The following is a 72,089-nucleotide window of genomic DNA, read 5'->3' as shown; positions in this document are numbered from 1 at the left end:
GTTCCCATATTTTAATAAAAATTAGTTCTGTTATTTCAACACTTTTTTGGAGATGGCCTTTAAAGTATCCTTGGATCCCAAACAGATAAATAAAGCTTGGAAACAAGATGAGCATCATCTTGGTTGCAGACTAATTTGCTGTTGTCCAAACCAGAAATATGCTTTCATTGCTGGATTTATAAAAAGTCATTCTGAAAAAAATCAGTCATTTTAATTAGCCTGGTGTAAAGTGACCAGATGGTTTTGTTTGATCACAGTGCCTTTTATAACAAAGTGTCTTGTTGACATTGTCCCAAGCAGAGCATCCAGGAAACTGAAATAAAGCATAAGATTTTTTTAGAAATGCAGTCTGTGTTCATTTGCATGTACACGATTACTTTGCATCTATGTAAAATTAGAACTAAAGCAGAAACATATATGTACACAGAACAAGAAAGGATATAACATTTGGACAAAATCATCCAAACTGCATACAAAAGCTATAACTTGTTATAGTGCATAGTAGCACAATGACTATGGCATAGTATCCATAGTCAAATAGCAGGGGGGTTGGAACTAGATCTTTCATGTCCCTTCCAACCCGAGCCATTCTATGATATGATATGAAATAGTGAAGTTAGAGGTAGTTTAGTCATGGATGAAAGTGCCACTATTGTTCTCTGTCCCATTAGCTTTTGTCTCTTGACAGAAAGGAAAATGGAGAATGATTCCTACTCTAAACAAATTCCAAGATGGCCAGAGGGGGGAAAAAAAAAAAAAAACTATGACAGCACAGAGCAGTGGTATTTTGTGGCTAAATACACATTTAAATACTATCTCAGCTATAAAAATAATAATAATAATAATAATAAAGTATTAATATTATCAGTAATGTCTTTCACAGTTTTCTTATTTACACTTCCGTGGTTTTGAATCAAGCTTTGTAGTTAGCAAATAATCTACACCTAAAACAAAACAAAAACAAGATAAAACAAGGTTAAAATAAAATAAAATAAAATAAAATAAAATAAAATAAAATAAAATAAAATAAAATAAAATAAATCAGAACATTCAGTTGAATTGTTGCCTGGACAACTTAAAAATATTTAATTATTATTTTAACTTTTCTGTAAAAACTGGAATTTCAGAAGCTAATTTTTTGGAGATGTTGATTTCATAAACAACAAACAATGGTAACATTTTCTCTTCTCCCTGATCTCTTTCTCCCACCACTCCAAAAGAAAGAAAATCTAAATCAGGAGAGTGACCAAGCTTGGCAGAATTTCCTTCATACTGACTTGGAACACAGACGGGCCACTACTGGCCTAGCAGGATGAGAATCCACTCTCAGCTCAAGTCTCTCTGCACCTGAAAGGGTAATATATAACAGAAAGAAGGCAAATATAATGCAAAGTCTTTATTTTTAATTAATTTTTAATTAAAAAAAATAAATTAAATTTTAATTTATTTTTTAAATTTAAGAATAAAATAAATTTGCTCAGCTCCTTTTCTATATTGAGCCAGAGTTACAAGTAACTATTTTGTTTATTGCATGGCTTAATGTTGGGCTGTGCATATCACTTCAAAAGCTAACAGTTTTTACGTTATTGTTATTATTAATGAGATTACTTAAAAATTTGTGCACAAGAATTTGTATACAACAACTTATTCCCAATCTACAGGCTGAAGAAAAATCAATGATGATGGAATGTGCCTAACATTGTTGCCTTTAAAATATGTGTATTTTACAAAAATAATGCTTACATAATTTTTCAAAATTTTCCTGGGATTTTTTAAAAGATTTTCCCATGATTGCCTGTTTTTTGGGCAACATTAGCTGTGGAAGCAATTTTTGTAGCTATTAAAACCATCTGTTCTAGATATGTAGTGGGGTAGATCAGCACAGCACAAAGGAAAGAACTAGTTTGCACATATGAGTACCTAAATTCAAACGGAAGATGAGTAGTGTTGTTGTAATTTCCTAAATCATACTAATTATTCCAACAACAGACCTGATCAAACAGTTCAGCACTGATAATGTTCATTACAAACATTGGAGCATTATCCAAAATATCTTAGTGTAAATTATTTGTGGAAGAATTTCAGTGCAAAACCTAAAGTTTAAAAATGTGGTTTAGAAATAAATGTTTGATCCACTTGCCTTGCATTTTCATCCTTCAAACTTTTAACTTACTCTGTGTATTCCAGTATTCATAATTAGGATCATCCTGGAGACATATATTGTTGTTGCTGATTTATGAATAAATTTTAGAATAGGAAAATAATGGGTAGTAGGCCATTAAGCAGTGCATATTCTTAAACTGAGATTCCATTATTAGTTCACTTTAGAGAAAGAGTGTTTTTCTATATTTCATTTCTCCCAGTTCAAATTCCCAGTTCAGTTTCTGGGAAATTGATAACGTTTTCTCATATATTCTCTGCTTGCTTATGAGCTTTCAGATGAGTGCTAGGGTTCATAAAACACCATGATTTGCAAAGATTTTGATAAATTCCTTACCATAGTCCAAACATACCTGGTGAGTATATAGATCTGAAATAAATCTAAGTGAGCCAAAATGTTCATCCTTTCATCTTTAATGCTGATCTTTTTAAAATAAATTCTAGTTATCTGTTTTGTTAGTTGACTGTATGTTGACTGTAGCTATTCCTAATGAAAAATACTTTCAATTATCTGTCATCCAATGAACTCTCAGTCCTTTGTTTAGCCTCCTCAAGAAATTTATACACTTTTTCATAAACTTTTACAAAATGATATGAAAACTTTCCAGTTCTGAAGCAAATCATGTAGTCAGTGTGTTTCTTTTTATGTGAACACTGTGTAACAGTTCTTAGAAAAAGCTATGTTGTCTGTCTTTATGTATATATATATGCATACATATATATAAAATACCCATTTCTAAAAGTATTATATAGTTTCATCCATATAAGTAAATAAATGCATTAAAGAAAAGATCTGATTAATGTCACCTATTCAAAGACATTGAGGTTTTTTTGCTTGTAACTTGAAGTTTTCAATGGCTAAAGCCAAGATTTTCCATATCAGATGTCATCAGAAGCATGTATATTGGAAGAAAAAAGTTGAACCAAAATAGTTCAGACTCTGAGAAAAAAGCTATATATATATATAATATATATTAGCAAAATGTTCTTCTTCAACAAATTTGAGTAACATTTTATTTGAAGAGGTTTAACACCTGCTTTGTAATATCATATTTAGATTTGTGAGATGGTTGTATATGTGATAAGAAGTTCTTTCTAAATTTGACTGTTTTTATCTTACCTAAGAAAATTTAAAACAATTACAATGAAAATAAACATTGCATTAAAGAAAAAAAAAAAAAGAAAAAAAAAGGGAAAAAAAAGAACACTGAAATTAGAGTGGTTCATATTTTCTTAGTGTAGAGAGAATAGTAAACAAAAACATCCTGCATCATGAAGTTTCATCCTTGCTGCTAAAGAAAATTGCAAAATACAGATAATAAATGCAAGAATTTGTACACTGAAATGAATAAGTCTCTTGGCCACAGTTCTTCTACTGGAGGGAGCCCATAGAATGTCATTCCTTGAGGACTTAGAAACCTTCTCCTATTTCCTGTTTGAATGTACTAGCAGACACTTTATACCCATTTCTTCTTGTGAGAAGACTGTTCTTCAGTTGTTCCTTTATCTCTCTTTTTCAGCATTTGCACAGAACAAGCACATCCTTTCTCAAACTTCATTTCACGATGTGAAATAAGCTAAGCATTTCTCCCCTGATCACCTTGGTAGCCCCTCTTGTGAACACGATCCAAAGGAGCAGAGTTAGCTATGCACAATAAGCCAGATGAAGTATTCAAACTACCTTGCAAAATGGCTATAAATTGTCCTTGGTTTTGCTAGAAACATCTTTCCTAATGTTATGTTTAGCCTTTCCTTAGAACATCCTGCTGTTTGTCACTCTCCTGGTCAGGTAACGAAGAAGAATATTCCTCCACATACGCTATTTCCAGCTGATAAGTTCCTATCAGATAGAGAAATCAACTTCATACATCCTTATAACTACTCACTATTATGTTCTTTAAAATGGCTTCCAAAATCTGTACTCTATTGAGATTACAAAAATTGCCCTTTCCTACTTCTTTATGTTTGTGCATTTCCAGTTAACCCATTTAATAGATTCAGTTACTGTCCTTCATACTGGACCTGTAATTTAATATTCCAGTCCCTACCATATTCTGAAATGCAGATTGTTTCCTTCTAGATAGGTATATTTACTGTTTTGTTTATAATGCAAACAAAATAATTTCCACCTCTATTTATCCATTCCATCCATCCATATACATTAACATATCCCTTACACTCAACATTACCTTTATTAAAATCTGAGAGACAATACTAATCTAGTTCCAGAACAACTTTGGCACAAAGATTACTAATGTTCATAAGAACATTTGGACAAGAATAAGTTCAGTTCTGAAAGAAGACAATTTGACTTATTGCACGTTAAAACCATGTAAAAATATTTAGTTTTTCAGATCTTTCCAAGTGAAACTAAGGGGTTTTATACTAATATGAGAAACATATTAGGGAGATTCATTTGATTCCAAAAGTCCAATACAGAGCTTGAGGAACAACAGAGGAAGTTAAAAAGAAAGGAAACTAGCATCAGGTTGGTCTGGATGTCATCAGTTTTGATTTTGGCATTAAGTTGACTACCCACATCCAAAAACATCAACATTTGAAAGCATTATTCAACCCAGATTGGAGGAGCATCTGTTCCCAAGTCGGTGTAATTTCCATCAACTTCTGCCAAGATACTCTTCATCTTGAATTGCCCAATCACCACTTCTGGTTTTCAACCAAAATGCCTAAACCTCAGTCCTGTTGGTTTTCTAGACAACAGGGAATTGACCATTTCCTTCAATTTGTAAATGGTACAGGTGCATTTTCTTATACCACACTTAACTGAATGCTATAAGCTAATTGACATCACCAGTGATTCTTAAATTGCCTTTCTTCGTTTTTAGATATCCTGTTTTACAAAATACAATACCAATTTAAGCAGAGCTAAAAAAAAAAAAATGTCTCTACAGGAAAAAAGAAAAAAAAAAATCCCTATCCACTATACTCTGAGTCACAACTGATGGACCTGAAGCCATATCTGCAGGGGCTCCAGCAGTCCCAAATGGATTAATGGATACAGGAAAAATGGATACAGGAAATGCTGACAAGATACTTGAGCTTCTCTCCTATATTTAGGTGTCTATCTGTAGCTAGTGTTGAAAACCATGGGGCTTAGGTCATAAACTCATCTTGATTAAAAACAGTATTGATTTATGTGCAAATAAATATGCTGGCACTGAGGGAATGTACCCAGGAAGGAGACTGGGAGGTTTTAATAAGTTACTAGCCTAAATTAGCATTCTGGTGCCCAGATGCCTATCCCAGAACTTGTTTAAATTTATTGGCATTCATTAAGTAAAGCAAAGGCACAGGACCACCTCCTCTTAGTTGATAGATTTACTAATGTTAAGTAAGATCTACAGAATACTTCACAAGCAGTGACCTACTGTTGGTGGTGATCTAAGGGAGGATTTTCTCCTTATTTAGCTTACTATAGCAGGGACTTTAACTGCTCAATTTCTAAATCCCCTAGGGGAAAAAAGGAAAAAAAAAAAAAAAAAAAAAAAAAAAGCACAGTTCTTGACCCTATCAGCCATCTATTAAAACTATTATTCACATATAGTTGAGAGTCATGAAACACATGTCCTGTACCTCAGAGAGCCAGGAGAAGAGCATCTTACACTGCCAGTGTAGGATCCAGCTAAGCTGAGGTGCCACTGTGTCCCATGACAGTGTGGTCAGGGATATCAGTTATCCAGGAAAGGCTTCATAGCACTACCCATTGGTCATGCTGCAGTTGTGTGTTCACCATCAGGAATGCTATGCCCATCTCCTTAACCTTTATGGAGAAAAGGTTCCACAAATATGTGAAAACATGGAGGACAGAGGTAAAAACATAGTGGCTTCTGGAGCTGATTTTGCCTGTGTCACATGATATATTCTGGTGCTAGAGTTGTTGCAAACTGAATATTGCAAGCAGTTCAAGACACAACCTGGCTACCCTGATGCATTTTATCAGCAAAATTGTCAGTTATTACTTGTGTCAGTGATAACAACATAAGACAGGCAAGTCTTCAATAATACATAACAATCATCCATAATTTAAATGAGGCCATCTACAAAATAATACTGCTAAGTCCCATACACAGATGAACTGACAAAGGAAGATACCATAGTAATTCATTATGATCTGCCAGGAATAGTTGGCTCAGTAACCAGCATGAACATCCACTAACACATCCATAAAGCGTGTCTGGCTGTAACCCACCCTTTTGTTTGAAGGAAGAGTTGCTCATGCTGTAGACCTGCCTTCACACATTGGGAAAGCTACAAAGCTTCTCAGATTCTCAGCTGTATACATAAAATCAGAACTTGGCTTACTAAGATTGCTTTCAAGTCTCAGCCTGCAAGAACAAGCATGTTTGAAACACTGGAGAACTAAGCTTCAAGATAAAATCACATTGGTTTTATATTTGTGCCTAAAGTACACAAATATCTTCAATGCATAAATCAAGATACAACTGACTAATGGACCACTAAGACCATTATGAAAGATGGTGGGAAGAAATGCTCCCAGCCTATCAGCTACCTAATGAAAGGTAGATGTTTTCTGCATGTGTCGCTGAAAAGAAGTATTTTCAGGAAGGTTAATTTGAAGGACAGTAACTTGATACATATTTTACAGAAGAAGCTTGGATTCTGAAAGAGGTTCAATTTCATATATGTTTGCCAACACATTCTGTGCCATCAGAATTGCAAAATACTTCTAGGTAATTTGAAATATATGTCACAGAAGAAAGGAAGGGAACATGGAAGGGAAGAAGTGATTTCTAATCCTGGAAGTATTTGAAGTATCTGAAGGGTTTTTTTATTTATTTTTATTTATTTATTTATTTTTGTAAAGGTACAATAATAACTATCCATAAGCAATACATCATTTTTTGTGACTAATCAGCAAATTCATCTGGCACATAAATTGACAAGAAATGTCATCAATGTAAATTAACATTTTCAACCCATTAGAAAACAGCACCAGCTTCATGTTACAACTGAAAGAATGGCTCCCTTTTGGAAAGTCATTCACTATCATGCTATAGACAATGACCCCTGTCAGAAGATTTAACAAAGTTCACAGGTCAATGCAGTGGGAGGATCTCTGCTGTCCTGACTCTTAGTAATAGTCTAATCATGCAGAAAAAGTTTTAAGTGTTGATAATTTAGTGAATGAAATTCGTGCCTTTTGACCCTGAATGAAGAGACAAGGGAGACTCATCTTGTCTTCAATTAAGTTTAAAGCTATTTTTAAACACCTTGCCTGAGCCAACAGTCACAGGATCCTAGTATTTTTGATGCAGTTTTTAAAGTTGTATCATAAATTAAATCTGCAGATACTGAGTGTTGGGAAAACTCTTTCACACAACAGCCGTGAAATCCTGATCCTGCCGAAATCAATGGGAGCGCTGCCATTTCTTCAACAGGGTCTGGACTGAAGCCATATTGTTTAACGTCTCTAAGCACTGTCTTGGCTATACTACGCACGTGCTGTTCCCAAGGGGATCACTGGTAGAAAAAAAAAAAAAAAGTACTACGTAAATGCTTAATATTGCAGCTGAAGAAGTAACAATATCACAATCTGAAGGAAATATCTGTCTTCATCTAGGAAATTTCTAAGTTGCAGAAAACATTTCTTTACATTAAATTAATTGGTAAATGGCATGCAGCTCGTCAGCACAGAAACTGTTGTCAGTTTGTGTTGAGGTGGTTCATGAGTGTTTGATAGCACGTTAAAGGTAAGGAGCCACATGGGTTAGCAGTGTGTCTGTATAGTAGAAAACTGTAAAACTGATTGATCTATGTGTGAACTGCATGTATCAGAACTGGGTACAGAAATTGACACCCTGAAAATCTAAGGTAAAGATACCCTAGGACTAGAGTGCCTATCTGAAATTTAGGTTAAAACAATATAGTTAATATTGTCCACACACTTACTTTTTTGTGTGTGTGTAGTGCGATGAAGGGGTTATATTGTATCTTTGCATAGAAAGAATGAAATTGTCTAAAAACTTGCAAAATCAGCCAAAACTTAATAGGCTTAAGAAGTCCTGTGCTGCATCAGTGAACACTTCATTTTCACTAGTATGTGAAGAAGTGGTTTAATCATAGTGTACTGGAGTTACCATACTGTGGTGTTGCATTTCATGACACAAGTCCCAGTGCAAAAAGCACTGGCATGTCTCAGAAAATCAGAGCTATTTCTTTTTTTCCATTTAGGTTGGAAAAGAACTTTGAGATCAACAAGATCAATTATCAACCTGACGTACCATTTCCCATCACTAAACCACATCCCTTAGTGTCACATTTAGGTCCTAATACTGTAAAGTCATAACCAAGATTTTTGCAGACTTCAGTCCACCTTGGTCTACTGGAGCTGCTAGAAGTGCTGTGTCCTTGAAATACTGCAGACAAGGCCATAGCATGGTGGCAAGAGAGGAATGGAATAGTGTCCCAGCTCTGTTGCTTATAAGCCTGCAGGTAAAAGGAAACAAATAGAAGGCAACAAGGATTAGAATCTCCTTAGGACTTTCCCCACAGCTAGGACAAACTTGTGCCTGAAAAAATTATCTTTGTGATTGATCTTGTTTGGCTCTTAGGGATGTTTTTACTGCATTAAGTGTTTGTATTCTTACTAGTTTATTCCGCACGCGTGTGCAGAACAGGAGCTCTGCCAGAATGGTAATTTTTTGTTCTTGTACAACAAAGTATTCTTAGTGTAGTAAACGTCTTCCTCACATGCTCTTTTTAAACACCTCCCCAGATTCAGTGGGACTACGTATTTATGCTAAAATAAATACTTATGACAAGTGTTTGCAGAACAGAGCCTAAAGGTAGAAGAACTTATACTGGAAATAGCTGTGACATAAATTGTTTATATTTTGCCTTTAGCTAGAATAGCACATCTCTACTGTCATTATTTTTTTATATTAACATTATACCAGTGAAGACTTAAGGTAGCATACCTATTAATTATATTCCACTACTCTATAGTTCTGAGTATGGCCCAAATTTGCCCTACTAGAAGTCACAGCCCTCCAGCTACCACTGGCAGCCTGCCTGGCCTGCCTATTGTCACCTGCTGTGTTACCAGGTGCAGTGACCCTCCTGCCTCCAGACTTTGGAGAGCAATGAGGTCCAGTTCATAATGTTCTCCCCCTGAGACCAGCAAGCATCCCTTAGCCAAAGCCCAGCCACATGTTAGATGTTAGCTCAGACTGCTTATAAATAACATGTTAAGAGCTGTAACGTTATACATGGGCTAGGCATCCTGCTTTCCACTTTGAAAGGACCATGTTTTTGTTTTCAGAGGATTCCTTAAGAACATGTTGGGATCTATCAGACGAGCCAAACTAAATGAAGCCCACAATGTGCGGGTGTGTGCCTGACACAGACAGCAGCAGCTTAAAGACCCAATCTGGCACACCCTGTTCAGATAATTTTCCCCTTGAAGTCTGTCTCCTCTTTGTATCCCATCCTCTTTATTTCTTGCACAGAAAAAATCTCTTCCTGACTTGGTTTCCTACAGGTGAAATTAATTAGAAGTGGCTGTTTGGGAAACTCTGAGTGCAACATTATAGACTGAAAAAGCCAGAATTTAAAGGGCCCCAAATTTGATGCCCCAGTTTTTCAGAAAACTAACTTGGGCACACCTCATTTTGCCCCATAAAAGTTGTGGGGTGGAAAGGGCTGCATTGGAAGAACCCGTGCTCTCTTTCAGCTCCCCAGGGCACATCCAAGGGGATATGGCATGTTCTGCAGCAGTGTCCTGAGCTTGACTAGAGGATTACAGCCAGTGTCTACACACTTTCATCTGTTTCCCAAGCAATGCCTCCGGAGCATAAGGGTGAGGAGTTTCAAGAGACACCCCTGGCTGTGGGGAATTCATTGCCTTTAGACAGCACAAGGCTGACTGGTGATTATATGCATCACATCAAAGGCCTCCGTGGGATTGTTTCCAAAGCCTTTCTGAGAGAGTCAACTGGGCTACAGCAGACACCATGCACAGGCATTAATCCCTGAAAATTTACAGATGTGTGATTTCTTCACCAAAATTTCCCAGTGGGCTGTATCGCCCTGGGAAGATGCACTGCCTGCTGAGACACTTATTTCTCCATCATACTTCAGAGGAGAGAATTTGGCTACAGACATTTCTTGGGGGCTTAAAACACTTTAGTGCCAAAACCTGCCAGCAAGAAGCCATGACCAGGGGAGATCCTCTTGATGTTGCCCGCTGCACTCTCAGACACCCATTTTGGATTCCTCAGAGCAGAGTTACTATGTCAAGGAGCAGTGAGCACTCCTGGTTCATTACGATTAAGATGCTCAATAACACATTACCTGCCTGCAGTTCTCCTCGGAAGCACCTTGCCCCAAGTCCCTCTACTTCTGCAGAAAAGCAGGCACCTACGGGTCCAGAGGAATGAACAGCTCATTTGAGAGTGAGCACTGCTCAGAAATGGGTCACCAGCCACACCTTGCTTACACTGGACCAAATAGGAGCAGTACCCCCCCACCAAATTTTCATCAAGAATAACCCCTCTCTTGCTGGTGAGATGTTCCTCTCCCTGAATAAAACAGACCTTTAGCAAAGACCTCTTCAGCAAAACTAAGAAATGTACCCTGACCTTCAGGCTCCTCCTTGGGCTTTGTCATTAGCCAGTAACAAGAAACTCATTAAGAAATGCTCTGCATTTTTTCTGTAGGTTCCTGTCTTGGCACTTCTAAGTTTACAGTATGTGACAGAATAGATGGGCGTTAGCCTTTTCAGCCTGACAGCTATGTGTACAGATTGCTGCTTGAGCCACAGGGCATCTTCCAAAAGAAATCATCCTCACAGAGCATGATAGATGGACAGAAACTTGAAACATCTGTGCAGGCTATAAAAATCCCATATTAGGAGCCAGTTCAGTGCAACGAAGCACGGTGTCCATGAGACAGTGATTTATGGGGGCTGCCCTCTACATGCTGCTCTGTCACTGTGAGCCTGGGTTCAGCAGTCCTTCTCCACACTTATTTGTTTATTTTCATCAGTATGACTGAGACAGACGGGAAACTGCAAGTGGAAGTTTATTCTGTCCTTTGCTGCAGCCCAGGCAAATTCAGTACTCTCACTGATTTCAAATGAGACTTTCCTTCTAGTGACCAGGCTTCCATACAGTATATTTATTATCAAAAAAAAAAAATAATTAGTCACAGCTTTGGCAGCTTAAGAGATGTCTGCTATGTAGATTTCTACTGCCCTTCCATATTTTTAGCTCTTTAAAATATGTTTGCCATCTGTTCCTGCCACAGTATTAGAAACAATCACAGTGACTCTTCACACAGAAGCCTAAGGATGGAAGTTGAATGGAGCCCACTAGATCACAAGTGACATGATGCCGAGTACAGTGAATATAATGAGTGTGTGGCCAGATTTTTAAAGAGCACTATTTGTAACTCCCTTCCCTCCAGTGCTAAGGGTCATTTATCTACATGTGTCAGTACAAAAGAAGTGTCTCTAAGAACCAGGCTCAGAATGCAAATAGTTGAAGTAATTGGTGAAAAAGCCTGAAGTTCATGGCTTAATTTTACCCTATTACACACATCTCAGTTACTAACTAGTCAATAGGCGAAAATGTGCAAAACAGATAAGAAGCAGAGGATGTGTATTATGGCAATGTAGGGACCAACTTGTTTCCTAAGAGGAATTTTTCCTTCCCCCCAGCTCCACAGTGGATAACAGCTGATAGCTCATTAGGTCCTTGCCAAAAAAACTGCACTGAGCTAATATTGATGAAGTGGCTTTCTGTCTCCTCCAAGTAAAATACCATGCTCCTGGCCAAAATATTTGTTATTGCTCAAAGAGGAGGTTCCCAATTTCCTTTTGATTTTTAACATACAGGCAATCATCTACTTCCATTTTTAATTGCACTCATTTCTCATTTTGCTGGAAAACTGGCTCTCAGCTGGATCATTAAGGATCCCTCTGTGATGACAAAGTAATGTCGAAGTGAAAGCAGATGACCTCTTTTCATTGTCTAAACAATATGCAATTTTCTCTGGGTTCTGTTGTTTTGGTGGTTTTGTTTGTTTGTTTGTTTGTTTCAACCACCACTTGGTGCAACTACATTTTCAGGTAGGTCAACAACACAGAACACAGAGAGGATTACTTCTAGTCTTTAACCCTGTTTTCTTCTCAGAGCCACATATTAACATTTTTATCCATTTTAACTGCCCATATTTTTAAACATCCACAACTTCTTCTTGTAGGCTGTATGATGAAGCATGCAATCATGCAGTTCTGGGCACAATACAAAGAATTCCTCTCTAATTTCTTATCAGTATAAATGTAGAACAATTACAAACACAATAGTGAAGTTTCATTGCAGGAACTAGACAAAGATGAGAATCAGACTAAAAATCAAGGTATTTCAAGCCAAAAACTATTCTCTCCAGTCAGTTTTGCTGTTCCAAGAGGTGATAATCTCTAAAAGATTCAGAGTTTGCTCTGTGCTGTTCCTCACACTGTGCACAAATGTTTTATACAAACATACTGGAACTATGAGAAACAGGCTTGTTATATGTCTGGCACTTTAATATCTACTCACACATACCTCACACCACAGGAACATAGAAATATTGTGTCTTACTATAACAATATATCTACCACAATAAACAATGTACTCATGGCCCAATTCCGTCTCTGCTAAGGTCTGTGAAAAAGCCTTTGTAAACAAGGCTGCTAGGTTTTAACACTGAGGACCAGGGGACTTGGTTCTGACTCCAAGGCCTAGCTCCTTAGTTGATACTGACAGAATTACAGAACATTAACCAGCTCAGTAGATTTTAACAGAACATCATTTCCAAGAACACTTTTCTCTAGTCTTAATTCAGATACTTTTTTTGAACCATACTTATTACAGTCACACAATATACAATAAATCTACTTTATTCTTGTAACACATGACTTATTTGACATTTTATCAATCACCTTGTACACATTGTGGAAAACACTCTAAAGGGCAGTTTCATGTGCTTGAATCTTTGCAAATGCCCATCCCCTATTTGGAGATACCTTGAACATGACCCCATACTTTAATCAGCCCTTCCTGGATATTTAAACTACCCTGAAACTGCACTGAAATCATACAGATCATGGATATAATTTTAAAAGGCCTCTGGAAAGTTTCTTGAGGAGAAACACTAGATCCCAATCATCTCTTTAGATATAAAGTCTGAGGAATGTAAAAGTACTGGGCAAATCTACAGCTGAAAACCTCAGACCAAGAAGTACATTTGTGCTCCAAAACTCTCACTGGCATGGTGCAATATCACATCACTCCTGACCACAGATTGCACTCTACACTATCATGGAGTCCTAACCACCCAGCAGTGCACTCAGCTTGTTCCACAAATAGATTTTCCCTTAATATATATATATATATATATATACAGAAAAAAAAAAAAAAAAAGCTGTTCACAAAAGATTTCCTAATTTGCATCCTTATAGTTGTATGTTAAAAATAATATTTTTTTTAAATGGTAATGTCAGCTTTCATGTCTTCCAGAAGTCACAAGAGTCATCCCAAGATTGTGTAGACTGGCAGAACATACACTCTTCATTTTACCATCTCACTCACAACACAAAGGTTTCAGCTCTTATTCCCACTCCAAGTCGCTGCCTCGATCTTGATCATCTTACATAAACCAACCATTATATCCTGCTTACGATAAAACTGAGTAATTCCATAGGTCAAAGATTTATGCTCAGCAAAGCAGTGAGATGCTGGCTTAGGTGAGATGACTTAGAGATTGTTTTTGTTGTTGATTTTCTTTATTTTTGTTGTTAATGTTTTCTGAGAAAATTATTCTTGAGAAGATAACTTGTTCGAGTCTTACATTTTGCTGAACAATGCAGGCTCAGCAACGGGGCAGCCATCTCTTTTTAAGACTTTTTTAAGAGGTCTTTTCTTGATGTAGAAAAGCCTGAAGTTTTTCTAGCATGCTTTATTTGTTAATATGGACTCCAACTTGCAATTCATTATTTTGTAAGGTTTTATTTGTTGTTGTTGTTGTTTTTTTCCCAGGCACTTTCTATTATCTTCTCCAGATTTTTAACTATAAGTTTTACTCCTTGTGCAAAACATCACTTCATAGAAATGAAGAGTTATTTATTCCGGTTTAAAAAAAAAAAAAAACTGACAACAGAAATGGAGCCTAGTTTCACAGCTGTATGTGGTTTGTATGAATCTCAAAGATATTTGCCTATAAAATATCACTACTGAATCCCCCCAATAAGATGCACATAGCTTGATTTATTCTTTCAATATCAGATCACTTGTTGAGTGCTATTTTTAGTTGAAGCTCAAGTCTGGAGTCTTATCTGTCCAGGAAGACCTTTACATATGTGCAGTGACTTAAGTCTTACTGAAATCAATCGTGTCAAATAAAGGCTTGATTGCTATTGGACATCCCTTGATAAATTTTATCTTTTTGCAGAGAACAGTCTCTTGCAAATCTTCCCTATGCATTTTTGTTCTTTACAGAATGATGCAGCACACCTATGGGTAAAATTAATCTTTTCACCGGTATTTGAAGATCTGTTTCTTGTTTTTGTCATTACTGTGCTAAAGGTTTTTAAAATGCATACTGGTAGCAATGACTTATTGCTGTAAAGTCATCCTCCTACTTACCATCCCCCTTAAAGAGCAGCAGTGAGAACAAAATCTGCTCTCTGTTACACAGATACAACTTTTACCTAGACAGCTCACCCAGCGGAAGCATCTGGTTGCTGCCTGCACTAAATTTCATTTTACAGTCCAGGTGCATGATAATTAATAAATCAAATCTTCACTAAATCTTTCAGTTGATTTTTCATCTTTTTCTGAAAATTAAGCTGTTTAAGCCTGAAGTTCATTCAAGCCTTTCAAATGGAGAACTTGCCATTTCTACTTCATACTCCAGCGGGTTTTTAATCAGCCATGAATGGCAGCAAGGAGCCAGTGCTGGAAGCAGACTTTGTGAACAATATCCGCTGCTTATTTTTTGATGGGCTCTTCTACAGATGCTCCAGAAGTAAGTGCCCAGAGTTGCATTAGAGACAGCAGATTTATAAGCATGGTAGTCCTCTCCCTTCTGCTGAAGGAAACAGTTCTGGCTTGAGGCTGCTCAGCAGAATCAGTTAAAAGGAGGATTGGTAACAGCAGGAGTTCCTCTCTTGGGAGGAAAAGCAAGGCTGGCCCAGAGGGCAAGAAGAGGCCGCAAGCACAGACACTTTCCACTTCTACTGTCATAACAGGGAGTTTTCATTTACCCCGGTTGCTTCAAAAAATAAAAATAAATATCCAACCTAGTGTGTGTATCAGTGTATGAGTTCACTACCATCAAAGAGTTTTCCAAACTGTTCTCTCCTCCTTGCCTTACTCCCTTTCTCCATGCTCCAGCTATAGAGCACTGCACCTTGTGATGTGCATGCGGGTACATGAGCACGACAAGGGGAAGATGAATGAAATAGCTGTTATTCTCAAAAGTAAGGATAGAGAGGAGGGTATGGAATCCTGTATTTCTTTCACTGATTTGGAAGTGGAAGTTAATGTGCTGAGTGCTTTGAGACCATCCGTTTGTTCCTGTTACTGTTGGGAATTATGTTTTCTCTTGGTTTTATAAAATACTTCCCGCTGTAACAACTTCCAAGCCTTTGCTGGTTCAGGGGCTGTGTACCCCCCAATGTCAATGATAGAAATCCTGTCTGGAATTACAGAGACACTGTCATTTCCCAGTTTTTATGCTGATTTATCATATTATTTTGACACTTTAGATAGGTGCTTTTGGACCTAAAACTTCTTTTCTCCCAGTGTGGGTGATGTTTTTGGTTTGGTTTGGTTTGGTTTTGGTTTTTTGAACAGAAATAAATCTATCCACTTTTCTATACCTTGGTTCGTCTTTTGCCAGGCCAGTTTCTGATTAACCTTTGCAGAGTGTTCTCCTAAAGGTAACAGACAGCAACAATAAACTCCATTAATAACTTTTGATTAGTTTTATATTTTTTTCAATACAACCAGTTGGCTTCATCTTCTTAGGCATAACCAGGAAAACAGATCAAATTTTTAGCTGATTTGCCCAAGTTCAAAATCCACATCTGATGAAAGTATCCCATGTTCAGGTCTGACTAGCTGTAAAGTGTGGAGCTACTATCTTTTTCTTTACCTCTGACATGTATTTCTGTGGCCAGAACTCATCTGAAAACTAGTCAGTGAGGATGGCTTTGAGCACCCACTTATACAAAGATGCAAGTAGATGTAGCCATGCTGCCAGCTCTGAAGCAGGAGCCAAACAAGAAGAGAACAAAAATGCAGTGCTTAGCTAATAAGATCTGCTCCGTAACAACACTTTACAGTGATGCAAAAACTATAGCTACTAGTAACAATAGCAACTAAGTGCAAATAGAGTCATCTGGGAGATATGAAGTAAATTATAGATTCCAGCACCTTTCCTCCACAGGGGAGTTAGGACATTTAACAAATATAACAGTATAGGAAGTTGCGAAAAGAATGTAATGTATAACATGCTACACTATTTCAATTATTTTAAAGGAAGCTTTTTCAAACAGAACCCTTGAAAGCTGCCATGGAAGCAAGGGAGTGGGAAGAGAGTGCCTGGAGATTGCAGATGGGAAATCTGATGCTCAGGTTTAAAAGTGAACAGTGTCCGGTGTCTATAATAGCTACAAATGAAGTCAATCAATACTATGTACAAAATACCACTGTAATGCTCTATAGTCTTAGATATCATTAAATGAATACAGATGGCATGTCTTCATCTGAAGTACTTTGATCAGATGGAATATAACATAGATTTTTGTCCCTAACAAAGCTTGACTCAAAACAAGACACAAAATGGAATGGGCCAGAAGGTCGTGTTAACCTTGTGGTTTTATAGCAAAGTGCAGTGGGAGACAAAAATGGCCCAATGTTTAGAAGTTTTGCACATGGCTAGAGCCAGAAAGTCTGGCTGCTATCTGTTATCCTAGCATTAGCAGGCAAAGGAAGAAGCATTAATGGGGACTTAAGGAAAAGACTGGTAACCTAATATTAGTGAACCAATACGTCTGTCACTTTTGTGTTCATTAGTTTGATGAAGATGTCAGAACTTTAGGAGACTGCATGATGGAAATAAATCTAGCAATTCCCAGTTTACAGCCAGCACAATTCCTATCTGTGTACAGTCTGCTCCAGTTTTCTCCACCAGTAGGGGACTGCAGTAGCGTCAGGTGCTGCACCTTTTCATACACTGGCTGCAACAGGCTGTTGAGTGTATTGGAGACAGTGGAAAAAGATTGATTATTAGGCTGTACATAATTTAGGGAAAATATTGAGAATTCAGATATATCTTCTGAAAACATCAGTTAAGTTTAATAGAAACATTTCTTTTCAATGCCAACTATACTAATAGCATATCTGTTTTAATTTCATATAATTTTACGAACACCAGTGGATGCACTTTCCCAGCACCCTTTATGGATAAATCAGAGAAATATTCATGTTCTTTGGCAAGCAGAAGCAGAAGGATTCAATTTGCCAAAGACAGCTGCCTGCATTTGAGCTTACATAAATGGCATCCCCCCATTTTTGTAGCTGCCAAACAGTGAAGGTAAATGTTAGTGCCCAACAGAGCCAGATGTTTGCTTGCAGGGGCTGGGGCTCTGAAGACTTCAGATCCAGGGACCCCAGATCCTAATGTTCATTTCCATATCAGGAAACTTTGCAAATGGAAAAGATTCTTCCAAATGAGATGCCAGTCTTCACCAGGGGATATTTGTACCCTTACATATGACCTCAATGCTCAGGTCTGCCATACTTGTCAGCTACTCTTTCTGTCCCTAATCAGGATCAAATAAGCAATTTCTATAGAACTACCATCTGTACTCTCTTGTGAAAATAATCCCCAGCCCTCCACACCTTGATGACCTTTCAGAACTTCTCCCCTATTTTTTGTGGAAACTCATAGATGTCAACAAGCATTGCTGCTTCCACAGAGTGTCATTATCACCATTATAATAAACAATCTTTATGGCCTTGAGCTAAATGTAATATTTCAAAGTTAAAGAGCCCCGATCAATACTTTCATTATCTGCACTATAAATTAACCATTAATGGAAGCTCATTAGGAAGGCATGGTCTTTTTCTTGCTGCATCTCCGAGTGTTGCTCTGGTCTCATAGCTAGCATTTGCTTTTTGGGGAATGTTTTCCTCAGAAATGGTCAGGAAACCTGATGGTCTTGGGCTTCAGAAAGCAAGAAGGGAAGAAAGCAAGGGAAAGCAAACTACCCACCTGCTTTGCCAGCTTCTAGCAGGAATGAGGCTGATTTAGACATTTCTCTTTGAAAAGGAGAGAATACACCAGGAGCACATTCTTCCTCCTCATCCACACAGGAATTACCTAACTAAGTTGCCCCTAAGAAGCAGAATTTGGACCTTGAACTCCGCAAACTGGTCACCACAGCTAGATTAAAATACCAGAGGATATTTAGTTCTACTGAGTTTATTGAATCCTTTCTCAGATCTCTGAGGCACCCGCTAATCCCACCAGAAAAGCAAACAATAGCCAAAGTTGCTAGATTCGAGTATCAGATGACTTTTTATGCACAGTGAGCCAAATAAGGTAAAAGGGGAAGAAGGTGACTTTAATCAGCTATTTTCCTAATATGAAGATTCCCAATATTTCATCCACATCAAAAATCTATCTGCAGTGTTTTTGGTTTTGTTTGTGCTTTTGTTTTTCTTTGTAAACTGTACACTAAACTCTATTGGCGTGAGATTCATTTACTAAAAAGAGAGTGATGAATCCAGAATATAATGATGTTAGTTCAAACTACAATATTACAGAGAACCTCTGCTTCCTGAGGTTCTCTCTGCTGCTACCTATACATCAGTTTGAGAGCTCAAGCTATTCATAGCTCTGAAGCATTCAGGAAAACTGGAAACTAGTAATATCATATAACAACATGGTCAGTTATTCTACATTGCCTTCATCTGTGCTTGAACTCACCCTGTTTGGCTCTATACCAGATAACCAGGAAAAAAAGAAAAAAGAAAAAAGAAAGAAAGAAAAAAAAAGTAATAGACAACACAAAATCAGGGAAGTAACAGGAAAGCTCACTTCAGCCAGTTATGTTGGCTGCTTGAGACATGATGAAAAGTGAGAGCAAGTCTGTATTTGTAGCCATGTGTGTGCTGCCCAGCCAGCACAAATATGTGTGAGTTCCTTATCTATAAAAATGTTCCTTAACAAGTATTTGGTTTTAGATTAGTTTGTCTTTTTTTGTGTGTGTGTGTGCATGTGTGTGTTTGTGTTTTTTTGTTTCTTTGTTTGTTTCATCCAACTTTCTATTTATGTGCCTTTTAACATATTTCTGGTGAAGGTGAAATTAAAGAATATAGCTGTAACAACATATCAAAGGCTTCTTTAACCCCCAGTGCACCCCAAAGGGTGGGTTTCTAGATCCACTGAAAGGAAAAGCTTGCCAATGGACATTCCTCTGCAGGGGAAGTCCCTGCCACCTTCCTAGTCATTGAAGGCTCCAGCAACAGGGTAGTCTGAGCAGCTAGAAAGCCACAATCTCAAAAAGACTCAGAGAAGCAAATCAAGATTATTTGCAACTGTTCAACATTTGACTTCTCATCAGCAATGCAGCATGGTTGTTTCAGCTGCTCCCCTCAGAGCGTGGAGTGTAAGAGATGTTCCTGCTCCACATCACCTTGGAGAACTGCCTCAAGGACAAGCAGAACTACAGCTGCACAAATCCCCAAACTCTGTTCTCATTTACGCAAAAAGTAATTGACTGGAGGGTGAAGTCAAGAAGAAGATTTATTTATAATGAGAAAATTCACTTTCTTGGGGAAGAATACAGGAAATCATAATTCAACATCAAATTGTTTAATAGAATCACCTGGAAATCATTGTGTTATTGAATATAATCTATGTTTCATGTCATTTTCTAACTACCAGATTGCCCATATGTGCTCCTGCCATTTCTTTCTCCCATGCAGGTCCATAACTGCATGCTACATCCTGAATCACATTTCTTTAGCAGTGGCATTTCAGCATTTTTCTCCTATCATTTCCTTTGGTTCTGAATTAGCTTACCATTCACGAAGGTATTGCTATGATCAAATTATATGGGTCCAGCTACCATCTCTCCAGAAGCAATGTTTCCTCTGTAGTTGATGATCCAAGCTGGATCTTCATTGCTGTACTATGACACTACAGCCATTGCAGTGACTTTACTCACATTGTAAGAAATTCATACACGCTTACATCCAGAAATTAATGTATACCTTCGGGTTTCATGAGCAGAGACACTGGGAAAACAAAGACTGAGACTTGCCATGAATGCCTGTGGGAGCGAAATTCCTATTCATAAATATTCACTGGCATACACAGCAATAGGTTCAGTATTTCTTTATTCACCTGAGTAATGACCACTGATCAGCACAGCTCCCATGGAGAATTATTGTGTACACGTGGACTGAACACAACTCATGAACCAAAAACCTCCAACACTGTTTATTCAAGTGGGAATAGAAGATTTCTTACAGTGAATATTAAGGAAATCACAATCTCTCTCTAAACATTCAACTTAAGGGAAAAAGATGGTATGCACTCAAGTTATTTGTGAGTTGCCCTCTGTTACAACTGGAAATACATCAAGAGGGCATTGTGATAAAATACATTACATCTTCATCCCTTAACTCAAACCGGCAGAAACAGAGCCAGGTGGGAAAAAAAAAAATCTATCATGTACTGCTAAATTGTATAAACTCCATATTAATCACAATAAAAAAAAAAAAAAAGAACACTATAGAAGAGAAAGTAATAACAGCAGCTACAAGTTGCATCAACTCATGAGCCTTGTCTATTTTGTTACTTCCTTAGCATAACACAGTAAGAAATATATATTTAACTCACTTCTGCTCTTGATATTATGGTCATTATTACAGGTGGGAGGTCTGTCATTGAGAAAAGTTGATGAAGGTGGTAAAATAGTAGTCTTGACTGGAGACAAAAAAAAAAATAAGGAAATGCTGCTAGGTAGATGTGTGTGTGATAATTTGAGACAAAGGCTGTAACTTTTCTGTTATGAATAAACAATCTAATTTTCCTTCACATTCTTATCTTCTCCTTGACTCAGTGTGTGACATAACGAGGGGAGGAACAATGTCAGATGAAATAGTAATACGTAAACCATCACAGCCTTTAAGCTTTCTACCAAATAATGTTACAGCAAAAAGTAGGTGAAAGAGGGTTGAAATCCCAAATGAAGAATATTCTCTTGCATTCATGAAAAGCAAAAACCCACCTATAAATGGCAAACATAAGGATGAAGGTAGGCTGGAGATTAAGGCACTTCTTATTATTCACAAGGCTCACTTCAACTTTCAGTTTTGGGAGAAATTTTCTTTTTTCCCCACCTCCCCTACAAAATAAGGTAAACACACTATTTGTCTCACTTATCTGTATCGGCAATGATGAACAGTAAAATCTGTTTTATACTGTGAGCACAAAGCCGCACAATGGATCCCTTGGGCTGGCTAGAGCCTTTAGATATGCCATAATAAGAACATATCACTGTACTTTTTCTAAAAACAAAAACAAACAAACAAAAAATAAAAAAATATAAAAAATAGCAGCAGCAGCTGTCATTTGAAACATCTTCCATGAGCAATATGGCCTGTGAACCACAGAAACCATTTTGTTGTTAATTTTTGAGTTATTTATAAATGTTCTTTCAAAGAACAAAGAACAAAATATAAAGAGAAAGACAGAAATGGTACCAGCCACCAAACTATCACTTCACTGACATCGCCACAGAAGACAAATTAACCAAACAAAACCCACTTTATTGTGGTAGGTTGAGTTTTGAGTCAATTTTCCAGTTGAAACATTTGTATGGAAGTGACTACTTGCCTGCCTGGGAGGGCACAGTCCAGTGCACACAGAGGGAGAGTGAGCTCAGGGCAGGACTAATATTGCATTGAAAAGACCAAGAGCAAAACCAGGGAACCCTTTAAACTGCGCTTCACATTCAGCATTGGGACACAAAAGGACTTTTTCTCAAAAGCTTGACTTGGAGTCAATGTGGAGAGCATCTAATGGCTTTAAGACACAGGAAGAGCAGAGCAACACAAAAACAAACATTTAGTCTGGGGATAAATGAATGAATCAGATTAAATAAAAAGAAGAGGGGGAAACCAACATCCAAGTCATAGGAAGACCTTTAAAGAGTCTGTGCAGCCTCTGAAGCCTCACAGATATTCCAGATTCATGTGAACTGAGATTTTCAAGATTTTTCTCATTAGCTACCATTGAGTTGTGACAAGGAAAATAAGGCCAGATATGGTTGCAAGAATGAGCATGTTATATAGAGAAATACAAGAAAGTTGCACAAAATAGTCTCAAGGCCAAGCAAAAGTAAAGGAACTTCTCCTAAAAGTTCTCTGAATGGAAGCTGCTTAGGAGTTGACCCCATCATTTATGCATTAGGAGGGAAAGAAAAAAACATGCACACTTTCTCTGATGTCTTTAATGAGACATTAGGGTTTTAACTGGTGAATGAACAACATAGACGTGGCATCACGTTTCTCATTGAGTTTTAACGTAAGACACATGCAAGTTATTTTTGTTTGTACTGGGCTGGCAGATGCATCCATTTGAAAAAATGTGCAATGGGAAGCTTGCTAGACAGTGACGCAACACGATGTGCAGCGCCAAAGCAAACTTTGTGTCTGTTTCTTTTCACAATGACATTAAATGAATTGGAAATAAATCCACTGAAGTGACTGGAATTACACTCATCTAGAAACCAAACTTAAGTGAGACTCCCACACAGAGTCTTCACATAAACAAGGAAGCCAATATGTCCTTGTTCTGCAGTTCTACTTTTTCCCTGATCCAGTAGGGGTTCAGGGCAGCGTATGTCTATAAGCATGAACAAAATATTTTCTTCAAAGGAGACCATCTCCCCTCCTAGCTTTGAACTCCCTGAATTGTATAGGAAGAATTCTTTACTCCTTTAGAATGATTTTTATTCAAAATCATTTACAACAAAACAAGGCATAACATAGCTCACAAATTTCATGAAAATTAAATTAAAAAAAAAAGCACCTTTAGACTGTTTTGTCACAAACTCTCTCTCTTCAGTTATTTCACAGTAGCAGCCCCTAACAAAGCTGTGCTGATTTACTGTGAAGACTTTATACAATATCCTTCAACAGGCTGAGAACTCTATTTTTATTAGATGGTAGTACAAATACTTTCCAGTCCCTGGAGAGGGGTTTGGGACTATTTAAATATATAAACAATTTGTAGAGGCTTTGACTTTATTGCAGACATTTAGCAATTGTGGTTTTTTTTTTTCCTGTTTTTTTTTTTCCTTAGGAAGCTGGCATAGGGGATTCATATGAAGCTTTATCTTGAGAAGTTTGGAGCTTTTTTTCTGTTATTTCCAGTCAGAATACTTAGCCAGAGCAGAAGAAACATGAACTGAGCTAGGTATTATTGTAGAATAATGGTTGGATCAGTTTATTCATGTTACGAACCTCCTTGATGAATATTGTTCTTCTTCAGGACAAAGTGCATTTATAAAATCTGTAAAAGTCTTATTGCAGACTTTTTCAAAGCCCATTCCAGGCTGCAAATCTAGAAACACTTATTTGTATATTTAACTTGATACACATGAGCAGTTCTATTGATTTCTCTTTATATTGAGTTCAGTGGAGCTACTCACATGTGTCAGGGTAAGCAAAAGCATAAGTGTTTGCGGGACAGTGATTTAATTGCTCTGATCTCAATTTTGTTTAGCTATTCTTCATGAAGGATTAACTGCTACAGAAAAACACCAAAGAGAATAGTAAATTTTCCAGCTCTGGTATTTTCCAATTAAGTTTGCAAACTTTGCATGGAAATATGCTTTAACCAGCCCAAGACAACTTAAATGAGAGGTGACTGGGTGAAACATAAGAGCCTGAAACATGCAGAAATTCAGCATATCAGAAAACACTTTTTCATTTTAAACACAGTGGTCCTCTGGAAAAAGCCTTCAACATTAAATATCTAACTCTAGCATTCCTTTTAATCTAATATCTTTATGTTTTACACCTATATGCATACGTATACAAAGTATTGAGTGAAATATATGATGTGATAAGACATATTTGTACAGTTACATGCCTACCATGTATATTCAGTATGGGCTGAAAGTAAGAGATAAAATATTCCACAAATTATAGAAGTATCTGGTAAATATTTATCATCCTGGAAGACTGAATATCCAGCACAAAGTTTTACCTTTTTATTCTTTTTCAACATTTAAGACCACTGCGGGCTTTCCCCCCCATACCTCCTTCCCCAGGAGTCTGGACATCAAGACTGAACACTGAATCTGTTTCTCAGTGTATAGCAGTCTACCCTCGTCCTGACCATGTTCAAGAAACTGCATTAGGATTTTTTTTTTTTCTGCTGAGAAGGAGAGGATGAAGGAGGAAAGAATGACCAATTATAAACTCTGTTGTCTTTAGATGAAAGAACCTTTTTGTAGTATTCTTCAATCTCTTGTTTGGGCTGTCAACAGCAATTTGATAAAGAATGTTCCTATGTCTGACCTGTTTTTTCAAGATAGTAACCTATATTGTGTATCATCTAAAGCCAGGGGATAATCATCCATTATACTCTGTAGTGCTGTTCCTGCAAGCTGAGCATAGCCTTTAAAACTCAGATAAGTTGATTGATAGTTGTGTTGAGAAAGCTGCTACTAACGATATTTTAGTTAAAGGGGAAAAAAAAAATAAAGTTTCTTTAATCTGATTCTCCCCCACCCCCAACACCACACTTCAGAGGCCAAAGCTCATGATAACTGTTTTGTGGTGAATGGTCAATTGTTACAAAATTCTAATTGGTTCTGGGTCAGTCCCTTTGAAATAGCTGCTGTGCTCTAGTAATTTTTTCAATTAATTCTTAACAACTGACAAAACTTTGGATCTTGTCAGAAATCATTCAGATTTTTATAGTAGGTAAGAACATAGAACAAGATTAGCCTGGATTAAGAAGGATTCCTACATACATTATCACCAAGGTTATAATTATAGTTTAGCTCTCTTTTTTTCTTTGCTCCTAAAATAATGATTAACTAACTCTGCAGGGTTCTCTTCCCTGTAAATACTTATTGAATACTTTTATAAGGATAAATTGTAAAAAATACATATATGTGTTCCCTGGTTTATTTATAAATAAACTGGGCCGATGTAGGCTTTGGTTAGGAATGTTATCAGGCGTATTTTCACCAAACTAGATTTTTGATCCTGCCAAATCCTGCACAGAACAGGACCCATGTTTGTCAATCTTACGCCCTCACTGACATAAGTCAAGAAGTGACCAGTGACCAGTTCTCCATCAATTACATACAGCAGCCTCAAGACTTTTTATACTTATTTCTGTTCAATTTATAATTTATTTTCAACTAAGTTCAGAGACTTAAAAGAGGTGGAGTGTGTTGAAGCATGAAGTCTTTTATTACCAGAAAGTCCCCAGACAGGTAATGAAATTACCTTTCGTGTCTCTTTTCTACAGCAGGAATTATCTCCAAGACCAGAAGCTGAGTGTATCATTTTTTTTTTACCCATAAAACAAGCAGATAAGTATAAATATTTATCTGTTGTTTGTTTTTTTGTCTTGTGTGTTGGTCTCTCTTTCAGCAAACACCTTAAAAATACACAACCAGACATATCAAGTCACAGGAGATATTAAATCAAGAGTTCATTAATAAATCTGATCAGATTATATGTACCAAATTATCTGTAACTACTTTCACACATTTTCAAAGATAGCTATAAAGTATAATTATTTATACAGTCTCTCATTCACACCTCTGTCGTTTGTTCATGAAGCCTGATGAAATGAAGTTCGGGTGCTCCACAACTCTAGATTCTGGTACAAATCCTGCTGTAACTCAGGAACAAACACATTGGCTTAACTAAACATATTGGCTTAACTAAACACATTGGCTTAACTAAAGCTATGACATCTTTTCATTGTTGCACCTGATCGTAAATGGTTATCCACTACATTCACAAGAGATCATCTTTAATCCACTAGTTGCTAGTTGCATTTGCAACTTGCTTGACTTGCTCCATATTTTCTGTACAAAGATCTATTCTGATGGTGATTTAATGAACTCATTTTGATCATGTTCATTTAAAACAGGAATCTCACCATTGGTAATAACCAATGCACAGGTCATAATGTAAATAAAATATGTTCTAATCTAACCAGAAATAAATATGAGAACAAATAATTCTTCAAGAAGGTTAGATTAATGTAACCCTTATTCTCTAAATGCTAAATCTATGCTGTCCCTTTCCCTTACTTTGTGTACTCTCTACATAGCCAATATAAAATGTGAATTTTTGACTTGTTTTTCAAGGCTCAATTCTTTCCTTGGTGTAATTCTTTTCCTGGTGTAATCTTTACTTTATTGCTGATAGTAACTTTTCGTATTGTTGGTATGCTTGTTTTGCTTTACAGGCAAGTGGGAACCAAATTCTAGGAGATGTTACTCAGAATGACTCCAATGGGAGTTTTTCATCTGGAGAGCTTGCAGCATCAAGCCAGGAAAAGGACCTGGTTTCCGGTGGCAATGTGTTGTCTTCTCAGGATCTATAAACTGAACTCACATGGTATTCAAGCTGATATTTATAGATTCCCAAACATTGTCAAAAAAGATTCAATCTCCTCACAAGGAGTGTGACAACTCTGATCAGTTCAGTTTCTATATTCTAAGTTCTGAAGAAGTTGTCTTACCTCAACTATTTATAAAAATTACAAGTGTGTGTTACTTCTTTAACAAGCATAAATAAGGCACAATTTCTCACTCTTTTCAGTGAATTATAAAGAAAATATTGTGAAACATGCACACTGTTAGCAGAGCTGCAGTCATACTTTAGACTTATTTCATGCTTCAGAGAGCAGTCGTGGAAGTTTGTCAAAGTGCACAAAGCTGGGCTATTCAGAGCTAATTCTTGCTGGTCATGTCAGACTCCATTTGTCACACTTGCACATATAATGCTGCACTCCTCAACTTTTTGCTTTGGAACTGATCCATGGAATACTTCCAAAATATAACTAAAATTAATATTGATTCATTGGAAATACTGCTGAAACAGTCTGCATGCATTGACTTGTGTGATGGAATGGGGCTGGGGGCATGGGGCTCTAGATTTTGTGGATGTCCAGGCGTGTTCAGAGTATGTGCCTGAAGCATGAATTTGGGTTGGGCTGGCCTCTAACATGACAAGAAGCCTGCCCTAAATCCAACTGAAATTAGGAAAAAATGATAGGAAGGATCTGAATTTTATTCCTCTCTAGTTCTTACTGATTTTTTTCAGTCTGTTATTGAAATAATTTTCCAGTCCCACAAACATTGTCAATTAAAAAAAAAAAAAATCTATCTTAAAGCTTTCAAAAATTGCAGAAAAAATCATCACAAATATTTGAAAACCAGTTTCTCTAATTTGTCAATATTTTATTTCCACTTCAGACATTTTAAGATATATTCAGTTGATCTAAGGAAGGAGAGAAAAAAAAAAAAAAGCATTATTTCAAATCATAAAGTCAGCACTTGTCATTTTCAAAACACTGCATCCAAAAATTCTGATGATTTTGCAGTGTTTTCAGAATGCCCTAGAGGAAAGTAATTCAGCCAAATACTTCCTTTCCCATGATGGGTTTTGGATGAATCAACATTGACAATTAAAGCAATATTTTGCTGAAGTATTTCTTACCAGATCTACAGACAATTTTCTGAAGGGAAGTAAAATAAAAACATAAACTTTGAGATTGTAGTTAAAATAGCTATTGAGTTTGTCTTTTACCTGGTGGGATACCAAATTTCTGTAGTCTGGGTTCTCCTCTTCACTCTGTCACAGATGAACTGCATAACACTGACAAGCTTGATTAGTTATCCCTCCTCTGTAATTGTCCCCTTTTGAGTTTTTTTTCTCACAGAATCACAGAATGGTTTGGGTTGAGGGAGACCTTAAAAACAATCCAGTTCCAACTCCCCCTCCCCCACCCCCCACGGGCAGGGACACCTCCCACCAGACCAGGTTGCTCAAAGCCCCATCCAACCTGTCTTTGAACACTTCCAGGGATGAGGCATCCACAACTTCTCTGGGCAACCTGTTCTAGTGCTTCACCACCCTCAGAGTGAAGAATTTCCTCCTAATATCTAATCTAAGCTTACCCTCTTTTAGTTTAAAGTCATCACCCCTCATCCTATTACTATAATACCTGACAAAGAGTCCCTCCCCAGGTTTTCTGTAGGCCCTCTTTAAGAAGGCTGTATCATCCCTGGGTCAATATTACCTACCAAATGCATAGGATAGCAAAAATATTATTTAGGGCAAAAGTGCACCATTGAGACACTTAGGTGCCTTTGGGCCCTGGCAGGAGGGATTCAGAAGCGGTGGTGGTAGAAGGACACCAGCACCAGCTCTGAACACCTATTAGAGCAGTGAACAGGTCATGCACTTTACATTTGATAGCCCATTTCTTCTGTAACAGTGATACAAGGAAAATAGCACAAATCTGAGTCCAAACTACACCTTTTCTAGAGATCAGATAGTTGTCACGGTATATAGGTTCCCCTCACACCCATCTTCCACCTTCTTCCTAAAGAATTATGCTACTTTTCTGGCCATTTTCACCTGTTCACGCACAACAAAGATACACAGATACAATGCTCATGCATGTGTTACATGCAGATGCAGCAGAGATTACATATTTAACTATATATATCTTCACTGACATGAGGTGTTTCTATTTTGCTTATCTGTATTAGAAGACATCCAAGCTCTCCCTGGCTAGGCTATATGCCCCAATACACACACAGTAATAAAGCTGGAACAGATCCCAAGTTACTTCATGTTTACACAACAGAGGATCTCTAACCACACCATCAGCATCATCGCTGATGTGTGACACACTTGCATTTTTCAGCCTCAAGATCACAGGTCCCATTTTGCTAAGTTAATTACATAATAAATTATATTTCTGCTTTACCATTTTCCCTTGGACGTAATATTCAGGGCAGTGAGGTCACCAGCAAATGCTCTTGAGAGAGGTGCTGCTTGAAAATAAGGATAGGAGCCATAGATCTGCTTCTGAAAGTAAAATATGTGGTGTTATTGATATACTGTGGTTACACTGCATAGTGAAAGTGGAAGTGAGATAGATTGATAGACAGGCAGATAGGTGGATAGGTGGGTAGGTATAAAGATTCATTCAATAAATAAAACTAAGCAATGTATTAACATGCTGACCCTGAAAAAAAAAAAAAAAAAAAAAAACAGAGAACTGTCAGTGCATTGCAGTGTATTGTGCCACTGAAATATGAAGAGAAGGAGATATAGCAACTTTTTAAAACTATGCATCACCAGCTTACATACCACTTCATTGTACTGTGAGGATTTCTGGTCTAAGCATTTGGGAAGAAAACAAAGCAGAACACACAAAATAAAAACTTCAGGAAAGGGTAAAGGAAAGCCACATCAATGGTAGAGGGATTGGACAGGATCCCAGTTCATAAGCCTGGAGACTGGAAGAGATTACACAACAAGTCTTGAAGACACCATAAACCTCTTCAAAGTAGAGGTTTCAAACAATGTGAAAGTGATCAAACTAAGGAACATAGCCTAAAACTTCACATTGAACGATCCAAGCCATTCATTAAGGTAGGGGGAAATCGTATCAGACAGAGCAGTTAAGCGTCGGGAGAGAGGTAATGGAGGTAATTGAGGCACTATCACCAGAACTATTCAATAATAGATTAGATAAATAGTAGAAATAATGTAAGGGAATATCCTACATGATGAAGGGAGTTGAGCTAAATCACCCAGGAGGAGAATAATTGCAATTATTGATCTGTTCCACCACCACTAGAAAAGGGTGGTGCCAGGTGAAAGTACTGGTTTTATTAAAAACTGAACTGGAATGTACATACTCTCAAATGTAGCCAAGATCCATATGTATTCTATGTAGCAATGAGACACAACCCCATTTCACAGTCCTATATACCACTGTCTCAATTTTTGTCTGACACTGGAAAAGAGTCCTTGACCTACAAGATTTCCTGAAGAAAAGTCCACGCTCCTTCATTTCACTCATACTGGGAGAGTGCTATGCTTGATTTGTGAACCTGACATTTCATTGTAGTTTTGCATGTTTGTAAAAAAGACCTTTGAAAAAATCTGAGTTTATAAAACAATCTGAGAATGTAAACTGTATATTCCTCTGGGTCTTGTAGCTGAAAGCAAAAACAGCAGTGGAACATTACTGCACAGACCCTTTGAAAAGATGCAAGAACTTCTACTTTTCTTTATCTAGGATCCTGAGGTCTGACACATCTCAGGTCTTACCATCAGTAAATTAAGCCATGGTTTTCCCACCACTTTTATTCAGAGGAGCACCCAGAAAAGCCCTGATCAAAAGCTCATGAAAGTGGAGAGGCTCTTTTTAAGTCACTTGATTCCCTTTGGTATCGTGCCCCTACAGGTTTTCTAGATTTGTTCCTCAGCTTCTAAGCAGATCTGTGAGGGTGGGAGTAATCTAATCAAGTCTGACAATAGCACTTGCCAAAACATAGCTTCATCGTGAAAAGCCATATGTTTAAAAATGTATGGCTTTCAGAAGTTCCCAAAGCCTCTCCCCAAATTGCTTTCACTGACAATGTTTCTCAGTGTTTGCTTACAGTAATCCCAGGCTAGACTTATGGTAGAAGGCTCTTTCAGTTAACTCAAGTGCAGTCCCCTGCTATTATTGTCACTGTCCTAAGTGGTCCCCTTCATAATATGAAGTCAGTGAATTCAACAGAAAACATGAGAATCCATTGATCCTGGCATCTGACCCAGGTCAAAAGATTATACAATAAAGGGGCAAGAAGACATTTTAGGGACCTTTCCCCATTGATTTAGATCAGAGTCCAATGACATGGCAAAGGGGACTGATGTCCTAACTGTATCAGCCATCTGGTACTGTTGACAGCAATGCTTACAGGTTCTCTGTCTCTCTCGAGACAGAAAAGTGTTATGTATGCAAATGACCAGGAGACTGTTTCTTTTTCTTTTTTTTTTTTTTTCTTTTTTTTCTTTTCTTTTCTTTTCTTTTCTTTTTTTTCTTTTCTTTTCTTTTCTTTTCTTTTCTTTTCTTTTCTTTTCTTTTCTTTTCTTTTCTTTTCTTTTCTTTTCTTTTTGGAAGACCTCATGAAGGGTGGGACTTGTATTAATAATGGAATTGTTATGCTTAATTATCATTTTCAACTATTTTGCACTTTTAAATCACACAATTATTTTCAAGAAAATCATTATTATCTTAGGATAAAATTCATCTAGTAGAATAACACCATGGAAAAAATCAGAAACTGTTGTTGCTAGATGTGTTTTTAGTTCTGTGAGCTCCTAAATATGAAGATACAAATTAATTTACCAGGTACAGTTTCATAGATCTTGTAATGCAATCTCTAAGTTCACGATGCTAAGCATACTTCTTTTTTAACTCAGTATCTATCTTTTTATCTCTTTGTATGCATCCCAATTCTACAACTTGTAACACATGGTTGTATAAAGCTTGTTGACACAAAGATATATAAACTAATGTCATTTTCCTTATCCATTCTAAAGTCAGGTTTAAGAGTCTGGGAAAGCAGACACATATGTGAAGTAATTATTTAATAATGGAAACTGACTGCAGATATTTAGTTACAAATCCACAAATTACAGGCTCTTTTAAAAATATATGTACATCCTACCACAAAACATTTCCTACAGAGTAATTAGAGTTTTTTTCATCTATAATTTGTACATTAATGATTCTCTAAGCAAACATTGAAATTATATAGTGACACCTCCAGAGTGGTTCACTTGAGTGGTGTTAACAGATAGATAATTATGTCACATAATGCGTCAGAGAAATTGTCAAATAGTCTTGCCTGTCAAAATGGTACAGAACAGTATAAACAAAACTTTTTTTATCCATTTAACATTTTTCAGTGTTCCATTCAATGTGAAAACACACAGAAATATGTCTGTAAATATGTGAACATCAGTTATTCAGCTGATGAACAGGAATCAGTGTACAAATACTGTAAATCTCAGTCTGAACATGGGGATGTTCAGATCTTTATCTATTCACACAAAAAGTTCACTCCAACTTCAACCACTTCAGTAGATATCACAGTGTTAAGGAAAGGAAAAAGACATGGGTCCATGGGTCCCATCTATTGATTTGCAGCATAGATCTAAACTGTCACATATTTACAAAACTGAGAAATAAGGAATGTTTATGTTTTCAGGATTAACTTGAAGAAGTATATATTTCATAGTGAGTATAGTGTTTACATGTATATAATAATATACTTCACCTGGAGGTCTGGAATTCAGAAAACATTATGATTAGCTGATAGCCAAATATGCTTTCTGATTTTAATATCTGATTTTAATATCAGTGTTACCTTAAATATATATATGATGATTTCATATAGGGATAGTTTCTTTGGTTAAATATTCCATTCATGATGCTCAGAAGGAGACTACAGTTCATGCCTTTCTTTCCAATTGTTTCAGCTGTGTGTGTAGCTTTGCTTTTCTCAATGATGATCACTAATAAAACCTTGGAAGATTCCTAGAGAAAATCTACAGCTTGAACATGGCTTCTTGTAGCTTCCATACATCTGGCTGTTTTAAAAATAAAAAAAGAACTGTATCTGGAAGATCTGTGGAGAAGATCTGGGATGGAAATTGATCCGGATTCAACCAAGCACTGATCTTCATTGATTTTTACGATGCTTTCCCTACTTGAAAAGAGCCATGCTGGTTCAATAATTTAAATCCAAAATAGAAGACTGAATAGGAACATCACCAGTTATTCTCTCATATGAGTACATCCTTTAGAAAGGTCACCCTTCTGACCTCTATAAATCGAAGTATGAAAATAATGAAAAACTCAAAACTGTGGGAAAGTATCTGCTGCTTAAAATATGTCATTTGTTCTTGTCTAACAATTCACAAATATCTAATAATAAAGCTTTGAGCAAATAAGGGTGGCTTCTGCTCCAACCAAACCAACTCAGCATCACTTTCCCAAAGGACACATATGACCCCAGCAGACTGTGGAGAACTGCAATCCAGGCATGATGCTGTACAATGAGGTCGTCACTCAAAGTTCCATTGCAGCCTTTGTCCTCAAACCCACCCATTGATTCTGGTCTGACATAAGACCCAATTGTGCTGGTAGACTCATGTTTTGTATCTGGTATTTTGGGTTGATAACTCTAGATGTGTCTCCTTACCTTCTGACCACATACCTCTTTATATAATAAAATTTGGTTGTCTACTAGGTCCCAAAAAGCTCACAGCTGGGCACAGAAAACAATTACTTTATAGTCTGTTATCTACTGCTGTGTTTTGGCATTCTTTAAAGCCCTATTTGGCATGTCTGTGTCTTTGTCTCCTGGTTTGTAACTACAAAGTGATCTCGTAGACTTTCTCAGCTTATATATTCTCAACTGCTTTTTTTTTTTTTTCAAAATAACTTGATTTTGATTATACATCTGGGAATTTTGTGCTGTTTCACATTGGACATTCTTTTATATTTCATTTTTCTCAGAATTTCTGGTAATGTTTTCTGGTCTCTGTTGGATTTTATATTAAGACCGGTACCAATGTAATTGATTGGTTGTAAACAGAGAAGAGGCAGGCACGATTCTTTCCCCATTCACTGATTATGTTGCAATTACTATTTCTCATGCCAGAACACACTATCTTCTCCAAAAACTAAATTCTTCTCTGAAATAAAAGACTTCCTGCATGTAGGGGTAGAGCATTTCCCAGGTTGTACAACACTGAGTGTGGCCCAAGATAAATATTCCTGATGTTGTGTTTTTTGTTGGCCTTTATTTTTAGCAATAGACAGTTTCTGGGTCTTTAGTTTACAGAATTACAGAATCACGGAATAGTTGAGGTTAGAAGGTGCCTCTGGAGATCTTCTAGTCCATCTAGTCCCTCCTAAAGCTCACGGAGCAGGTTGCACATGATCACATCCAGATAGATTTTTAATATCTCCAGGGAAGGAGACTCTACAACCTCTCCAGGCAACCTGTCAAGTGCTGTCACCCTCACAGTAAAGAAGTTTTTTCTCATATTCAGATGGAATTTCCTGTGTTTAAGTTTGTGCCTATTGTCTCTTACCCTGTCACTGGGTACCACCAAAAAGAGTCTGGCCCCATTGTATTGGCACCCTCCCTTAAAATATTTATATGCATAGGTAAGATTCCCTCTCAGTCTTCTCCTCTGTGGGCTGAACAGGCCCAGCTCTCTCAGCCTTTCCTCCTAGGAGAGATAATCCAGTCCCCTGATCATCTTCTAGATCTTCCTAGGTGCAGGACCCTGAATTCACCTTTGCTGAACTTTATGAGTTTCTTCTCCACCCACCTCTCCAGCCAGTGCAGGTCTCTCTGAATGGCAGCTCAGCCTTCTGGTGTATCAGCCACTCCTCTCAGTTCTGTCATCAGTAAACTTGCAGAGGATCACTCTGTTCCTCCATCCAGGTCATTGATGAATAAATTGAACAAGACTGGACCCAGTACTGACCCCTGTGGGACACTACCTACTACAGGCCTCCATCTAGACTGTGCCACTGATCACAACTATGTAAGACCTGCCATTCAGCCAGGTCTCAATCCACTTTACTGTCTACTCATCTAACCTACACTTTCTGAGCATACCTATGAGGATATCATGGGAGATTGTGTCGAAAACCTTGCTGAAGTCAAGGTAGACAACATCCATTGTTCTCCCCTCATCTATCCAGCCAGTTGTCCCATCATAAAAAGCTATCAGATCAGTTAAGCATGATTTCCCCTTGGTGAATCCATGCTGACTACTCCTGATCACCTTCTTTTCCACCACATTTTAAGCAATTTATTTATGATCTTTACTTTGAAGTGACAGATGAACTGGTCAGCAATCACATCACATGGTGTAAGAGCATGTTCTATATCAGTGTCAAGGGAAAGGCAGATGCATGGATCAGTGAGTTTCACCTTTTCTCAAGCCTGTCCATTAAAGCCATCTCTTTTTTTTTCAGTATAGTTGTTATTTCACAACATAACTATGAGGATATTACTACTTCACATACTTAACAGAGCAAAATATCTTAAGGACACGATCTGGCAAATTCAGCTATAAGTGAAACATATTCTAGAGGACATATCTTTGCCTTCTAATAGTGTGCATGAAAGGGAAAACAGAACCAGGCCCAACCCAAGTTTAACCTGCAGTCAGCCCCCTACATCCATAAAGAGGCAGAGACAACTAGCAGCTTTTCAAGAAAAAAACGTGGTTTGACTTCCACTGTACAGAAGATGCACAGGAAGCATTTTATTGCATCTCCTTCAAAACTAGAATTTTCTTGTACATGACACTTTCAGATAACAAACATTGTGCCTTTTCTGAGCATTCTATAACCTATCAGGTATCAGATGAAACATACTAAGTAAGCTGTTTTTTCTATATGAAAATCAATTCATGTAAAGTGAGTCTATCTAATGTACATCTATCTATCTGTATATATGCGTATATATGTGTATATATGTGTATATATGTTCACTTACATGTGCAAATGCTATTCACAGCCTCACAAATCTGCTGTAAGACATAGGACAATTAGAAGCATCTCCAAAGTGAAGCCATGATCGTCCTTACATTTGATTAATCTTGGTAAGATTCAAGCAATTTTCCTCCAGCAGATAGAGCTGTGACTCTTCGGTCTCTACCTAGTTCCAGTAATGTAAATCTGTGGTGTCTTCCTAGCTGAATATGAAAGGGTACATCTTGCACCACTGTAATCCTTTCTCCAGATAGATGAAGCCCTACTTCAGTTTATCAACACACAAATGGTGAAGAAAATTCAGTTCTTCCCTAAAAAAAATGGAAAGATATGCTACAATTGCTGGTTAACCAAAGAAAAAAATAGCAGCAAATCCAGGAGCAGAGGAGAAGAAGCAGGAGAGTTTTTCCTCATCTAGATCAACCTCTGGCAAAGGACAAGAGCTACTCTGAGTAACTTTTCTCTCTCTAGGCTGTATTGTACCTTCCCTCACTTTGTGAAGGTGAACACCAGCCTGGATAGGAGTAGAAGTCCCAACAGCAGAGGAGTTATAAAAAAGGATTTGGCACAACATCTTTGTGTTCATCCATAAAGCTGTCTATGTACACTGTGATTAGAGAACAGCAAAGCTAAACAGTAGCAGGTGCCAGGTTTGGGCAGATCAGGAGAGGGAAACGAGCCTTAGGGAAATTTTGAGAAACTTTTCAACAGAGCAGACAAATGAGAAGACTCACTTACTTTGTGGCCCCAATAACTGTACTCAATAGTGTGAGTCTGATTACCTTAATCACAGGGAATTTTATGATATCACAAGTGAGATGAAAATCAAGTTTCCCAGAGCTGCTGAACACAGGATTAGCCATGTGGGGCTTTGATGAAGACATGAAAAAGAGAGATGGAGTGCTTTTTAAGCCCTTATACTGTTCTGTTTCATAAGAAATACACATATGTATGTATCCAACTGCTTTTCAAATACATTTCCCTGTTGAGAAAGGTTGTGTTTTTTTACTGTCCTTATTTTGGAAGGTCCATATCTTTCTTTTCTATTAAGTTTATAGAGTATTTTGGGCCAGGTTGTCATTATGTATGAGCAATGCCTAATGCAAGGGATCTCCCAGCACAGGTACTGCCTCTAGCTATTTTTCTAATGTAAAATAATAATAGTAATAATAATTAATAAAATGCAACACTTTACACATACAGTGCTGTTACAAAGACCTTCTAATAGAGAATCCCTTCAATATGCAAGCAAGGTGTGTCTTCCAGCTGCTTCTTAACAGCTGTACTTCTCTTGTTATCATGGTGAACTTTAACAACACTTGCTAAAATCTCAGTTCCATCAACTAATCAATTTAATATTTTTTTTAACTCTTTACAAGTTCTTGCAGTTTTTTTGTTTGATTTATTTAATTTTCTGTATTTTGTTTTTAAAAGTGTCCCATCAATAGGTTAGTTAGTACTAATCTCCTGCTGCAAGGTAGTTAGTAACAATCTCTTGATTTAGTAAAGAACAATTTATAATTGCAAATACAAATGTTTTAAGGTCCGAAAGAAATGTCAGTAGTATTCAGTAGGATCATAATTGACTGCTCAACTGGAAATCCTGACACATTGTGAACTTGGCTTTCTTCAGAGAAAGCTACCTTGCCACTGGATGTGTTACACTGAGTAGCAACAGTATGGTTAATATTTTTGCCCACTGGTCTCAACATCAGCAGTTTTATCTTGATATTTGATGAATATTAAGGGGTGGTTATTTACTTTCTCCAGCTACACAGGCATTTGCTGATGACAAAATTATCTCTCAATCTTTACTCAGCAGAAAGTTGTGGAATGGGACTAAGCACTGGGACTACGGCATGCAGAAGATCTCTTTCTGTTATTCTTATTATAAAATAAACTCGCTCTGTGTTTTGGGGATGTATTTTTCTCCAGTCGCCTGTGCAACTCTGGAAACTCGCTGAAATAATTCAGAGGCAAATAGGTAAAAAAGAGGGAAAAAAGGGAATGAAAATGGTTTAATAAATGGAGAAAATAGATTAATTGTCGATTAGCGACTTTTTACATGATTATCTTTTTCCACAGACACATCTGAAGCTGCAGTTCAGTGGAAGGACAGTTTTCTTTAACCGAACTTTAGTTACCTGTTAAAGAATTAAAGAAAGGGATCTTACTGTATAGGTACTGCATCAGCTGAAACTGTCATTGCTACGGATTTTGAAACGCCGATTTTGTCTCTATCGGCATAGATTAATCTCGTGGCAGTAACCAAGTAAGCGTGTATCGACACTGGAAATATTAAAAGCAACAACTAAAGGAATGTTCCGGTATAGATCGTCGATTTTCAATGTATATATATAGGCACACGCGAGCCATATCACATCACCCTTGGAAATAAAGACATAGCTTAAATGTGTCTCCAAAATGTTTTGAGGTACGGATCTAGAAGACTCGGAAGATCTGAATGCATTGAAGTTCACACAGTCAGATCAGAAAAGAGGGGATCCAAGCCATTAACTCATCGCCAGCACCTTCCCGGGAGCTGCAGTTTGCGGAAACCTGAGCTGCGAAGCGCAGCCAGCGGGTCCTCTTGCGTCTTTAGCACCTCACGTGTCCGCTTCATCGCTATCATCAACAGCCTCCATAATTTCTCTCTCTCTCTTTTTTTTTTTTTTCTTTCCAGATCAAGGACACCCTGAGAGACTCCTCCTGCTCTTTGACACGAATTCGAGACTGATTAAAAAGAGAGAGGGAAGATCAACTAACGCTCGGAAATCGCGACCACGAGAATACCACCCCGGAGCCGCGCAGCGCTGCGCTCCGGAGCTCGGCAGGCTCCGTGGAGACTTGGCACCGGCTCCCCAGCTACATGGCACCCGGTGACAGTCCCTTCAGCAGCGTTTTCCCGGCTGGGAAGGAAATCCCCAAAACTGCTTTGAGCAGCAGCCGCAGGACTCCCGCTTGCGCCGGCACCGCCACGCCGAGCTGGCCCAGGCGTCTGCACGGGGGCTCATTGCTCACCTGCGCTGCTTGTCCGAGGAAATAAACATGGAAGGAGAGTGGGGAAAAGGAGAGTAATCTGTGCTTATCCAGCTGAAATACCTATCTTTTTCTTTTTTTTTTCTTTTTCTTTTTTTTTCCTCACTTGGAAACGCGATAATTCGCCTGTTTTCGCACGCACTGGTGAATTTCGTAATACGACAATTGCAATGTTTATTTTTAAAATAAAAACGTCTAGGAAACGTCTTTCTTTTGACACTGCCTAGTAGCGACTGTATTGAAAAGGCATGCATTTCAGTTTTCTGATAGAAAAGTTTTATTTCCCAACTCTGAATATAAAGCGTGTGAACTTGGAAACCAAAAGAAGACAAATGCGTTTGGAAATCTGAAGGGGGGGGGGGATAAAAAGCATTTCGTTACTCTAGGAGAGCAGATAAAATTACCCCCACGAGCTTTCGGGGAGCAGAGTTAGCACAAGGAGTATGAGAGGGAGCTTGTCTTGTTCTGCAGAAACATCAGACAGGCCACGAATTGAGAACCAGTTAACAAAAAATAAAAAATCAAAAAAAAATGAAGAGGGCTTGTTTTGTTGGGGGGGGGGGGGGTAAAAAAAAATCCGAGAAGCCACAGTTTGCGAACCAGCTTTAGAAAGGTGTGTATATATTGATAATGTCAAAAATGGGGAGAAGTTAATTGGAGGGATATTAGAGTCTGAGAGGGGAGCGAATGGCAGCCTCGGCGCTGAGCAGGCTGTACTCGGGTCTGCCAGGTCTCAGGGACAGGAGTGGTGACACCGTCCCCGTGGGCCGAGGCAGGGCATCGGCTCCCCTGAAATACCGGGCACGGGATAATTTCGAAGGGAGGAAGGCAGAACACAGCCCCGTTTCTTTGGCACCTCGGTTCTCTCCTCCGTCCTGCCCAGAGAAAGAGGGCTGCGAGAGCTCTAACAACGTGTGGGCTGCCCACGGACACGCGGGGGGGGAGCCCGGGCATCCCCTCCGTGGGCAGGGGGGCGGCTGCCACGGATCGGGGCGAAGGCGGACGTGGCTGGGGCATAAATACCATCGGTGCGGCCCCCGGCAAGAAGAATGGGGGGAGCCGAGGGGCGAGGCTATACGTCCCCATCCAGCAAGCTGAAGTGTTTGCCCGGGCCGGGGAGGCAGAGGTAAGGGATGGCGCTGCCCGGGTAGAGCAGAGGGAAGGGGAGAGGCAGCAGGCAGCGGCTGAGCAGGGTGCTGTCCTTGTAAAGGGTCGGCAGGGACACAGCCGCGGAGGCAGACAGGGGTGGCGGTTCCCCGGGATGCTCCGCTTGCCCCGGCCCCGGCCCCTCGGGCTCGGCCGACATCTGTCTCTTGAGCTTGTTGCGCCGGTTCTGGAACCAGATCTTCACCTGGGTCTCGGTGAGGTGCAGCGCTGCCGCCAGCCCGGCCCGCTCGGCGCTGCTCAGGTAGCGCTTCACGTCGAAGGTGGACTCCAGCTGGAAGACCTGGCTCTTGGAGAAGATGGTCCTCGTCTTCTTCTTGCCTCCCACCGCCGGCGACCTGCCGCTCTCCCCGCCGCAACCCCCAGCATTCCTCGGCGACGGCTGCCAGGGACCGCGCGGTCCCTCCGCGGGGAGCGGCGACACCGCGACAATGCCCTCGGTCCCCGGGCGGAGCCCACGGCCCGGCCCCTCTGCCTGCAGCCGGCGGGGCTCGCTGCCTGCAACGGCAAAGCACAGCATCACGCTGCCTGCAACGGCAAAGCACAGAATCAGCCCCCCCCACCCCGCCGCCGCCAACCCCCTCGGGCCCCCGCCCCGCATGCACGCACGGCCCGGCTGCCCCTAGGGGCTGGGGAGAGGGGACGAGCTCCTCCTCCTGCTGCAGCATCTAAAAGCTGTGTGTGTGTCTGTGTGTGTGCGTGCGTGTCCGTGCCCGCGCCCCACCCGAGCCTCCAGGGCGCGGTCCCGGCCCGGCGGCGCTGGGACCCCCTGGGCATCCCCCGACGGGCCTGGCTGAGGGTCGGGCTGCCACCCGACAGGCGACACGGGCGGCCGGCTCTGTACCCGAGTCGCTGGAGCCTTTATTGGGGTCTCGCTCCGCAGGGCCCTCTTCTTCATCTTCCTCATCATCCTCCTCCTCCTCCTCCGGCAGGGCGCAGCGGGCTCTGCCCTGCTCCCGGGCCGGGCGGCGGGGACCGGTCTGCAGGATGCTGTCGATGCTGAAAGCGGGCGGAGCGGCTGGGGCCGGTGGTGGGGCTCCGCGGCCGCCCCCGAGCTGCACCATGGCGAGCCGAGCCGAGCCGAGCCGCGCTGAGCCGAGCCGCAGGACTGGCTGCGGCGGGAGGGAGCCGGGGCGGAGGGACGGATGGGGACGAGGGGGAGGAGGAGGAGGGGTCGGGGCGGCGGAGGGAGGGGATGGAGCTAGAGGGAGCCAAAGGGCTGAGGAAGGGGGGAGCGGTGCAGGGGAGGGAGAGAGGAAGGCAAGAGGTAGAAGGAGAGAGGGAGAAGAGAAGAGAAAGGAGCAGGAGGTGGAAGGAAGCGAAGAGGATTTTTTTTTTGGGGGGGGGGGGGGGGGCGTGGAGCACGCCAAAGTGCCTCTTTCCTTACTGTGGATGAGGTGTGCCCCAAGGGGTTGGCCCTGCGCAGGGCAGGGTTGGCTGCCCCCCAGCTCCGCACTTTCGCTGCTGCAGGGACAGGGCAGAGTCAGGCCCACGGGAAAGGGCGATGGGGAGGTGGGATGGTAGGGCGGAGGGTTCTGGGGTGGAGGATAAAGAGAGGGATAGGAGGAGAGGGCTGGAAATGAGAGAGAGGGAATGGGTCTCTGGGAAGGCAGGCTGGGGAAAGAAGGGGATCTGGAAAACGAAGGAGGGCAGAGAGGTGGAGAGGAAATATTGCACAGAGGACAAAAGTATGATAGGGGGTGAGTGATAGAGGGGGGTCATCAAGAGGGAGGAGGCAGCAAGTGAGAACCTTCACTGAGTGGAGAGGAGAAAGAGATAAAGTCGAGAAAAAAAAAAAAAAAGATGGAAACGGAGATTTAAGAAGCAGAAGAGGGAGGAAGAGTAGAAAGGTGTAATGGACAGGGAAGGGAGCAATGGATGCGCAGGGGGAAATCGCTGCAGCTTCGTGGGGTCCTAGAGGCGAAAGAAGTCCTTTCCTCCCGAGGAGCCCCGTGGTGAAGGTCACCCTGAAATCCCCCCCCGCGGCTCTGCACTGCTCTTTTGTAGTTTTCGAAAGCTAAAAATTGTGCTAGATCCTGCAACTTTTGGAGGCTGGAGGAAATGTGCTATTGGAGCAAGCACTCCCGATGCTCCTCGAGACTCGGGGAAGGATTTGTGCGTTTGTGTGGTGTCTGGAGAACTTTTGCTCTCCACCACCTACCAACATCGCAATGTCTTAAAACTCGTTTACACAACCCAACGGCCGCCATCAGCTGCTGAGCACAGGGAACCCTTTCCTCCCCTGAGCCCCTTTGTAAAGCCCGGCGAATGTTTATAACCGGCTTTTAGGAGGCCTTTTAGTCCGAGTCTCGATGTTTCCACCACGAAAAGTGCTAAGGGCAAGCGAGAAGCCCTTGAAAAAGAGTTGACAATAGAAGTGCTGACAGGCTCTTAAATATTGTGATGCCGAAGATTCCGTGAGCTGAAATCAGGGCATCTTTTAAGGCTTTGGACTGTGTTAATCTTTAAAGCACTGGTTCTTGGGAGAGCGGGTTTCAGCTCTTTTTCATGAAAATTTGTTTCGCTTTATAAATGCACTCAGATTTTAATGCAGCCGTCTGCTGGAGAGCTGTATTTTTTCCACCAGGCGAAAAAAAATAAAACGGTCCGTCTTCCATTAACACGGTCATTGGCCAAACGCCCAAAGTCGTTGTATTTGTCTTGCAACCTCCTGTACAAGCTGGCGGTTCTGGTGGGGCGAAACGTCCCGTTAAGGGAGAGCGACAGGGGCGAGGGAAGGGAGGAGTGGTGTGAAATGGGAAGAAGCTGAGAAGATAAATTACATTATTCCGTGTCAGCTGGCACAACTCGGAGAGTGGAGCACTTGGATGCCAGACCGGGTCGGTCCGAGCCCCTGCGCTGCTGTCCAGGCCTCCTTTCCCTCTGCCTGGAAAGGGGCGATGTAGCTATGTCCCGGGTGCTCATATCTGTCTTTGCTGCAAACTATTTCCCTCTTAGTTCCGAGAAAAAAAAATCCACATAAAAGAACAAATGCATCGACTTCTCCGTGTGTTTTCCTAAAAGACATTTTCTTGGAATAAAAAGGACAATTTGAAGAAGGCAGAAAGTTAGAAGGAAATTGAAGAAGGAGACATAAGCTCTGCCTCCTCGTTTTATTACGCCGCGGCCCCCTGCGCCCCCCGAGCAGCCCAAGGCCAGCCCTGGCAGACACAGACCCAGTCCCAGTAGCACCCCGTCGGGAGAGGTCTGCCTCCTTTCCCAGCCCCATTTGGCCGCCCTACAGAAACGCTTTTTCCCTGGCAAGCTGTGCGCAGGGAGGGAGCGCCGCGCAGCCCCGCAGCTCCCCAGGCTTTTTGGCAACTCACTGGTAACAGGAGGATGGGGGCGGCCGCTGCCCCCCCGCAGCGGGTCCTACAGGCCAGATCCGTACCTCACGCCCTCTCTTAGGGTCTTCCACATTTTCAGAGGGGAACAAAGTGTGGGCTCCGCACGTCGACAGGTTGTGGTCTCCTGAGGAGGCTGGAGGGGACACAGAGGCTGCTGCCTCGGCGAGGGCGGAGGAGAAGCCCCGGACCACATCGGGGGTAGCAAAGGTGTCCGACAGGGCTGCTGGGCGAGACACCTTGCCAAAAGTCAGAGACTTTTTTCCAAGTCATTGGCTCGTGGGGCGTGGGGAGAGCCTAGGATAGAGGCTGGAGGGGCTTGGGGGGTGAGATTTTGGCCAAGTCTCCGCTCCGCACCACGCAATTCCCTGCCCTGGCCCCAAAAGGTCGACGGACAAGGCGCACAGTCACTCCGACAAAAAAAAAAAAAAAAAAAAGATTTTCCTACAGTAGTTTTTTTTTTACAGAATTTCCTACAGAGATTTTCCACTAGCGGTACTTTTAAATCCTGCGCTTCGTTTGCGCTGTATCTCGGAGCGATCTTGTCGTCTGCGACATGTCGTGCCAGGGAGTCCGCTAACGGGCAGCGACAGCGCAGGAGAGTAGGTCTTTATCTCTGAATAATATATTCCTGTATTAGCAGCTCACGTCAAGCTGAATGGAAACCTTTTACCTAGGAAAGCTTTTTACGAGAAGCCAGACGGTATGCATATCTTTATTTCAATTTCAGCTCAGAGCAGGAAAAAAAAAATCTAAAACTAAAAGTCACTGACACGAAATTTGATTAGATTCTACAGAAAAGCGAAAGGGTCCGGTTTTGCTTGGCTTATGGGATCAGGACTGTTTCATCCCCCGGTGTGCTGGAGGATAAAAGAGGCCCTATCTAGATTTCACATCCCCTTGCAAATAAGTACAGCCGCACCAGGACCTCGAAGAAGTCCTTAAGGGGTCCTCAGTCCTCTCCCGGTACACAGCAGGGGTGAGCGGATCCATACCAAAAGAGCTGCCTGAAAATAAAAAGTTCATAAAAAAAAAACAGTAAAATGGAATAATAAATAAATAAATAAATTAACGGCGGCTTTGGGATAGCGTTGCAGGTCCTCAAATAAACCCGACCTTGCAGTTCAGCACTAGCTGGGTATTAATTGCCGATTACTATCGTGATGTCCTTCTCCTCCACCCCGCGGTGGAAATTCGAGGGTACAGACCCCCACATCTGCCCCCAGTTACAGGGCCATCGCCCGCCTATGCCAGGTACAGGGGCAGGGAGGGACGGGGGAGAAAAGGGTTTCCCGTAGGAAGGCAGCTACAAGTGTCACGCATAAACAGGCTTTTTTTTTTGGGGGGAGCTCGGTGTACCAGGCCGATTCCTTCACTCCCGAGGTGCAGGACACAGGCAGGATGGGGCCCTGCCGCATCCCTTTTGGAAATTTTTTGTTACGTCAGTTCAAAGTCCTCGGTTAAATCGCCTTCCTGAAACCTCTGCACTTGATACGAGAAGCATGCAGTAAAATTCTAGAGGGGATTTCTGAATACCGTAGATAAGTCCCGGGTGTTCAACAGACTGGGGTTGCTAAAGACAGAAGGGAGAGAGAATAGAGAGGAGAGGAAGAAGAAGGAGAAAAAGAAGAGGAAAGAGATAGACAGATGATAGATAAGTAGATAGATAGATAGGCAGATAGGAAGAAAGAAAACAGAATAGAGAAGAAAGTAGAATAGAGAAGAAAGTAGAAGAATAGAGAAGAAAGGAGAAGAACCAAGAAGAAAGGAGAAGAACCAAGAAGAAAGTAGAACTGGTAGTAGAAAAAAAGAACAAGGAGTAGAAGAAAAGAAAAAAAGAAAAAGAAAAAGAAAAAGAAAAAGAAAAAGAAAAAGAAAAAGAAAAAGAAAAAGAAAAAGAAAAAGAAAAAGAAAAAGAAAAAGAAAAAGAAAAAGAAAAAGAAAAAGAAAAAGAAAAAGAAAAAGAAAAAGAAAAAGAAAAGAAAAAAAAGAAAAGAAAAGAAAAGAAAAGAAAAGAAAAGAAAAGAAAAGAAAAGAAAAGAAAAAAAGAAAAGAAAAGAAAAGAAAAGAAAAGAAAAGAAAAGAAAAGAAAAGAAAAGAAAAGAAAAAAAGAAAAGAAAAGAAAAGAAAAGAAAAGAAAAGAAAAGAAAAGAAAAGAAAAGAAAAGAAAAGAAAAGAAAAGAAAAGAAAAGAAAAGAAAAGAAAAGAAAAGAAAAGAAAAGAAAAGAAAAGAAAAGAAAAGAAAAGAAAAGAAAAGAAAAGAAAAGAAAAGAAAAGAAAAAAAAGAAAAGAAAAGAAAAGAAAAGAAAAGAAAAGAAAAGAAAAGAAAAGAAAAGAAAAGAAAAGAAAAAAAAAAAGAAAAGAAAAGAAAAGTTTGACGTTCTCATCACAAGTCCAGGTTTTCATAATACATGCACAGATGTTCATGCATCTCCGTACACAGAATTTAAAACATAGGATCGATAAGAAGAGTTGAGAACCTCAGGATAGTTAAATGAAGCATTAAGAAGTCCGTCGTAAAGTAGCATTCGTTGGGAATGGGATGAGAAATGCAAGAAAATTGCCTGGATCTAATTCGAGCACTAATCCTGCCAGGGCGCTGCAGTCTGCAGCGAGGCCCCGATCGATGGCGCGACGCGGCGTGCGCACCCCGCCAGGCTGACGTGTTCGCAGGGGGTAGAGACAGTCTCTTCCAAGATAATGCAGTATAAAAGAAAGGAAAAAAAAATCGATTCAAATATATTGTTCAACGGTGGAGCCAGCGCGCACCTATGAGATTTATTAAGTATTGATTTGCATGAATATTTTAGACCTCTGCCTAGGAGAAAAGTTATAGGCCATCTTAAGCCGGTGAGCACTGTACCATTTGCAAAGCAGCCTTGTAACAAGGTGCTTTTCAGTATATTGATCGTTTTCATTTAAAGTGTAATTAATAATAACATCTTAGAGCAGCTAAACTAGTTTATTTCAGGGGGGCAGTTCGTACTGTATTTTGATTTTTTTTTGTTTGCTTAAAAAAAAGTTTAAAAATCACCTCTTCACTAATTATTTTTATTAGCTTCCAATAAGCACAAGTTATCTTTGTGAGTAGTCTGGCAAGGTTTTCCTTAGCCTCGCCTCTGGAGTGCCATCTAGCTAAGCTGTTGTAGCAACATTCATTAAATAAATGTCAACAGACAAGGATTTATGCTGCATAATAATATTACAGCTGTAGTATAACTGGATTTATTTTAAAGCTATTCTGAGGTTGCTTTGATCTATAAAACAGCAACGTATGTCTCTATATGTCGCAAACAGCCTTTGTGAAACTACTTTGGGCTTTACAGTCTGCCAACATATTTCTTACAGCGTTCTGTTTGCAGAAGAAGCACAAAGAGTGACCCTTACCTCTTTGATTTGTTTAATAGAGATATACAGAGAGAAGAAAACTGCGAGGAATCTGTTCTCGTGATTTGGGGTTGGGCTTTTTTTGCCTGCTTTGAAATTGCCAATGTATATTCGTCAGTGACCACTTCTGCTAGCTGTTTCTGTAGATCCTGCAATTTTCTTGCCATCAGGTACAATGAAAAGAGTCGTTAAAAATCGACTAGGTAAAGAAACCTGAGGTGTTTATGTTCCTACTTTCAGTACATACTTTTAATAAAGCACTTCCTGCAGGTACAGAATAAGGCATAAGTAAGCACTTTTTTCTTAGATTAATTCACGTCTTGAACTTTTTAATATTTTTCTATGGTCATAAGTTACAAATACAGTGTATGAAAAAAAAAATCTGTTTATTGATATAATCAGCACGTCTTTAAAAAACAAACAAACTAATGTCAAAACACATTTTAAAAATCCGATCGATCATTTAGCCCTGCCAGTTCCTTAACTTCAAGAAAAGAATATTTAGTAGAATCAGAAGTATAATAATCTCATATGTTATTCCAAAGAAAAGGCATGTGGAGAGTGGCAGGTGTGTTCAGTTTCGCGTTGGATTACAATCTACTTTGATATGACCGTAGGGAGTCAGGATTTTCCTCCAATAGGTAACGCTGGGAGAGCTGGGGAGCTGGATAGGACGGGGAAAGGCTCTGGCCGTTTTTCTTCAGGCATAGCCAGGCTCCGAACGGTACCAAACCAAGCGCTGAGCCCAGAGGAAGCGACGTCGCCCAAAGCCGCCCCCTCTGCGCATTAAAAGGCTGAAGTCCCCAAGAGTCCCGCCGGGGGCTCCGGGACCCCCACCCCGCCGCTCCCCATCCTCCTTCCCCTTTCCGGGATCAGATCAACAGCTTTTAGAAGTTTTCGCCCCAAAAAGCGGGTGTTTCCCAGCTACGCAAAGCAAACAGCTGGAGAAGCCCTCCCGGAGCGAGACGAGGAATTTCAGAGCAGTGGAAAAAAAAAAAAAAAAAAAAAAAAAACGCATACAGCTCCCAGACCCGAGGCTCGCGTCGAAACGAGCATCCCGGCAAGTTAACGCTTTTCTCAGGAACCCACAATACTCATCTATTATTATTATTATTATTATTATTATTATTTTACTTCTCGAGTGGTTTTGAGGTTTTCAGCGTCTTGACTTCAGCTGTGCATGATGCCCAGAGCCGTGTTTCAGGCCAAAGAGAAAAAAAAAAAAAAAAAAAAAGGCAAAAAACAAGCGGTGGAGAGGTTGTAATCCGCCCCTGAGCCTTCTTGGGTTTCGTATCAAAGCTGAAGCTCCGCCGCATCTCGCCGATCGATTTCACAATACGAAAGCGTGAGATCGCTCCAAACATAATGCAAAGTGTAGGAAATGGTAAGAACTAGATCTCTCTTCCTTCACCGGGACGGGTCCGCATGCACGTACCCCAACAGACCCATGGACCCGTTTTTTCCCACGGGGACAGAGTGCTGCGAGCTGGTCGGTTCAGTTACACCTGATTATGCCCTAAAACGTAGGTTCAAAGCTTGACCTTCCATCAAGGCTGAGTTTTATAAGGTTATTTTCCTCTTAATATTAGGAAAAAAAAAAAAACAAACCTTTGGAAACAATAACCCGATGTTCATTTCAGCAGTGGGTAGAAAGGGAGAAACAAAACAGTTATTAAAGGAAAAAATAGCTTGGCATGCATAATACTTCATATAATATCACATTACAGTTTAGCTTGCATAACTAGCCGTACAACTCCCCAGTCTGTCGCCATCTGATTATTTTTCTTTCTTTCTTTTTTAAACTGCCAGTGCGAACTATTAATCGACTACAAACCGACCCCGTAAGAGACGGAAAAAGCTGAAGTGCGTTTTCATCAACCTCCTCAGGAGACCCAAATAAGAGGCAAATCCAGCTAATAAAACACAGTAATGTTCAATTATTATTATTATTATTATTTCCACCGCGTATCTTTAGCAGATAGTTTCTCGGGGAAATAAAACGGAAACAAAGAAACCAAATCCTCACAGCTCTGACTTCAGCGGGGCGAATTCGCTAGAGCAATTTGCCTTAAAGTTGTTGGAAATCAAAAAGCCTGCACCGAGAAGGACCAGGGGGGGCACCAGCACATGCTTGGGTATTGATCGTATGAAAATGAGAGTAACAATGGAGGGGGGGGGGTCTGTAGGAATTAAGTGGCTAAAACAAAGGGCCCTGGAGAAGCTGCTGAGGCTCCCGTGGCTGCGGTGGAGGCCCCGAGGCTTCGCCGTCTTTTGGGGCAGGGGCAGCGGGGCCGGGAAGAGCCCCCGGCCATAGCGGTTCCGTACATTCGTCTGACGCTCGGGGGGGAGAATTAGGGGGCTGCTGCCCCCCGGAAAACGCCGGTCTGTGTCCCCCCGTGGCCGAGGCCGCGTTTTCTTTGGATGCTTGGCGCGGGGGGGGCCCGCCGAGCGGCTCCCGGCTCATGGCCGGAGGTCTCCGGGGTCCCCTCGCTTGTGTCCAGCGGCCGCGCGTCGTTCCGAGTTAACCCCAGCGGTGAGTTTATTGCACGTTTAAAAAAAATAAAATAAAATAAAAGTCCAAAAGCGGTAAATCGAGAAACGTGGAAGTGGAAAGAAAAAAGTCCGGGGATGATGGGGGGGGGGGTGGAGCTGGAAGCCGGGGGTGGGGGCGAAGGGGCCGCGGTTCTGGCACAGGTGGGCGCTCAAACGAGTCCTGTCATCTGCGACCTTAGGAAGGGGAGGGAGGCGGCGGGGAAGGTGCCCAGGGGGTAGCTGACGCCGCTGGAGAAGCCCACCAAGGGGGGCGACATGTGGGGCAGGGTAAAGCCCAAGGCGCTGGCCGGCGAGTTCTCGTGGTACAAAATGGGGACCCGCACTATCCTTTGGGCGGCGTGGGAGAGGTTGGCCGCCTCCAGGTCGGCGGCCAGCTGCCTCTTCCACTTGTTGCGCCGGTTCTGGAACCAGATCTTCACCTGGGTCTCGGTGAGGTGCAGCGAGGCCGCCAGCCCGGCCCTCTCCGAGCTGCTCAGGTAGCGCTTCACGTCGAAGGTGGACTCCAGCTGGAACACCTGGCTGCGGCTGAACACCGTGCGCGTCTTCTTCTTGCGGCCGGCCGCTCGCTGCTCAGGCTCGCCCGGCTCCTCGCCTCGCTCCTCCTCTTCCTCACGGCCTCCGGGGCCCGGCCGCCCTCCCGAGGGGCCCCGCACCGCCGCCGCCCGCCCGCCGCCGCCGCCCGCCCGCTCCGCCGTCTCCTCGGGCAGCTCGGGCGAGTCCCGGTCGCTGGCTGCGGAAAGAGGCACGGACAGGGCTGGGGGGGCGGCCCGCTCCGGGCATTGCCCCTGCTGGGGATGGGGAGAGCCCAGAGGCTGCGCCTGCCCCCGCCCGGGTCACCGGGAGGGGAAGGGATGAGGCCGCGGAGAGGGCGAGGCCGGGGAGCCCGGCCCGGGGTTGCTATATGGCCTGCTATATGGTCCTGCCGTACTCTCCCGGAAGCCGTGCACAGTCCTGCACAAACCCATAAGTTACATCTCGTGCATATATACGCATATAAGGACATGATCTTGCACGCATGTGTATATATATCTACGTATGTATAGGTATGATATGATATAATAGCATATCTACGTGTACACACATACCTATGCAAATTCAAATATATATATAACATACATGTACTTTGATTTATGTTTTGTACACATGAATACCAGCATATACATGTAAGCGTATACACACATGTACATATGTACATAAGTATATAAATACTTTTATAATAGAGACATACACTTATAAACACATGTGCATGTATATATTTATACGCACATGTATACATATACAAATCTATTGCACACATATGCACACATATATTTACAAGTACATATGTAAGTAAGTGGGGTTGTGTGTATAGTGGGGTAAGCATATTAGTGCGTGTGTGTATATAAAGAAGGGGGGAAATAAATATTTTCGCTCTTAGTATTCTCAACTAGATAAACCAAATCGTTCGGGTCAGGTACTCTAATATCGGGACATTGCCTTCCAGCATGTCTCCGTCGTTTCCAACACTGTGTTTTCCAATTGCATTTTAAAGGGGAAAAAATATCCTAGTATTTACAGAACAGGGGGGAAAATAAAAGAAAAACACGCCAGGAAGACAAAACAGTTGTTTTGGTACTCATTTTCTACTTCTAGGTGTACTTTTGAGATAAATTAAAAATATCAACAAACCCATCACTGTAAAAAGAAATTCTTTGGGTTATAAATCACGCCTCTTCTGCTCACTGAGTAATCGTGTGAACTCTACAGGCTCGTACAGAATCAAAGAGATGCGCCGAGGGACAATATTTTTTCTATCAGGATAAAAATAACCACTGATCGCAGCCCATAAACTTTTTCAGATGTTAATTTGTGCCCGGGGACCGGGGCTTTTTCTCCAGCGGTGCCAGGCCGCGCTGCGCAGAGCTGCGCTGCCCACGGAGAGCAGCGGGGCCGGGGCTGCGGGAAGGGGCTGCGGGGCCCCCAGCTGCCCTTCGGGGGTCCCAAATTCTTTGCTGCTTTGCTAGGGACCGTGACCCCGGCTTTCAGGGGAGTCTAAAACAGCTAGACATCCCTCTTAGGAAAAATAGAGAAAAAAGGGTAGGGAAAAAAAAAAAAGAGAAAAAATTTCCAAGCGAGCAAACAACCCCAACTGTTTACATTTTGGGGCGAGCAGCAGGCGGGGCGGAGGCTCCAGGCGCCTGCCACACTGGGAGCGTTTCCGGAGATTTACCCCAGGAGCCCGAACCCGGAGAGATGCAGGGCGAGAGGGCTGCGAGGGGCTCCCCGGCGGCACCCCCCCTCTCCCATTTCCCCGGGTGCCGCGGCAGCACCGGCCCCTCTTGGGAAGCGGCGACCCCCCAGACCCCATGAGGGCCCTGTGGGAAGGGGATAGCAGGGAAAAGTGACTTACTGTCGGGGCTGGTGCAGCCCAGGAAGGCGGCGTGCGCCCGGCGGTACCAGCCGACGGCGGCGTCGCGGAGCGGGCAGCCCGGGGCTCCGAGGCGCAGCGGGGAGCGCGGAGCCCCGCGGCCGCCTCCGCCCGCAGCCGCCCTCCTCGCCCCGCCGCCCGCAGCGCCCTCGGTGCCCAGCAGGTCCTCGATGAAGAAGGACGAGACGCGGGCAGAGGTGGAGCCGGAGTTTTCCGTCGCTTCGTCCGGCATCGTCGGAGAGGAGTTGAGGGAGGGACGGGGAAGGGGACGGGGACGGGGAAGGGGGGGGGGGGGTGTCCCCGGCTCCGCGGGAGGCTGGCTCCTCGGCTCCCCGCTGCCCCGCCGCCGCCTCCTGCCTCTGCTTAGCCCCGTGGATGCTCTCCTGGTATAAAAGGTTTTTTTTCCGGAGTAATCATTTCAGATCGCGGTTTGCCATCATTTCCTGCGAGCTAGGAGGGGAGGGGGGAGGGGGAGGAGGGGAAGGGAACGGGGAAGGAGGGAAAAAAAAAAAAAAAAAGCAAGCCGACAACCCATCGGAGGCGCCAGATTCTGCGCGAAAACGATAATAACGAAATAAAAATGTCATGCGAGTTAAACGCCGTGCACGGCGAGGGGGGGGATCCTGCGATTGGAGGAGCGCGGAGGCAAATGAGATCTCCGCGGGGGCGCGCAGGGCGATGGCTGGCGCGGAGCTCGGCGCGGCCGGGGCCGGGCGCTGCCCGTGCGGGTGCGTTGGGGTGTGCGTGTGTGTGTGTGTGTGTGCGTGTGTGTGTGTGCGCCCGCGTGTGCGTGCACCGCCCCGGGGCTGCCACTCACGAGCTGCTTATTTAGGTCAATTAGGGAGCAAATCCCGGAGCGGGGGGAGCGGTAAGGCCGGCTCCGGCGCACGGGGAGCAGCCGGGGGGGAGGCTTGGCCACCGCACGTCTTTGCCTTGCCATTGGATGCAGCGGGCTCAGAGGGCAGCCCACGCAGCCAATCGAGCTCTGTAGGCATCGCGGTTATATTAATATCATTAATAATAATTACCCTCCCTCCCCCCCCCCCTTCGGAGCGCGGCCGCCGCTGAGCTTTCATGTCTGCGGCGGCGGGGATGGATGGATGGATGGAGGAGATGCGGCCGTGCAGCCACCGCCGTGGGCTCCCGGAGGAGCGGGAAGGATCCGCCGGCCCTGAACCCCCAGACAGAGCACTGGGACCGGGAAAAGCCCGGGGGGGGGGGCCTGCCCCCAGGGTGCCCAAGTGCCCAAGAGGCCGGCGGCACGGGAGTGCGGGCGGCCTTCTTCTCCCGAGGCAGCCTTGCTCTTCATAGCAAGGTTAGTGCCATTCAAACTTTCTCTTCCTATATATAAATATTCCCCCTTTTTAATATGTATATTCCCTTTATATATATATATATTATAATATATACACTTTTATATGTATGTTTATATATATGTGTATTATGTCTATATACTTATTCTATACGAACATTTATATGTACGTACGTCTATATACTTAAGCTATATGCACGTGTATATGTATGTGTATATATGCGTATTACGTCTCTAGGTTCAGGCGTTAGTTTATGAGAAGGAAGCCAGTTCTCCATCCCCGTCTCCCACTGCCCAGGGTGCGCCCACTGCCAGCTCCCGAGCCCATCTCTCCCGGTGTTATTTCTCCGCACTCCAGCTTTGTCATTCTTGCTGCTATTGTAATCCCACTTCATGGGAAGCCGTAAAGCCACCCCCCCTGCCTGTCCCCTTTCGCCGAGCCTTCTGGATGCGCCTGACTCGGGACAGGAACCCCCAGCATCTCCGCAGAGCTCCAGGGCAGGACAGTGACCCGCTGCCTTTTTCCTGGAGACCGGGCGGGACAAGTCTATCGATCCGGAGTGCACCTCTGGGGCCGGGAAGGTTTGGGTGAGTATACAGATGCCCTAAAACCTCCTCATTCAACTCTTCTGCTTCTGGGAGTGCTGTTTGAGCGGCTTGGAAAGCAGGACTCAGAGGAGATGCTCACCTGCAGGTCTCTGCTCTACCTCCTTCGGCGGGATTTCCCTCCCTGTTCCTCTTTGCAGTACGCCTGGGCACCACTTCCCGTGCTCGATCTGGGGGTAGGAGCAGGCGGGCACTGCCCGCTGCCACCCGGCCGCCGCAGCGCCGAGACGGGGAGCGGCCGGAGCCGGCCCGGGGGGGTACCGGGGGTCGGGGCTGTCTAGGGAGGTGGAGAAAGGGGCAGGGTGGGGAGGGGGAGAGAGAAAGAGAGAAAGAAAGAGAGAAAGAAAGAGAGGAAAGAAAGAGAGAGAGAGAAATAGAGGAAAAAGAGGAAAGAAAGAAAGAAAGAAAGAAAGAAAGAAAGAAAGAAAGAAAGAAAGAAAGAAAGAAAGAAAGAAAGAAAGAAAGAAAGAAAGAAAGAAAGAAAGAGAAATTAAAAGAAAGGAATTGAAAAAACTTTCCGTTTCCAAAGACTCAAAAAAAAAAAAAAAAAGCAATCAGAGCTCTGAACTGAACTCTGGAAAATCAGGAATGTACAGGGACGTGTTCAGGTTTCAGTCCTACCTGAGCAGAGACCGATGACAAGTTCGGCAAACTGTAAACCAGGCGAAAGTATATTTGTCACTTGTTGCACAGGACCGATGCTAGCGAATGTTACTTTTATGCTTTGTCCATCGTGGTGCATTTTGCTAGATAGGAAATATGAGTCTGACCAATATGTCTTAAGCATCTATAAACCGTCTGCTCTGTTTCACTGGCAGACTCGGAAAATATATGTGTGCTTTCCGGAATAAAAAGAAGAATGTGGACCCCGGTTACTTCTATACATTTTATATTCAATGTGCAAACAATATGCATGTAGACCCTGCCTATATTTTTTAAAGTGTTCCTACAGTGTAGACATGTAACTTGCGTAATATTATTTGCTTTCCACTTAGAAAAAATATAATAAAATCTATAAAAATTAATTCGCTCTTGCTTTTTTTTCCCTCTCTCTCTCTTTCTCTCTCTCTCTCTCTTTTTTTTTTTTTTCCCTCCATTCTTTTTAGAACAATGTATAACTTCTGGTGTGCAATAATCCTGAACTGTGTTTGTGAAAAGTCATGTTTACTAAGACATATTCCTGAAACACAAAATCTGTACGTATACAACCCTATACCTGCAAACGCAACTCTTGCACAGACATGCTTTTGTGTGATGTAATTTTTAGGCTTGCTGATATGTTTTTGTACCTTTTCCATAGCTGTAGCAGCACGACTCTTGACACTTTGTGCTGAATACTCTATTTGCTTATTATGATGACGAGAAGGAAAAAAACAAACAAACAAACAAACAAACAAAAAAACACACAACCGGGTATGTTTACTGAATGTCTCACTGCAGCCACCATGCAGGGCTCTATGTAGAGTGCAAGAAAAGCAGCCAGCGACAGAATTTTCGTCATTTATTCTCAGAGGGACCCCTCGGGCCGGGCCGGCCTTGCTCCTACCTCGGCTGCCCGTCTGCAGGGGCCGGCGACCCCCGGAGGCGGCTGGCACCTAGCGGCGGAGCCCATGGCATGTCCGACTCCTTTCGGTGCAGCCCCCTAGGTAACGGGGTCCGGGGGATGCCCCCTGAGCCCAGGGCATTGCCCGTCGTGTGTGTGGGGGGGTTCATTTCCCACCCCCTGGCCCCGCTTCTCTCCCCTGACCCAAAGCATCTCTGGGGGCTGGGGACAGCGGTGGGGTCTCGGGGCTCTGCAGTGGGGTTTTGGGGCTCTGAGGTCGGGTCTCTCCCGCTGAGCAGCCCCGTGCTGGCTCGCAGTCCGTTCCCAGTGCTGGCTGGGCTGCCGGCAGTGGGCAACTTTGTGGGGTCGGGGCCGTCCCCCCTTGCCTTGTCCCTCTTCACCTCCAACGGCGCCCGAGCCGTCGGCAGCGCTTGCTCGACGTGCTCGCAAAGCATAGGGCAGGCAGAAGTGGGGTTTTGGGGTCGGGCTCCTGGGGGGAGACCAGCAGGAGAAGGGCTCCGTTTGGGGCCGAAAGCGTGCAAATAGGTGTGACAAGTGCCTCCAGAGAGGCGCAGCAACGGGATGCCGGCCCCCGAAGTGGAGCGGGCCTGCCTGCAATGTGAATGCAATTACCCTGCCTGTGTTTGATGTCTCCCCTAGCTCTCCCCCCACCGGCACTGCCTCGATATGTCGTAAAATAGAAGCGAAATGAAAGACAGGCTTTAGCGCTCGCTACCTAACCTCTGCTCCTCTCTGCTTTTAAGGGCCCGCGGGTTTTGGAGCCGAGATCTCTGCAGGAGGCGTTTAACCCCCCAGCGCTGCGGGCAGAAGGGTTTTTTGGGGAAAGGGGAATTGGTCCTCCCTGCCCCGTGCCAGAAAAGAGGCTCTGAGCAGATCCCTGGGTTCCTCTCGCCCTCCTCACAGCTCAGAGGCAGCACCGCGGGTAAGGAATTCCTTGGCCAACATCTGCCTCTGGTTGATATATATACATGTATGTATATACACATAAATAATAAAAAATAGTTTTCAGAGAGGTTCGCTTGAACTATAAAAATAAAGCTAATAAAAGACCGTATTCGCATCTTCAGTAAACTGACGGGAGCCGTCAAAAACGCCAAGGGAAACACTCGGAAAGAACTTTTTTCGGGTCCAGCGCTCCTTTGGAAGAGCAGAAGTAGTGGTGGAAATGTTTGGATGTCTGCTTTGAAAAGGACCGTAAAACAGAACAAACGATGGACCAGAAGCCGCCTGCCCGGCCTTTGTGTGACATCTTCCTCCTCTTCCTCCCGTGCTGGGGATGCGGGGATGCTGACTGCCCGCGGGTCTCCCCAGCCTTCCCCCGGGGCTGCTCCTGCCCCCGCAGGGAACTCGACGGGTCCCCTCTCCGGCTCCGCCGCCCTCCGAAAGCCGTGGGTGCAGAGCGGGACCCCGAGAGCCGGGCTGGCAACTCTTCGGGCCGGGCCGGGCCGAGCGGATGGGGCATCCCCGAGGGGGTGTCGTGGCCAGGAGAGTCCCATCGGGGTGAGGACCCCGGGAGCATCTCTCGGGGATGTTCTGCTCCATTTCTTGTGGCCTCGCCGGCAGGAGAAGTGGGACCCCCTTTTGCTGCACGTAGACCACCAACCACCGCCCAACCCTGCCTTGCAGATGTCCCAAGGGGCTCTGGTCGGAGCCTCTTGTAGCCCCAAGCTCTAGGCAAATGCAAGCCTGAGAGCTCTTAGAGTCCTAAAACCTTTCAAATGCGAGTCAAATAGCACTTTACGCAGCGACAATTAGGGGCTTTCCCTTCTTAATGTGAAATACATTTTAAGGGATCCCCAAAGATGGTCAAACAGGGAAACTGGTAAATATATATATATATATATATATATATATTTTTCCCAGTAAATTGTTAACTATAAATTCATCCCTACTGAATTCTTCACTGTCAGTGACACTGGCGGAGAACTTTTCCCCTTTCAAGAACGCTGCACAACCCATGCTGATTCCCATGAATGTATTCATTATTCACAGATAGTCACTAAGTGCTTTGGGTGGAAACTTCCAGTCCGTAACGTGTCCTGACTGTCCGTGTTGCCTATTTATTGTTCGTTATAGATGGCATGCAATTGGGAGCATTAATCGCATGACTTAAGTGCTGTTTCCTTCCTAAGTGAAGGAAGTTTTAACCCATGATAAGTGATCAAGCAGGGGAATATCCTTGGGTAGGTGGATAAACAAATGAAGAAAACAATTCGAGAATGATTTGGGGGAATATCTATTCCATGTAATAACTGAAATAGTTATTAATTATTTGAATGGAAGTTAAGAGAAAGGGAGAAAATCAGCAAATTATGTGATGTCTTAAAAAAAAGTATTCCTTATTGAAAAGAGTTAACATTTATAATACAGTCCTGCTTTAAAGTGACTTTTCCAGAAAGGTCTTTGGCATCGATTTCATTATACAATTTTAACATGACTTCTTTTTGGTATGTACAGTGAGAGAATGCATGGTTTTATTGGTACTGGTTAGGGTCAGCCACAGGAGAATTATGGAGGTCATGTGAAATAGGTGCCAATAAAGCTTTTATTATTGTTATACAGACAAAAGAGCATTATGGAAAGAGATCCTTACCAGACCTAACCATGGATATTTTGTTCTGTTAACAATCAAGTTGGAAAATACAGAGACACAGTAAAAAAAAAAAAAAAAAAGTGACTTTTCAGAGCCATTGGGCATTAACCTATTATCCTAAAATTTTTGGCATTATTTTCTCCTAGAAAATGAAGGTCTCCTGAAATGAAACACTACACATGACTTTTGATGTTGCCTAAAAGAAAAGATTAAGGGGAAAATACTGCACTGTCACAACAGAATGCACTGTTTTTATTTTGAAATAATTTTTGTGCATGTGTGTTATGTAAGAAAATTAAGCTTTTTTTTTTCTTTTTTTTTTTTTTTTTTTTAGTTGACAAGGTAGCCTTTACCTGTGGTTTGTATTTACCTGTAGTTTGAAACAGATTCTGTACCAGAGCTCGAAGTTCGGGATTCTAAAGCTAGATTTCATGAAAATGTTATTCGCCTACCCTCATCCAATCTTATGTGATTTAAGTGGAGTATTAAACCACTGTGAAGGACTGCAGTGAACATCCCCCATGTGTTGATGCATTGGGTTCTTAGATCAAACTTCAACAACTTTTAGAGCTCCATAAATTCAACAAAAACTCCTACTTTCTTAAATCTGATTGACTCCTGATTGACTCAGAAGTTTTAGATTAATTCCAGGAAGGAGCCAAATTCAATCAAAGAAGGTATTAAGAACTGTACAGTACAAAACATTCTTTGTATTTTTACAGTTGTGTAAAAGGAAAATTGATGCATAGATCAAAGTTAGCCCCCAACCACTGCTAACATAGGATTAAACATTATACTAGCTTTTACACTCTGCTAATAAAATGATTCAAACTGTGTATATTCAAGGCAAAGACTTAAGAAAACTTGTGAAAATCATGATGGAGCCTTATTCTATATAAAATTACCCATATTTGTGAACTATATTAATAAGAAGCAAGAGTGCATAGACAGGAAGCAGAAAATATCTACTTTCTATTGACATGTAATCCATATATCCTAATAGAGGACAACAATACCAAGCTCTAAACCTGCTGTTAGATCATGAAAAATATTTTTCATTGGCATGTGAAAAATATATTTTGGCAAATCATATTTGAATGAGGCATATAGTTCTCCCTACCCCCCAAAAATACCTCTGTCACCTATGATATACATATACATATGTATGCCCATGAATTTTTTCAATCAGCTTAGAAATAATCTTTACAGAAATCAATTAGTAGTTGGAGTTTATGTGAGTCATTAAAATCTGGGGATGAATACAGTTTTCAAATGGTTCTGTGATGTATTATAAATGGTTTTGCAATGCTCCAGCATATGTGGAGATACATATCTGGAGATATATACAGTTACATGAATATGAATTTGTTTATTATGGTGTACAAAAATTACATTTTCACATAGCATGAAAGTAGTGTTGAAATGTCTTTAGAAAGGACTGGACCTAGTCAAAATTAATATTGTAGCGAGCACAGATCCTAATGTAAATTCATGGAAACCCCAAATGCATTCACTTTCTTTTCTGAATTATTTTGTTATCAAGCCTGATTAGTCCTAGAAAACCCTGAAGCGGTAGGAAGGCTGGGTCAAACACTGAGTGAACTCAGTGGTAAAGCTCTGTTTGCTTTCTCTCGGCAAGCACACTGAGATGTGCTATCTTCCCCGGGATCTCAGCGGAGCTCAGCAGGAAACCCAGCCGTATCAGCTCCTTCTCATAAGATTCCCCTTTGACTTTGCAAAATCCTTGAGTTGTGTTAGGAGGGTGCGAGCCAGTTCCCACAGTAATTCTTCATGAAACCTGAACACTATGGCCCACATTCTACCCTTACGAGGACATGAGAAGTCAACCTAGAAATTTACACAGGCCTCTGGCTATGAATAACAAAATCTACACTGCAGTTATCTGAAATTGGAGCGATAAGTGGACTTGCAGCAGGAACATTTTCATATCACACTTTATAAATCCACGTTTTACCCAAAGGAAGCTAAAGTCTTGTTTTAAATGGTAAATCTTGTTTTAAAGGTACTGGAGAGATGGGCAAGGAGAGCTGAAGGTGCACCCTTGTGGTGAGTGGCAGGGGTACGTGTCCTGCTGACTGACCAGGAGGAGGTGTCAGTGCCCCTTTTATATCCTCCTGTCATGCAAGATTCTCCTCTCACATTTACTTGGGGGGATTCATCAAACTAAGTGGAGACATCTATGACTAGCCTTTCCATCCTATGCTCCCCTTAAAGTCAGTACATGTCTACTCAACATTTTCTGTTCATTCAGGGGGTAACTGTCATGTAAAGTCAGGTGAATCATTCCCTGTGTCTTCTTCCAGCTGCCTGGCCTTGGAGAGGCTTTCTTGACATGTCATGACAGTATATGCCATGGTACAGATGCAGTTAACCAAATATTGTAAGGGAAGGCACTCAATGGGAGATGGGGCCACTCTCTTCAACAGGCTTCTCAGCTCCAGGTCACACCTGACATGGTCTCCTCTTATCTAGCTCAAATGCTCCATATGGCTCTGTGTATGTTGGCAAGCTAAAATGGATCATTGCACAGGCTTGTTTTCACTGTCAGCTTGCTCCCTAGAACATTTCGGTCTACCAGCTCTCATCCAGACTACCTCAGGGAACTCACAAGGAAAATAAAGGCCAGGGACCATTCATGGTGAGTATCAGACCACTCTGTTTTGGAGGAGGACGTAGTGTGCAGATCCAAGCCATGCCATGACAATTGCTCTCAGGACTAAAGGATCAGGCGAGTACAAATCCAACCCAAAACACTCCAAACACTGTTAAGTAGTAGGAAAAATAGTGGTAGTACAAACTAGTAGGAAGAAAATGTGCCCTGTCATCATGCGTGCAGGTATGGCAGTTTGGTAGGCTGTGATGTGTGTTTTACAAAGGAGTGTACCCCTTGCCTACATGTCCTCTTCTCCCCAGCCAGCAGCCCTGCAAAAGCCTGGCAAACACCATCCCTTTAACAGTATTTATAGCTATATCTCTATCTGATGAGCCACTCTCTAAAAGTAGGCTAACTCAAAACATACCACATTGCTGCTTGGAAATGCAGATGTGAAGGGATATCTGGTTCTAATATACAGATCACCTTATGGTGTGGCAGGTTTCAGTTTCCACAATAGAGAGTGCATTTGTGCTAGGAGTGATTTAAGCCATTTGGGACCTTCAAAAGCAGAAACCCTTCATGAACCTTATTGGAAATGACTACTCTTGCTGAAAAAAAGAAGGAAGAGAAACTAGAGGGGTGATCCAAGATCACACACATCTAAAGAGTGGAAAGGAAGCCTTTTCCAAAATGTTGCTCTTTCTCACAGAAAACACGTAAGTTGAGTGTGAGACAAATATCTCCATTCCTTTGTAGAGATATGAAGTCCTAATAATGCTGATGGAACCAATATTTTATTACAAAAAGCCATCAGATTTAGTTCAAAATATCCCATTTATTAAATATCAGTAATATCGACCATCATCTCTTCTATGGCATTTTACTTTCTGCATTTTTCCTTTTTTTTTTTTTTTTTTTTTTTTTTTTTTCTGAGAGACTCAAGGAGGAGGACAACGAAGCAAGCTTTTCCTTTCAGATACACCTGGTGGATTTGAGCTCTGATATTTCTCTTTCCCTCACTGCACGGAAATCCCCTAGGAAGAGCAAAATATCAGCATAGAGATCGGCTGTGCAGATTTGAAAGAAGGATTTTGCCCTTGGGTCCAAAAGCTGGAATGTTTTCTGCAGATCATAGACTCCATAAAACATATGTACTTAATAAATAAGCAAACAAGGCTTGTGCTCAAATGGGGCTGCCGTGCAGTAAGGGAGAACATTTGGCAAGTTGGGGTGGGGGGTTGGCAGCTACAACCTTCATAATCTGGAGCCACTTTTTTTGCAAATATTGGCATTTCTTCTTCGTGTCAACTGTGATGTTGAGGTGCATGAGGGGAATCTTTGGGAATTTCACTCCAGGTGATCTGAAATGGTGCTTCCTTCCAGAGCTGACTGTCCCCGTGCAGAAAACGAGGGGGATATCTCTACCTTGTCAAAGAGGAAAACCTGATGAGCTAAGAAGGCTTTCCCTCATTCTCACCTACTGCCTCACTGTCTGCTCAAATCAGCAGGGAAAACAGCAGAGGAGAAGTAGCTGGAGCCATGCCAGAATGCTTTTTTTTTGGCGCCCTTTTGCAGCAGCAGCTCGGGATCTTTTTGCATCGCTGTGCTCCAGAGCTGTCAGCAGGTAACACACTCTGTCGCATACCTCAGAGCTGCTGAAACATTGTGTGCCCTCTCTTCACCTCTTGCAGAGCTCACCTGACCCTGCCTTGCTCCTTGCTTGGAGTGAGGCAGCTTCAATCCCCTTGGCAGCCCAACAGGTCATCCAAGCTTGGTCAGGCCTAAGAAGCCGTCCTCTTATGTTTAGCAAGAGAGGAACACATCCAGCATCTGCTGTAGCTGGTCTCTAAGATATGGAGTGAGTCCTTTGCTTTCGCATATCTCCTGAACCTGTAACCATCAAGACATTCAGACCAAGTGGGAACTTTTTGATAGCAGTTTTTCGGGGCAGGAACAAGCCAGAAGTTACGTGTCTAGTCTGGTACATTGGCTTTTTTTCTGTGCAGATGGGAAAGTAGGGGCACCTGCAGAAAGATGACCCATCTTCCTTCTCTGCATTGCCTACTTGGCATTGATGAACACTGTTCCAAAGGTCACTGTAGAGAACAGTGACATTAAATGAAATGAAACACATAACCTCTAGGCGGTTGAAACAAAGCTTATTATTTATTATTACTATTACTATTACTACTATTACTATTACTATTACTATTACTATTATTACTATTTTATTTTCTGCCTGCTTCTTGATTATCTAGTTAGAATAATTCTTTTCTTCTCTTCTTGCCTTTTAGTGTGAAGAACAGCAGAAGCAGAACAAGACCAAGGACTGGACTCAACATCCCATCTTTTGCTTATCCTTAAAAATATATGCATAAAACCTCAAAACTATGCTGTAGAAAGATATATGGCAGCCATTTCCTCACATAAAATGGCAAGTTTTGAGTATCTGTGACCAGACTGCTACATGGTACTGTCAAAATCAAGTTCACTTGAGGATAAAATACAGTGTTCTCTTAGATTTGTTGTTATTTTGGTCCACAGGGATAAAAAACAATTGATTCTTCTGGAACTTTTCTTTCCCAGCATACTTTTAATTGTTTTATTAAGCACAAGTATATTATTTTGAATTAACTATGTTTGGTTATGTGTATCTTCACCTCATTTTCAGTTTAGAAAAAAAAAGAAAAAAAAAGAAGTGACAATGAAATGTTTCCTTTGACTTTGTAATGGTCAGTGAAGTTTTGTGGGCACCTCTGGAATCAAGAGTGGACTAAAAAGAGACTTTTATTCCAACTCAGAAATAGTAGGTATAGTGTATCTGATGCTGGTTTGTTGTTTTCTGTCCTGTGGCGATACTCTAAAGTATTCCCACATATTAGTTTTCCCTTTTGATATGTCTACTAAGACGAATTTTAAAAATCTGTATTCCACAGAGATTTGACTCAAAAATAGCTATTTTAGCCTTGGAGGTGCAAATTTGAGATTGGGTTGTCTTTTAGAAACCTGTGTCTGGGGAATCTGAGCTTCTTTCTGTAAGGATCAAATCTGAAGGACTAACTACATGAAACACAGGAAGGATTAATAGGGATTTAAGCATCTTGAAGAGCATATGTGTAACCCTCAGTGTAATTTAGAGAGCTTTGGGAGCCTTGCTGACACCTAAAGGGGATCTATAAACTCTTTAGATTCTGTTTAAATTCAGATTAATATGCCAGATTAGATTACTGCAATCAATGTAGCTAATACTTATAAATCTTAAAGGTATTATCTGTATACAATCAGAAATTAAACAAGATATACAGACAGAGACTATTTACAATTTTATTGTAATCAACACATTTATGAAAAGAAGTATAAAAATCCTGAAGTCGTTTTTCATGGAATCTGCATCCAGTGAAATTATTAGCTGGTGCAGGAGTTTATATGGCTTTCATTTAGCAAGAATTGTTTGGTTCTGGATGAGATTTGAGGAAATTAATCCAAACTCTCTAACTTTGTGAGTTAGTGCCTGGATCTGACCTATTTTAAGACAGTGATCCAGCTTGACTATAGGCCACATGGTCTTTATTTCTCAGTTCTGGACCTGTTTTATTACTATTCTTCAGTCTTATGTGAGTTTTTTCCCAGTGTACATTTAGCCAGGCTTCCTAGGCAAGAAACAGTACATCTCTGAAACAAACAAAAACAACAACAAAACAAGTAAATATATTTACTAGCTGGAATAAACCTTTTGTATCTTTTCTGTGTGTAAATAGATCTAAAGTCAAGAAAAAAAAAAAAGGTTTCTGGAAAGTCTGAACATATTTTGAAAGAGATTGAATTTTTCTTTCTTTCTTTCTTTCTCTCTCTCTCTCTCTCTCTCTCTCTCTCTCCTCTCCTCTCCTCTCTTCTTTCCCTTCCCTTCCCTTCCCTTCCCTTCCCTTCCCTTCCCTTCCCTTCCCTTCCCTTCCCTTCCCTTCCCTTCCCTTCCCTTCCCTTCCCTTCCCTTCCCTTCCCTTCCCTTCCCTTCCCTTCCCTTCCCTTCCCTTCCCTTCCCTTCCCTTCCCTTCCCTTCCCTTCCCTTCCCTTCCCTTCCCTTCCCTTCCCTTCCCTTCCCTTCCCTTCCCTTCCCTTCCCTTCCCTTCCCTTCCCTTCCCTTCCCTTCCCTTCCCTTCCCTTCCCCCCTTCCCCTTCCCCTTCCCTTCCCTTCCCCTTCCCCTTCCCCTTCCCCTTCCCCTTCCCCTTCCCCTTCCCCTTCCCCTTCCCCTTCCCCTTCCCCTTCCCCTTCCCCTTCCCCTTCCCCTTCCCCTTCCCCTTCCCCTTCCCCTTCCCCTTCCCCTTTCCCAAAATAATACAATAATGTGCTGGATTGTTCTGTCAGATTTTGTTAATCCGCTTTCAAAATGTGTGCTTGCATTTACTCGCATGGAAGTAAATGCAAATTTTGGAGTGAAACATAAGTGAAAATAAGAAGACATAGAAGAACACCTTCGTGAACCCTGTCCCAGCACACAGAGATGGGGTTTAATTGTTTAGCAGCAGGGCAGAGAGCTGCTGCGGTCAGTGTCATCGCAGTACAAATGTCCCTTATCACAGTGCCACCTCGAGGACAAATCACAGCCCGATCGAGCAGGCACCTCTGCAAAAATCCTTCCATCCACAACGAGGGCTTTCCCCATTTCCCCTACTGCAAGTTCGGTCAAAGTGAAAGACAGGTCAGGTCCATGATGGTCATGAGCTCCAAACCAGCCTTTGTACTTGGGAATTCATTGGGACGTTTACAGATGTAGCTAGAACATGCTGCATGTAACTGATCTCAAACAAAAATGATTGCTGTGGTCTACATGGATTAAGATTTTCCTAGCAGTTCTGTATTGCACAATTCAAATGCATAATAAACTTAGATCTGTACTTTTGCCAAATTGTAATTTATAAATAAAAGGGTTCAGAGTAAGCCAATTTTCCTATTTAGTTTTTAATAGCTAATACTCAGAAAACCTCAAGGCTAATTAAACAGTTCATTGTCCTGCTGCATTTAATTATTCAGATATTGATCTAACATCTTAACACACAAGACAAAACAGTGACATATTTTATGTTTGGAAATGGAAAAATAGGAAGCAGATCTGGTTTAAAAATGATTTAGAAGTTAACAACTGAACTCAAAGAAGAGTGTTTCCAAGTGCTGATTTTTTTTTTCATAAGCCACACAGCTCTTCTGTCTATTAATAATAATAAGAAAGAAAGAAAGAAAGAAAGAAAGAAAGAAAGAAAGAAAGAAAGAAAGAAAGAAAGAAAGAAAGGAAGGAAAAGAAAGAAAGAAAGAAAAAAGACAAAAAGAGAGAAAAAAACTTACAGAATTTTGCTATAAAGTTAGCCTCAAATTTTACATCTACCTGAAAAATCCTACATGGTATATTGCCAAAACCATTTGTCCATAAAAAGATGAAGACAAGCCTATTGTCTAGGAAAACCAGACCAGGACAGGACAGAGGAACTCTTTGTTCAAGTTCTGACCCCACCTGAGACAACTTCTGACCTTGAACTAATAAATGTTTAGCCTGTCTTGTTCTACCACTGTCTCAAAACTGAGTTTCATGTTTCCCTTTTTTACGTTCTCATTTAAGTCACTGTATTTCTGACAGGATTTTGTCTTACTGGGTACTTAGCCCAAGGAGTAATATCGAAACCGCACAACAACACAGAGTAAGCCCCTTTATATGGACACACCCCACTGATGAGGTTCTTCAGAAAGAATAAGTTTGTGTTTATCCCTTTTATTTTTTTTTTCCACTTTTAATGCATTGGACACAACATAACATTCTTGGGAAGCATTCTCATAATTTCTTTTGAAAAGCTATTTTCTCCCTCCCATACCCAGGCCTTTGGAGAATGAGAGACACAGAAGTTCTGGGTCCACCAGCATCACCTCCATTTTCATTACTACACAAACCAGAAAAACAAAACAAAACAAAACAAAACAAAACAAACATCAACCAAAAAAAAAATAAGAACCTGGGTTATCTGGAGTTGAAATCATCTATAACTCAGCCATATAGATCTAGCTTATTTGCCCTAACCTGTACAGAAACATCCAGTCCTAGTTCCTAGTTCACACTTAACCAGAAGCACTGTGTCCTAAACATGCCTAATACCCTCCACTGGCTGTGGGGAGAGACCATAGTGGCAGGTTGAGGTACTGGTGTGCAGAACATAGCTAGGTTGTGTAAACATAGAGACTTAGTGCCCTTTGATATTCCCAGAAATATCTGAGGTACTTGCATAGTACTTCAGATGTGACAGAGAACCTCTGGGAGACTCACCTGGTGCCAAAGCAGGACCTTTTATGTGGCTCAAACGACACTAGACACATTGCTTTGGCAACTGATTCCTACCTGCACAACTACTGAGACAAATGCCAACATTAACGTCAGAGGACACATTACATAGCAAAGTGATTAATTAAATCCTAGGCAACTGTCCACTCTGGATTTAATTCTGTCTCCTGGATGTAAACCTTGCGGCCTGCAGCTCCCTGGGGTCAGGGCTGCATGCTCCTGCTATGGATGGATCAAGAGAGCCAATGACTGCCATAGGGAAATTTAATTGCATGAGCTATCTATTTACAGTCCCCCTAGTGACACTTAGAAGGCCACCTTGAACTTCGTTTTGGGAAAAAATCAAGATAATTAAAATGAGCTTTACAGGCAGGCTCCTATGCAAGCCTCTCAGATGCTCTCAAGTCCTCTGAAGTGGAGACTTCTCTGCAAAAGTAATGTAAACCACAGATCTGCTCTGGGGACTTCACAAATGGCAGCACAGCCCAAGGACTTTGGTGGAAGAGGCAAAGCCAAAGGTGATACGGTGAGAGAGGATAAGGGACAGCAGCAGGCTGCAGGAAGCCTACCCATGCCTTAATCCATCTCCCGGTGCCAAGGTTGCACTTCCATTCCAGGCTGTGACCCTGCAACTTGCTAAGGTCCTATGGATGGTCCTAATGTATCTCCAGACAGTATTTTTATCCAGGAAGATGTTAATTTAAAGTTCTAAAAAGCAACATGCATTTCAGTGCAATGGCTCAGCAGCCTGCCATTTGAGACACACCAGCTCTGTGCAGGATGCAGCATGGTTTGCTGTGCATCAGGAGCAAACTTGTCTCTGCCTTTAACTGGGTCTAGCACAACTTATAGGTAGAAAACATGTACAGAAAAGATGCAAAATAGTGTATGGCATATGGTCATTATTGCACAATTCACTGGCTGGTAATTTGGTTTGCTGTGTCTCCATCTTACAGTAACTGACACCAGATAATACAGTTGGGTTTAATCCAGGCCTTGTGAAGTGTTCCAAAAACTCAAAGCTAATTACTACGCTTGAGATTCCCAGATTGGCATATGGTGTTAAAAATCATTGTGCAATTTAGGGGAATACATAAATTCTGCAAGAACTTTTTTTTTGCCAGAATGCTGGCTTTCCCCTCGGATTACTTACTGCTAATTGCAGGAAGTGTCTTAAATGTACCAGTGTATTTATTTTTGAATCTACTAGTCCGGATCCCAGTGCCCTTTAAAAAAAAAAAAAAATCTCTTATTAATACCATCAGAAGAAAATCTGGTTCCCCATTTGGCCAAGAGAGTAGAATTAACTGCTATAAACTATAGCAGATCACTTTGCATTCATATTAAAACAAAGCTTAATAACATTAAAACTTGTACACTGTGGTAAATTCCACTTTAAATTCCTTCACCATCTGTAGAATAAAAATGCCAGGAGTATTTCCCTTCAACTTCTCTTTTCTTTAGGGCACTCAGTGCACAGATGTAAATTTTAAAAGGCTGAGCTCAGGGTGAAGGGCCAAGAGGGTGAGCTGGATTACTGCAGCCAGACTGAAGTGGGAGCGTGAATTCTGCCAATAGGCATCAGGGACTGAATTTTTACCTTACCAGAAATTGTTTTATCCCAGTGAAATTATTCTAAAATGAAATTGCTTGTTAAGCCTTTTCTCAATGCATCTCCACTGTTTAGGTTTTGGAATTGGTGCTTGAGCAATCTGCTGTGACACAAATGTGGGTGAGCAAATTTTTTATTTATTTTTTTATTTCAAATACTGCATTTTACTGAAGCAGCCTGAGATCTTGCTTCTGCCATCTAAACAGCACCATCTTCAGGCAAGTTTTAAAACCTACCATTACTTAGCAGGGACCTAGTCATCCCTCACATAGGGAATCCTCTTTTTCTCGTGGTGAAATTGTGGTCCTACTTCCTGGCTGCTGTCTTTATGTCTTGGCACTTATCAAAATATTCTATCAACATGAAACATGACAACCAATCTCCTGTTATGCTCTCTGTGTTTTCATATGATCAAAGCTTTCCTCAAATGAACTCTTAAATTTACTTTAAAATGTTTCACCAATATTCTTCTTTCATTCTGTTTGTTTCTATTATTTTTTGCATTTTTTTCAGTGTCCCAAATGAAATTTGTGGGATTTGTGACCTAGTTTATTTCCATTGGTAGGTTCAACCAGCATATTTGAAGTCCCTGTTTTTAACCTTAAGAGAGATAAAGAGATTTCTAGATCAATTTTATTTCATGATCTATTCAAATTGAATATATGTTTCTCATACAAGAAAAGACTAGTGAAGTCAAAAGAAATACATGAATTATTAGGCTCTAGCAGTTGCCTATGGCTCATATGTAAACCAGATATAAATCTGGTATTGGTGAGTATTAAGATCACAAGAAATTGCAAGGAGAAATATTCAGTTCACTTCATAATGTCATCGTAACCACCCACTGTTATTTCCCCTAACGAAATGTCATTTGGATCGTTTGTTTGTTCCCCAAATATTTTTTTCTGTAGACAATAGACAAATCAGCAGCAAAGACTCCCCCCCCCCCCCCCAGCAGATCCATGTTCAGTAAATGCAGTTTTCTGGAGTTACTGGGAGGTGAAATGGAGACAGGCAGAGCCCCATCCCTGCACACCCCTTGTACCACACACTCCCCACCCATGGTATTTGTGGAAGGCAGATGTAAAGAGGCATTGTCTGAGCTGGAAAATTAGACACTGGGGATGTTTAGCCTCCAAGGAACGTAATAACTGTTTCTGTTTTGTTTGTCAGGTAATAAATGGAGAAAAATTGTAACACCTATTTCCTGCCCTCTCATGTTTAGGGGGGATGTCTACATCTAGCGTTGCCTCCTCTACCAAGCTTTCTCCAAAGCCATGGGACCGCTTCAACTGTGGGTGCCATAACTTGTGGCACGGATGGGATATTGTATTGTGATAGACCAGTATCGAGGTGACACTAGGGGGTTTTGTTAGTCTTTCTGAAAGATAAATTCTTGCAGACTAAAATTACTGCTTTTCTGATTTTCAATACATACAGTTCCACAGCACTAAAATGATATCATCAAACATTTCTCAGCAAAATTCTGGATAACCTCTGCACGGCATCTGGAGGAAACACTGCAGTAGGCAGCCCGTTAGAGGTTTCGGCGTGCATTTGAACGTGTTTGCTGGAGACAGCCACAGAGCAAAAAGCTCACCAAATGGAAGAGAGCAAATGCAATCGGGGCAGGACAGAGCCTGTCCTGTCCTGCAGTGCTGGCGTTTGGGGTGTGTGGGGGGGAATGCAGATGTGTGGCTTGTAAAGACTGCATTTCTGGCCAGGAAAGGTGTTATTCCTTTGGCTGCCTTCACCCCTGCTCTTTCCTTTCCCTCTCCTCTCCCTGCATTTCTGGGCTTGCCCAGGGATGCAAGTCTGGATGGGTGTGCACAGGGCCTGGGTGCGGGGGGCTCTGCTTTTCCCTGGGGAGAGCACAAGGAGAGATGCGGAAGAGTCTGGGCCCTGTAGAGTCCCTGGCTGGGCAGAGAGATGAGGCTGGACAGGGTTTTGTCCCCTTGACCAGGGCCAGGGGGAAGGGGTGCACTTAGGGCTGAATCCTGGCATGCGGGCAGGCCTCCTAGAGGGGAACTGGGCTGTTGATAATGAAGGGGCTTTTTGATGTCTTGCAGCCAATGACAAAATCCTCCAGCCTCCCGCCTCACACTCCCCACAACATTTCCTGTGCCCTACTTCTGGGGCAGAGATCTCCTTTGTGCTTTAATTTAAGGAGACATAAGAGGCTGCGATACCAGCCGGGAGGGGAGGGGAAGGGCAGAAAGCACCGAGGGCCCCCCCTTGCCATCGGGGGCAGTGCAGAACCCCACACAACACCCCCCGGCTGCAGAGAGATGCTCGGCCCTGCCCCAAACCCACCCTGGCATCACTTGGGGAAGGGGAATATCCCCGTCCCCTAAATCTCGAAGGGTCTGCGCCTGCCCCGTCGGTCAGCCCCTGTCCCGCAGCCCCTGCAATATCGGCTCCGGGCCCAGGGCAGGCTCCGTGGGCCTTAACCAGGGCCATAGCCCGGGGACGGAACGGAGGCTGACTCCCCTCGGAGCCAGACCCGGGATCCCCCAGCCCGGAGAGCGTTTGGCCGGGCTTTGTGGCGGAAAATCCCTGCCCGGAGGCTCCCGTGCCCGCGGCTGCCCCTCGTCCCTCCAGCGCCCGTTTCCTCTCCTGGGAATAATCAGGAGCAGAGAGGGTTTTCTTTTTCCTTTTTTATTATAACTATTATTATTTATTTATTTATTTATTTTGTCAGCCCCAACGGCAAAGCGCAGCACTGCGCAGACTTTGCAAAGCGCAGGCAGGGCACAGGCACATGCAGGGGTTTCAGCGGAAGGGCAGGGGGGGCTGGGACACAGGAGATTAAATCTCTGCCCCCTTGGAGCTGCTCCTCTGCCCAGCTGGGAGCAGAATTCGTTCGGTGCCCACCGCCCCCCGGCCGGCCCGGCCGCCCCTCCGCGGCACCCCCGTCCCTTCAGCCCAAGGCACGTCCCGGCCGGGTAGCAGTCACCGGGTTTCTGGGTGAAAAACAGCCGAGTTCAGGCCAGCCAGGGGTTATTTATTCGATCACTTCGTCTCCCCCCAAAATGATGAATTTTGAAAGCGAGCACATATCCTAAGCACAGAAGGTGAAGAGTGAGAGGGTCCTCCCAGAGCCCTCTCGAAGGGGAATCTTCCTAATAATTTGTTTTGTGGGTTTTCTATTATTTTATTTTATTTTATTTTATTTTATTTTAGTTTATTTTAGTTTAGTTTAGTTTAGTTTATTATCTTATCTTATTTTATTTTATTTTATTTTATTTTATTTTAATTTTTTTGCCTGTGTTTGCAAGTGCATGTGCCCGACAGGGCAGTGTGTGGGGGCAGCTTGCTGCAGCTCGGGACCTTTCCAATCCCAGGGGCATTTCCTGCGTTTTTGTGACACCCAAAGCTTTAAGTTTCGGGAGCCTTTGTTCTGCCCAGGCTTGATGGAAAAGGCTGCCCATTCTTGACTTTCCTCACCTGGGTCTGCTTACACCAGTGAGCATGAAGCCAAAGGAGCAGGTTGCCCCCAACATCGCCTCAGAGCTTTTCTGAAATTGTGTTTGAAAAGGAAGGGCATTGTGTGCAGCTAGAAGAACTCTGTGAAACATGCAAGTTTCATTTTATTTATTTATTTACTTTAGGAATTTTTCTTCCCTCCCTTGGTTTTATTCCAAAGCTTGGCAATTTGTTTGGTCTTTTTGTTCACTTTTTTATTTTTATTTTTAGAGGTGTTGCTGTCTTTATTGGCTGTTTG

At 42.0% G+C, this 72,089-nt stretch overlaps 2 protein-coding genes across 3 annotated transcripts; both read right to left on the bottom strand.

Annotated features, from left to right (window-relative positions):
• Positions 1–39,440: 39,440 nt before the first annotated feature.
• Positions 39,441–41,219, bottom strand: LOC106033346 (homeobox protein HMX2). Of its 2 annotated transcripts, none has more exons than XM_066995615.1 (2): positions 40,895–41,219; positions 39,441–40,578 (listed from the first exon to the last, which is right to left on the bottom strand). In XM_066995615.1, exons 1-2 carry the CDS (start codon positions 41,112–41,114, stop codon positions 39,959–39,961), a joined length of 840 nt encoding a protein of 279 aa, XP_066851716.1. In that variant the 5' UTR covers positions 41,115–41,219; the 3' UTR covers positions 39,441–39,958. The 2 variants fall into 2 exon arrangements, with proteins under 2 accessions (XP_066851716.1, XP_047937337.2); XM_048081380.2 differs by having other exon boundaries at positions 39,441–40,548; positions 40,895–41,216.
• An 8,153-nt stretch (positions 41,220–49,372) lies between these two features.
• LOC125180096 (homeobox protein HMX1-like) lies at positions 49,373–52,153 on the bottom strand. Its single transcript, XM_048048267.2, has 2 exons — positions 51,724–52,153; positions 49,373–50,064 (listed from the first exon to the last, which is right to left on the bottom strand). Exons 1-2 carry the CDS (start codon positions 51,971–51,973, stop codon positions 49,484–49,486), a joined length of 831 nt encoding a protein of 276 aa, XP_047904224.2. The 5' UTR covers positions 51,974–52,153; the 3' UTR covers positions 49,373–49,483.
• Positions 52,154–72,089: the final 19,936 nt, after the last annotated feature.

This window comes from Anser cygnoides, chromosome 4 (assembly GCF_040182565.1).
Source record: "Anser cygnoides isolate HZ-2024a breed goose chromosome 4, Taihu_goose_T2T_genome, whole genome shotgun sequence".
Taxonomy (NCBI): domain Eukaryota; kingdom Metazoa; phylum Chordata; class Aves; order Anseriformes; family Anatidae; genus Anser; species Anser cygnoides.
Note: the sequence above shows the minus strand (reverse complement) of the source record. Positions and strands in the feature narration are given on the sequence as shown.

Bases quoted from the DNA above. Each gene is read 5' to 3' on its own strand.
- LOC125180096 (XM_048048267.2), bottom strand. From the start codon at position 51,973: ATGCCGGACGAAGCGACGGAAAACTCCGGCTCCACCTCTGCCCGCGTC. The intron at 50,065-51,723 runs GTAAGTCACTTT...CTCTTTCCGCAG, and splicing joins GGGCTGCACCAGCCCCGACA to CCAGCGACCGGGACTCGCCC.
- LOC106033346 (XM_066995615.1), bottom strand. From the start codon at position 41,114: ATGGTGCAGCTCGGGGGCGGCCGCGGAGCCCCACCACCGGCCCCAGCC. The intron at 40,579-40,894 runs GTACAGAGCCGG...TTGCCGTTGCAG, and splicing joins TAAAGGCTCCAGCGACTCGG to GCAGCGTGATGCTGTGCTTT.